Genomic DNA, 71,536 nt, shown 5'->3' on the forward strand with positions numbered 1-71,536 from the left:
GTGTGTGTGTGTGTGGTGTGTGTGTGTGTGTGGTGTGTGTGTGTGTGTCTCACCAAGGCTGTGCCCGGCCACAGACACTGCTCCGGTGAACTCGGGGTGTCTCTCTCTGAAGAGGGTGTGCAGCCTGTTGACCTCCGAGGCCACCGTGTCGACGATGGTCTGACAGTAGGTGGGGCTGTTGTAGAAGAAGAGGTCCAGCAGGGTGTCGTTGGTGAAATGTCTCAGCCGGCTGATGCTGGGAAGAGTGATCCTCTGGATGTCCCTGAAAGAGAGAGAGAGAGAGAGAGGGAGAGAGAGAGAGAGAGAGAGAGAGGGGGGGGAGAGAGAGAGTAGAAAGAAAGAAAGAAAGAAAGAAAGAAAGAAAGAAAGAAAGAAAGAAAGAAAGAAAGAAAGAAAGAAAGAAAGAAAGAAAGAAAGAAAGAGACAGATACAGCAAATAGACGAGAGAGTTTAGACGCTATGTACTGTACAAGTATTTCAGTGCAGGACAGTGTGGAGCACTCTCTCTCTCCCTACAGTGTGTGTGTGTGTGTGTGTGTGTGTGTTCTCACTCGTCCACCCCGGTGGCGTCCCCGTGGAGAGCGCTGTGCCAGTTGACGGGGAGGAACTCCACTCTGCCCACCCGGCCCTCCTCCTGCCCTCGCTTATAGTGGGAGCCCAGGAGAGACAGAGACGCACTCCTGAAGTCATTCACTACACACACACACACACACGCGCGCGCACCCACGCATACACACACACACGCACACACACACACACGCGCACACAGTCAACACTCAAATCAAACTTTATTTGTGTAGCGCATTTCATGCACAGAGGCAACACAATGCGCTTTACAGAGAGCAATGGGGAGGGGGGGGGGGGGGGGGGGGGGCATAGGTCCAACCCTACGTATTCCAGAGGGAAGCAAAAAAAAAACAGTTCACCCCAGGGCCAGAAAAGTGAGCTGTAAAAATTCTTCCCTGACCTCTCCCAACGAGACGATCGGGTAAGCTCCGGGAAAATGTTTAAGTCTATTGGCTGAGAACGTTTACAGAGCAGTAAACATGGGCTAAATATTTAATAAGAGAGACATGACTATCAGCAGAGTAGATACACAGTTACAGAGATGTTGCCTAGGCCATAATAGGATATTTAAGATATAATAAGGTACAATAATTAGCAGACAGGCTCCTAAAGAATGAAGAAAGAATGTAAACTAGGTACAGCTGCTAAACAGCGGTGGGGAGACAGAAAGCAGAGAGCCAAGAATAAAAAAAACGGGGGGATGTGACTAGATAGGGGCAGCTGGACACTCACATAAACACACACCCTCCACACAGGCACAGGCAGGCACGCACACACACACACGCACACACACGCACACACACACACACACACACACACACACACACACACACACACACACACACGCACACACACACTTACCACACTGAATGATGGATCTGAAACGGAGGTCACAGGCTGGGCCGATGCCATGGACCATGAAGACCAGGTGGTCTACCTTGTCTGGCTCACCTGGAAAACACACACACACACGCACCCGCACACACACACGCACACGCACACACACCTTGATATGACATGACGTTTTGTTTGTATGCATAAAGGATGTGTAAAAACAATATTTGCCATCAACACACCAATTGTTCAAACGCACCGTCTGGTATTTCAGCTGGGATGTTGTTTACGCCCCTCTTGACCGTGCGAGGGCGCGTCTGCTCCGAAGGGGAGGTGAGCCACTCGTCCTGCGAGGTGATTGGCTGGTACTGCATGATCAGCTGAGCGCGGGGAAGAGACAGTGAGGAGTCAGGGGGGGACACACGGTAACCCACTCGCGTTCGGAAGGAGACGGAGAGGCAGGTGTGACGGAAGCGGAGAGCTCTCACCTTGGGGTTGTGCAGGATAACCGTCTCTCCTGAAGGAAAGTCCAGCTTTTTCTTCCACTCGTTTAACGTCACTGCAATCATATACACATCCTGAACGACAGAGAGATAGAGAGAGAGATGGAAAGAGAGAGACAAAGACAGAGAGAGAGAGAGATGGAAAGAGAGAGAGGCACAGAGGGAGGGAAGACGGTTGTCATCGAGCCAGAGTGTGTGAGAGGAAGCGGCGTTAAGCGACGGCGTGAGAGTGGCGGCGTCACCTCCAGACTTCTGCTGAAGTCCTCGGGGTAGGGCATGTATCTGATGTCCTTGTCGCCCTTGTAGAACCAGGTGCAGCGTCGCACCTCCGACGGACTCTGCTCCCAGTACACCGCGTGCTTCGTCCGCTCCTTTATCCTCACGTCATACCTCTCGCCCTCCACTGCTACCACCACCTCCTCTGCTCCTCCTGGGCACACACACGCAGGTTCAATTTCCAATTGGCGACTAGATTTCGGAAGGCTATCTGGGAAAAAAAAAAAACTTGGCCGGTAGATCTACAGTTCCCTTGGCAGGTGACTCACCGTGAGCCAAAAAGTTAATTTTCACCCCTGCACACACGGTAGGCACAGGTGGACACGCGAGTACGTGCAAAAGGTTAGCAATGACCACAGGCGACTGATAGCTGATAGTATGATAGGTGATACTGTGCCAGTCTGTGTGTCTGCCAGCCTGACCGTTGTGCCCCAGTAGGCTGCAGGCCAGCTCTTTCTTCCACACTTAAACACACATACAAACAAATACAGTGTGTATGAGTGAGAGTGTGTGTGTGTGTGTGTGTGTGTGTGTGTGTGTAATGTATGCGTGTCCCCTCCCCTCACCACAAGCGTGGGCCTCCTCCAGTCTGTCAGAGTCCTCTCGGCTAAAAGGGAGCCACAAGTCCTTGTCGTCGGCCCGGCGACAATAGAACCAATGGGGCAGCACTTTCTGGTAGGGCGGGGCCGATTCCGCGTCAATCAGCTCGAAGGAGGAAGAGGAGGATGGGGAGGCCTCATCTGACGCCGGCGACACCTGCAGCATGACGACAGAGCCGACAGTGGAGAGAGGCATCCGGACTAGGGCTGGGTTTAAAAAATCGATTCATCGATTCTGAATCAAATGATTCTGAATCAAATGATTCTGAATCGATTCATGAACCCCAAAAATAAATAAATGAAGGAATGAATAGATCATTAATTCATTCAATGATTCATTCATTCATTTTTGGAAATCGGTATCGATACCCAGCCCTAGTATTGATGTGTTGCATAACTTGGCAGTCATGTTATTAAGGTTACAGGAAAAAAAAAAGTTTTTAGTAACACTAACCGAATCGATATTGAATCGAATCGTGATAATCGATTCTGAACCTTGTGAATCGGAATCGAATCGATTCTTGAAATTCGAATCGATATCCAGCCCTAATCCGGACGTGGTGACGATGGTGTGATTACAACGCCGCCGCCGCGCTCCACTGGCCACAACAGAACCTTTCCTCCGGGACAGCGCCATCTTCCCTCAACAACGGTCCAATCTAGCGTTCTCTGGCCGCTGGGGCTTTAATAACAGAGGCCGCCTGAGACTCCTTTGTGCCTTTCCCTGAGAAGATCCATCCGACCCCGGGACGATGGGTCGGGACCGGCAGATGACACGGAGAGGGTGGGGACTCTCTCCAGGTCACACAAAGCCCTGCTGTGTTCCCTCTGCCTCAACTAACAACCTCTCCTCTCTTCTCTTCAGTGCATGTGAACCTAAACACATCACGAGTGCACACGCACACACACACATACGCACACACGCGTGCGCACACACACACCACATAAACTCTGTCTCACCCCTGTAAGTGAGGGAGATGGCTGTCTTCATGGAATGGCCAACGAGAGACTGATTAATCATATACAGATTGCTGCAGCAGTAACGACCCCCCCCCTCCCCTCCACCTATCAGATCATTTACGGACCTTGTTAACCAAGAGCCGGCATGCCCTATCCAGAAATCAGATCTGCAGTCTTGTCTCCTGTTTCCTTCACAACAAAGAGTGTTTGGTAAGAGAGTGGAGGAGAGTCTCCAGACAACAACAAAAATACAACATTCTGGAATGTTCGACCCATCCTCTCTGCTCCACTCCAAACAGGAAATGAAATGTCAAACGTGTGTGTGTGTGTGTAGCGCTGCACCCTACAGTCAATGGTGCACTCTTGAGCTGTTTACAGACGTCAGACCATAGCGTGTGGACTGCAGGCCTATCTTGACAGAACACACTAACAAATGTTGTGTCATTCAAACTACATCAGGTGATCACTGACTGGACAACCGCGTGACTTGATGTCGCTATTCGTTGCTCTTGTGATCAGCTGGTCTCGATGCTATAAATGTTGCCATGTTGTTGCACAGCGATAACATGTGACCTATGACCCCTCCCACATGCCATTCCTATTGCAGCTCAGTGGAGCAGGAGAATGCAACCGTGTTCTCTGAGAAAGGAGACACAAACTCACACAGACTCCCCTTTAATGGTGCTTCAAGCATCGCATCTAGAAAGACGTGATATAAATAGAATGCTGATCATTATTATCACATTCACTCACACACACCAGAGCAGTGTCCTTCAGAGCTCTAACCTTTGCTTTAGGCAGGTGAGTGTAATGTTAAGGTGTGCCAGAGGTGCTAGAACAGCCAGGGCAGGTGGGTTCTAGCTGACAAATCAAAGGGTGTTAACAGAGAGCTAGCTGTCCTTTAGGCCAGGGCCTTAGAGGGTCATCCCCACACAGTGTGACCTTTCCAGAGCTTTGCAGAATGAACCAGAGGTTGACTTTGCCCTTTCACTGGAGTCATGTCAAAAATGTGTTGAAGCCCGGGTCTGGGCGAAGCACCTGTCCTAACCTACATATGGCCGTCAGGGATTATAACAGACCATATAGGCCTAGTGTCTCTAGTGTCCTCATTCCACATACTCACCAACTGCAGCTCACGCACCTGTTCTCCAGGAGTGTTCCCATCCACAAGAGTTGGTGGAGATGTGCCAGATAAATCCTGCACAGTGATGGTGGGGGCGGACCGAGATGGATCCCCCTCTTCCCCAGAGCCCTGTGACATCACCCTCACCCCGGACCCTCACAGAGGGACGCTTGCTCTTCACTTTGGAGAAAGCTGAAAGCATTGAAAAATACATCCCATCAATGTTATATTTATATTGTAGGCACGGAATCAGGCTGACTAATGTTATCTGACACTTGACTAATAACATTAGCGAGACTGCATCTAATGTTATTAGCGAGACTCCATCTAATGTCATTAGCCCAATGTCAGAGCTTATAGCTACCCTTATCTCTAGCTGGCTGCACCGACCAAGAAGCGAGCAAAGTTACAGTTCGCAAACGTTAGCCTAGCTAGCCTGGATAGGGGGGCACACTGCAACCTTGTAAGCAAGCAAAACCTCCAAAGAAGGTCACATAGCTAGCTGGCAGCACAGTGGGACCTTGGTGCCCTATTGCCTTGGTGGCGAGCTAGCTAGCACTGAAGCAATAAACAAATCAACACACACGGCAACTGACCTGCTGCTGATGAATGGTGTGTTCGTTTGTGGTCGGAGGTGGCAAGTCGCAAGTGGAAAAATACCTACCTCCGACCTGTGTGCATTCGAGCTATATACCATGATATCACAGTTACCTAGTTATATCTATATACCATTATATCACAGTTACCTAGTTATATCTATATACCATTATATCACAGTTACCTAGTTATATCTAGTGCATTCGAGCAACTGGGGGCTGAGAAACATATCCGAATTTGCGACGAGGAAGTGCGAGTTCATGCGGTGTTTTATTTAATAATTCCTAGCAAGTCGCAATTTGCCACCTCCCAGTTATAAACGAATGCACCATAAGTCCTGATGGGAGCGGGCTAGCTTGCTTACCGGCTAGCTAACTTACTAGCTAGCACTAGATAGAGCCGACCATTTCCCGTTCTGACATGATTGTCGTTTCAAAGCATCATTCTACAGCTGTCGCTAAACTCACCAAGGCTTCCCAAAGAACATTTAAAGTATGGGCAGTTTTCTACTTGCTAAGTCAGAGTAGGAAACTCTTGTTCTTCGGTTGTGTGTGTCGGGGATGAGACCCATACAGCCGACTTACGTCATGTCACCGCCCCCAAACATCAACATGACGTCACGATCCTATTCAGTTCCTTGGTCAAAGGTGGCTGTTAAAGTCAAACGCATTAGGCTATACCGTTTTCACTTTACAGACGCTGAACGAAAAACTACACGAGGCTGCACAAGTTATCCAACGACTTTGCTTTGAGGGCTCCCCTTCTTTTAAATAAATGGATTCGGTGTTTCTTGCCCATTCCAGCCTGTTGTCCAGGTGCACCCCTATGCTACTACTTGTATGGATCACATCAACATCGACACCACTAGATGGAAACAGCGGTCAGCGAAGCCTTCTTCCTCATGAACACCACCACCATCATGGTCTTCTCTACGTTGAGTTGCAGGTAATTCTGCCCACACTAGGCCTGTAGTGTGTCTGTCCGTCAGTCCACCTTACACATCCAACAATAGCAGAGTCGTCCGAGAACGTCTGCAGGTGTCTCTGAGTTGTAATTGAAGTCCATGTAGTGTGAATAGGAAGGGGGAGAAGACAGTCCTTTGAGGGGGCCCTGTGTTGCTGCTGACCACTCTCTCTGACACACACAGCCCTGAAGCCACACATTCTGTGGTCTGCCAGCCAGGTACTCTGCCCAGGTCACCAGGCGGGCATCCCTTGTCCGTAGCTTGTCTCCCAAAAGTAGCCTAATTTGAGAGGCACTTGAGAAATCAAAGAACATACACTGTAAGTCATTGTGTCATGTGACTTCAATAAAGTTTATATTACATTTATGGCATGCACATCTGTAGACTTACTGTACCAGACAGTGTTCTATTACCACGGCTGCACCACCCGAGGTATTACTGACTGGCACATACAGCTCCTTTATGTCATTATTGCCAGCAGGGGTCCTACTAGACATGTGTCTTCACCCCGAACGAATGCTTACTGTAAAACGAATATTTCCGAATCAGGGGTAGTAAACTATTCTCTATATTCTTGGAATTATATTAAATTAGTGGCACGTGTGAAGCATCCCAATTAGCCTAACCACATTTTATTTGATTATTTATTGATTATATTTTATATTTTATTATAGTTTGTAAATTATAGTGGGATAACACTGTTTAAGATTACTTTGTCAAGGATTGATTAACCATGTAATTGCCAAAAGAGACCTATCAACACTACAGGTTCAAATGTAAAGTGACTGTAAAATAGATATCAAACATTTGATCATGAAACCTTGCCTTTAACCATGCCTTTAAGCTCTGGGATGTTGATTTGTGTTTAGGACAATACAGCGAGCCCCATTCTCAATGGACAATTGTTGAGAGATACAGTCATATGTCCCCTGTTTGATCTTTCATCAACAGAAGAACATCACAATACCCCAGACCTGTGAATATAAATGAACCAGAGCACACCAAACCTACTGTACCCATGGGATGGTGCATTTCACTCACACCGTAGACTCTTATGTGGGATGGAAGTGTGTTTTCCATCATCAGACTTCCAGAAAAGTCAAGAAAGGACGCGGCATAATTTTTTTTATAAGTTCATATGTAAGGTATTGTGCATTTTATGACTTTCTCCAGTGTTTCTATACACCATGTTTCTACACATCATGAAGTCTGTTTTCAGATGTGGAACCACTTCAAGAGGGACTTCTGGAACTTGTCAGAGGTCGAACACATTTGGGTCATCATCAACTTGCTTTTTCACTTTGTAGGCATAAATGCAGTGGTGTGTTTTCAGTTTGACGGCCGCCATACTGAAAAAGGAAGTTTTTCCTTGAAAAAGGAAGTCAATGTAGCGGTTATCGCACGTATGATTTCAGTTGGGAGTCGAGGTTACTCATTGGCTCTACCCTTTCCCTATCTTTGACGACATCTTACTACATACCACAAGGGTAGAGCCAATGAGTAACCTCGACTCCCAACTGAAATCATACGTGCGATAACCGCTACATTGACTTCCTTTTTCAAGGAAAAACTTCCTTTTTCAGTATGGCGGCCGTCAAACTGAAAACACACCACTGCATTTATGCCTACTAAGTGAAAAAGCAAGTTGATGATGACCCAAATGTGTTCGACCTCTGACAAGTTCCAGAAGTCCCTCTTGAAGGATACATTTCTGGGGTTCGGACTGGCTGGGATCCAAGCATGCGTGAAGTGGGTGAGAGAGGGAGCGCAGGCAGAACTGCTTTACAGTAGATAGCGCTCTATTCCCGACTTGGCATGGTCATAGACTTTTACAGCTGTATTGGATGTTTGAAGGCTGTGAATGAGGAAGTGTCTTGCTGTTTGAAACTCATGGGCTCAAGGGTTTTTTGCAATCCGGCCATATACTGTAGGACAACAAACGTTTCTGAAGGAACTGTATGATGGAATTGTATCTGGAAATGTATTGTATTGAATGTATGAATCAGAATAGATACGGTAGCCTGGTATTTTTACTGCATTCTTGGAATATAGTAGGGGCATGTTCATAAGACTTGTGTGTAGCCTACAGTCATGCAGGAAGTTGATGTTGACAGGTGGAGAGGACCAGCAATAGGAGTGGCCTATGGCCAGCAACGCAAGTATTCAGGCAGGTACTGCATGCCCATAAAGCCCTGAGCCTATCTCCTCTGTTTCAGAATCTGTCTACACTTGAACAATGACACGCAAACTACTATTGTGGATCTTTGCCTTGACCGCCTCACTCAATCCCTCAGGTAAGTCACTGGATACCCTCACCTCCACTCAACAACAATGACTGATTAATAAGTAAACCCCAAGCAGCCGTGTTCCCATGGCACTTTATTCAGACCAATTTCTTTCACAGTGAGGGGGTTCTTTGAGAGGGAAAGCTGTGTTTCGGTGAAAGAGTCAAGGCTTTAATCATTCCTTCAGGCAAGACTTAACATGATGTGGGGTTTTTCAAAAGAAGATAAAATAGACAATGATGATAGTCAGTATTGACAGGTGAACAGTACAGGTGTTATGCGAGGGAGTGAATTAATGTTGTGATCAGCATTTCATTGTACATTGTACCTGTAGCTTGTACATAATGACAAATACTTAACCCTTAACTTGAATCTGAGGGAGTAACATAATTTTACTGTGATACAGTGTGGTGTTTTACAATAGTATTACTATTTATTTAAAGAGGTGGTAATATCTACCTCATTTGGTCTGACACTAATCACTGATGCCATTACTCAGTCAGTACATCTGAAGGTACTGAAGGTCTGATGAAGGGCTGAATCACAATGTTTTTATACTGGTCCCAGAATAAATAGAAAATATTTTGTACTGAGAGTGTCATGCCTCTTCTACTGTACATATAATGCCAGGATTTAAGATACAATCTCTTCCTTGGTTTGAGAAAGAAACCTCCACCCCCTCAGTACATCTGAACCTGTCATGAGGCCAGACAATATACATGTAAGAGCTCGAGGTTGATTTCTACATATGTGGTTGTCTGATCTTGTGACTGTGGTTCCAGACTTACTGGTACAGAACAATGAACAAACCCCTAAAAACAGAATAGACGTGAAAGCACAAATTGTCACAAATGTAGTAGTAATAGTAGTAATAATAATAATAACAGCAATAATAATAATATTAATAATAACAATAATAATAATAATAATAATATTTTTTTGACATTATTAAAACAATTTCACAGCAGAGTATTCAGAGTATTACAATGCACTTTTCATTTTGCCAACTTTTGACAACGTATCACACGGTTCACCGGGGCTCAGGTGGAGAAGCAGGACGACAAAACTCGACCATTTTACCAAACGTTTAGCTGAAAAGAGTGAGCGGAAGTGGACGGAAAAGCTGCCGTTTTATAGTCGCGCACACACTTGATGCTAACCAACATCTATAGTGCTGCTAATTCATGGAAGTATAACGTTTGCTGGCTACTGCTAATCTCACAGTCGTGAAGCTAGAATAGTACCTGGCAACCCAGCGCGCAGTACCAACGCTGTAATACTATTGGCTGGTATGATATCAACAGAGTGTCATTGTCGGGCCGTCAAAATTTCATAATGTAATAATTTCAGACAAAAAATTGTTTTTTATGGAAAAGCAATACTTTTACTCTGCAGCCTTCGCAAAGCCCTATGGATGTATTATTTAAAAAAAAAAAAGTTTATTTTAATCCACATATAACATATTTTACCTTTAAATGTTGTTTTTGGTGCTTTGCAGAGTTAGAGTTTTATACATGGTGGTCAAGAGGTGGCCAAGGAGAAGCAGGGTGTGGTCCCCGAATGTTTTGGGGAATATACTGTATTGTATAGAGCGTGTCAGTGTGGTTCCACCACATTAGCATCGCATGTTAATTTCCCATAGGCTTTTAAAAAGACTTAAAAAAAATACCCTACCCTACCTTTAACATCAAGATCAAGAGACGCCCTTCTCTAAACTAGAAAAGCCCTCTCCACTTCCACATTCAACAGCTGTATATGCTGACGACATGCATCATGGCCAGAGGCCTGCGCTCTCTGAGTGCCCTTCTAGTTTTACATACTTTTTCTCTTTTCTCATCCCTCCTCTGCCTGTCGCCACAGTGGGTCGTCCTGCGGTCGAAGGGCTGGGGGACTATGAGGTAGTGCGGCCAGTTAGACTTCACGCTCTGCAAAAGAGACAAGCAGAGGTGAGTTGCTTTGTTGGTTGCTCTCCCATAATAGCTGTTTTTCTATCAAATACTACACACAACAAATGCATCTAAGTTAAAAACACATTCTGCTGCCATTCCCTCAGCCATCCAGGCCAGACCTTCTGAAGTATGCCATGAGGGTGGATGGGAAAAACATTGAGATGCACCTGGAGAAAAACAGGTACACCGGCTCTTCTCCTTTTCCTGAAAAAAGGAAATGTCCTAACTTGCCTTGCAGAATCTCATTTATTTAGAGCGACTTGCATAAGCCTGCTGATGCTACAAGCGAAACGCGTAGCTCTAAATGAATCAACAGATTCTGCAAGTTCTCCTTGTCTCAAGTATGTGGTATGTAGCCACATACTGTAGAATGTGGTGTTTTTCTTTGCCATTACATTTTTCCCACTTACCAGAACCTTTTATTGCCCGCTTAGTGCTGCAGATAAGCTCATATATGGAAGGTATTGTGCATTATATGACTAAAGCATGAAACTTTCAGCATATGATCTATACACCCCAATAATTAATTTCAGAAGGAGAACCACTTCAGGAGAGACCTTTTATGGCTGTGGCAGCCATTTTCCAAAATGGCTGCCAAAATGGTGGGCGATTCAGTCTATTTTGACTGCAGGGGGCATATATAGTGGTGCTGTGGTGATACAAGCATGAAAATTGGGATGAGCTGTCTCCATGGGTCACTTGACAAGAAGCCACTTGAAATTTCAAGATGGCGACCATTTGTCAAGATGGCCGCCACCTTAGTGGAGCAGCAGATAAGCTCATATGTAAGGTATTGTGCATTTTATGTCTAAAACATGAAACTTTCTCCAGTGTTTCTATACACCATGTTTCTACACAGCATGAAGGTTTTTTTCAGATGTGGAACCACTTCAAGCGGGACTTCTGGAACTTGTCAGAGGTCGAACACATTTGGGTCATCATCAACTTGCTTTTTCACTTTGTAGGCATAAATGCAGTGGTGTGTTTTCAGTTTGACGGCCGCCATACTGAAAAAGGACGTTTTTCCTTGAAAAAGGAAGTCAATGTAGCGGTTATCGCACGGATGATTTCAGTTGGGAGTCAAGGTTTTCACACGTTGATGTCGTCAAAGATAGGGATAGATAAGATGTCGTCAAAGATAGGGAAAGGGTAGAGCCAATGAGTAACCTCGACTCCCAACTGAAATTATATGTGCGATAACCGCTACATTGACTTCCTTTTTCAAGGAAAACTTCCTTTTTCAGTATGGCGGCCGTCAAACTGAAAACACACCACTGCATTTATGCCTACAAAGTGAAAAAGCAAGTTGATGATGACCCAAATGTGTTCGACCTCTGACAAGTTCCAGAAGTCCCTCTTGAAGTGGTTCCACATCTGAAAACAGACTTCATGATGAGTAGAAACATGGTGTATAGAAACACTGGAGAAAGTCATAAAATGCACAATACCTTACATATGAACTTATCTGCCGCACTATAACTGCGCCACTCAGGTGGTGGCCATCTTGAAATTTCAAGTGGCTTCTTGTCAAGTGACCCATGGAGACAGCTCATCACAATGTCATACTTGTATCACCACAGCACCACTATATATGCCCCCTGCAGTCAAAACAGACTGAAGCGCCCACCATTTTGACGGCCATTTTGGAAAATGGCTGCAACAGCCGTAAAAGGTCCCTCCTGAAGTGGTTCTACTTCTGAAATGTATCCTTGGGGTGTATAGATCATATGCTGAAAGTTTCATGCTTTAGTCATAAAATGCACAATTGTTTCGTTAACCTGCAGCACTAGCTATGCAATGTCCTTGCATAAGAGCTAACTTCCCTTGTTTGACAACCAAAAAATGTATTTCTAAGAAATTGAATGTGATGTGATATAATTAATAAAATCTATTGCTACTTTTTGTGCATCCAGGGAATTGCTCACTCAAGACTACAGTGAGACGTACTACCTTGAGGATGGAACTCCAGTCACCTCCACTCCACAGGATCTGGTTAGTAAATGCAAAGCATGTTTTGTGGACTGCAGCGCCTCTGAGATCTCCCTCTCATCTATCATTCCATCCATCCACCCATCCATCTACCCACTCACCCACCTGTGCATCCATCTACCCACTCACCCACCTGTCCATCCATCTACCCACTCACCCACCTGTCCATCCATCTACCCACTCACCCACCTGTCCATCCATCTACCCACTCACCCACCTGTCCATCCATCTACCCAATCACCCACCTGTCCATCCATCTACCCACTCACCCACCTGTCCATCCATCTTTACATCCCTTTCTTTGTTTATTTGTTAATTCATTCATTTTGGTCCTCAGGATCACTGTTACTACCATGGCAGTATTGTGAATGACAGCGAGTCTGTGATCAGCATGAGCACATGTGATGGACTCAGGTAGGCCTCCCAATAACTCAGTCACTATTTTACTTCTAGACAATAACGTTACATGTCGTCAATCAACAATGTGATTTTGGTTTAGGGGCTATTTCAAAACGGCGGCCCAGAAGTATTTAATAGAGCCCCTGTCTGGAGATGATTCCGGGGATCACGCGGTGCTGAAATACGAGGACCAGAGCTCCAAGCCGATGGTGTGTGGAGTCACCAACACCAGCTGGGACCCCGACTACCCCCCCAGCACCAGCCGCTCAAGAGCCTCGGTAAATCATCCCGCCCAGGCCTGACTGGACATGAACCTCTCTATGTCTACTGTTAACTGATCTCAAACCAGACACCACACAAGAGGTTCATCCTTTCACTTGGAAGCAAACTAAACAGAACCTTCATCATTTTTTAGGGCCGGTCTCTATTCCAGCAGCAGAAGTATATTGAGCTCTACCTAGTGGCAGATAACCGCGAGGTAAGACAGACTATCACCTCAGATGATGCCTCATATGATGTCAACCCAAGTCAACTTACTCATTTTTATATTGTGCAACAAGTTTGCTAGACGATGACTAAACCTGACTAACTGACAGGATGAAAGTCTGACTGACAGGATGTTTGATGTTGATGACATCACCAAAATGACACTTACTGTTTCAGTTCCAAAAGATGAAGAGAAACATGGAAGAGTTGAGGAAGAGGATATTTGAAGTCATCAACTTTGTGAACATGGTGGGTCACTGGCACTGCCAGTAGGAACTTGAAATGACAATACACATACCCCCCAGTGGGAGCCCAACATCCTCCCAAAGCCTTCATGCTTTTTAATAGGTCTCTCATAGGCCCCTCAGTGAGTTTTCCATTGGCTCTGCCTGCAGGTGTACAAACCCCTCAACACCTTCATTGGCCTCATCGGGCTGGAGGTGTGGTCAGACGCAGACAAGATTCCGGTGACCGCCCCTTCTGCGGCCACCCTGGACGCCTTCACAAAATGGAGGAACAGCAACCTGGGGAACAGAAAACATGACAACGCCCATCTCATCAGGTAGGACTGAGGCTAACCCCGACTGACAAGCTGCTGTGGTCTTGTAGTCAACCCAAGTCAACTTACTCCTTTTTATATTGTGCAACAAGTTTGCTAGACGATGACTAAACCTCGTACTAACTGACAGGATGACAGTTAGTCAAGATGGACGTACTGTGTATGTGGGGGTTACATGTCTCTCGTTCCATGTGTTACAGTGGCATCGACTTTGAGGGAGCCACAGTGGGGCTGGCTTTCGTTGGGACTCTCTGCTCAGTTCACTCAACTGGGGTGGTGCAGGTAGGATATGGTTACAGAAAATGTGATTAGGCCGTCATTACACAATGGATGACATTTACTCATGTTAATGGTTATTTCCAGGGCATTTTAAAATGTTGAATTGCATTTTAACTTGGGAATAGTGGCCAGAAATGTTGCTAGACTTGACCGTGAGAGATGAGGAAGTGTTTATACTGACAGAACCCAAAACATCCTGACGCGTCAGCAAAATGATGATGTTTTCTGGTTGTGAGGAAATCTCCTTTGCTAGCGAGATTTGGTCCATGACTTTCATATGTATATTAAACATTATATATACTAACTTCCTTTCAGGACCACGACCCCAGGGCCATAGCAGTAGGGGCCACCTTGGCCCATGAAATGGGCCACAACCTAGGCATGAACCATGACGACTCTAGTTGTGCCTGTTCTGGAGACAGCTGTGTAATGGCTGGAATCCTCAGGTAAGGCCGCTGTTACAAGCTTCACTCTCATACAGTAGCTGCACGATACTGTCAATGATAAACCACAACTCACTAGGGTTAGATTAACAAGCTATTGAGGAGGTTGTGTGCTACAAAACAAAACCCAACCACAAAGAGCGAAAGTGTGACCTTGAAGGTGAAGGTAACTCCAGAGTTTCTTTCAGCTGGAACATCCCCAGGACCTTCAGTAGCTGCAGCAGTGACCATTACATGCAGTTCCAGAGGTCCCGGAACCCTGAATGCTTGCTGGACAAACCCAGGTTCAACGACTTGCTCTCCCGCCCTGTGTGTGGGAACGGCTTCCTGGAGAGAGATGAGGAGTGTGACTGTGGCTCCCTGAAGGTAAACATGCAAACTTGACTTTCATATACCATCTCTTTACACTCACATGAACAAAGTGATTCAAATAATCTTGACAATTCAGAACCAAATCGTGTGTGTGGCTGCTCAATATTGCTTATTGATACCGATACTTATCGATACTCTTATCGATACTATTCTACCACTTTGGGACTCATTAAGTCATAAGTCACTGTAATATAGTGATCCTGTCTGATACTTGTCCAGCCATTGCTAGTTATGGCTACTTTATACACATTGGCAACCTCAGCTATGATGTTTCCCTTTTTAACTGCATCCCAACGTCCTTCCCCCAAGGGCAGCCAGGGGCAGACAGTAGGCAGCGTGCAAGGGACGGGCCCCGGGGCCAACCAAGTGCTCCTGTCCGTCTTCGCCAGGGACGGACAGCGTTAGCGATCTGTTCTTCTGCATGTTTTTCATATTGGGTTCTTTTTATGGGGGAAATCCTTGCGAACACGGGGAGAACATGCAAACTCCACACAGAAGAGAGCCCTTCTTGTTCTTGTTTTTGCTGTGAGGCAAGTACTGTACTAGGTACTGCGCCACCGTGCCGCACGTGAGCGATTTTGGGGTTCAGTGTCTTGCTCAAGGACACTTCAGCACAACGCCAGGAGCTGGGACCTTGCAATCCCCAGCCGGCCGCTCTACCTCCTGAGCTATGTGCGGCCCCCAGGTATGAGGGTGTCTGATAATGTGCCTCTGGAAGGGGAGTGGGAACTGGGGTTAAGGGCTGTGGTCACCTCCCTACAGCAGGGGTGACCAATACGCCAAACAGTGCAAGCCATCAGAGTGTATTGTGCTGTGTGATTGAGTCATATACAGTAAGTAGGATAAAGACACTTTTCTGATCACTAAGCTGACTGTTACCTGTTAAGATTGTGCAAGGCAAAAATATAACAAAGTTGTTATAAAAAAAAACTGTCCGTTTTTGCCAGGGACGGACAGCGTTAACAATCTGTTCTTCTGCATGTTTTTAATATTGGGTTCTTTATGCGGGAACATGAAAACTGTGCACAGAAAGGCCCTAAGACCTTCTTGCTGTGAGACGACAGTACTAGGTACTGCGCCACCATGCCGCACGTGAGCGATTTTGGGGTTCAGTGTCTTGCTCAAGGACACTTGGGCACGCTGCGGAAGCTGGGATTGAACCGGGGACCTTGTGATCCACAGCCGGACGCTCTACCTCCTGTGTGTTATTGTTTTGGGCCATTATTCTTTTCCCAACTCCCAAGATAAAGCTACTGTAGCAAAGAAGATTGGTTTTGAAGAAGAAAATCCTAGATTTGCATCCCATCATGGCACGTCCCGTCCTCGCATTTCAACTTGCAGTGAATGTAGCTACTCTACTTTCGGCTACGACTGACAGTGATCTTATCACTCGCCTAGACCAAACACACCTGCCTTAGCCAAACAAACCCTGTCACATCACATCCTGCTATTCACCACGCAATCAATGTACTGTAACTAATATTACAATGGTTCCTGTAACATTAGCTGCATCAAAATAGCTAATGTTATAGGAATCATCATTGTAACGTTAGCTAACTGTTTTAGTCACCAACAGCTACCGTTAATGTTATGGAAGCAGCTGTAGTTGTGAGCTTGTGAGCTAACTAGCTATCACAGTCTTATTGTGCTGGATTAGGATTGGAAGCATTGGAACTGATGTGTCCAGGTGACAAGACCTATCTTAATTTAGCAGACGTCAGATATTTCATGTCGTTCCAGTTCACAGCTATTTCGATGGCATGGCTAGCTGATTCTGTCCTAATAACCAGTCCTGAAGAGAAACAAGCCAGCACCAGCCCATAACCAGGCTGGACCTGGTCTGGTTTATTTCAGTGTGAAAAGAGAACTTCATTTACACTATGACCATGTACAATAGAATGCAGACTTGAAGTGCCTGCCAACGGGACAGCATTTCTAGATGATACAATTACAGTAATTTAGCAGACACTTTTATCCATAGCAACTTACAATAATTGCATTGTAGGTAGTCAGTTAACATGTCTTTGTGTCTGGTCTTGCACATTCCCTTTGCCAGGAGCAACTTTGGAAAATGCAAAAATCCTTGTGAAACACATTAGACCAACATGAACATATCCCTAGCAGTTATCTTCCGTAACACCTGCTGTACATCATGTAGTCATAAAACACTTCATATGGCTCTAAGGACATACAATGTTCTGCTACATTCACCCTATGGATTCATCATCATGATTGACAAGTATTAATAATGTAGCTGTTTATGGCCATGCCTTTGTGGTGGCCAGGAATGCCAGACGTGACTGTATGAAAGGCCTCACATTTCTGCCCGAGCTGTTGAAATTTAATTTGTTGAGACCTGTTAGTCAGATAAAACAACATTTCCCAGAACCCCCTCACGCTGCTACTAGTCTTCTACTGCAAACAAGGATACTTTATCTCCTGTTCCAGATGCTATCGCTTGCCTGAAAAAGGTCAATAGCATGCACAATTGCACAAAGATATTTAAGACTACATCTTTCATTAAAGAAGCCGTCCTCTCTGTTTTTAATACTCTCATATCAGGTCACCATTATTGTAATGGCATAATGACTGTTTTGGTTGTTCCAACAGGAGTGCACCAACCCATGCTGCAACGCTACTACCTGCACTCTGACCAAGGGCTCCCAGTGCGCAGTAGGGGAGTGCTGTCAGAACTGTAAGGTGAGAGCGCAGCACAGCTCCTCTCCAACGGAGATGCCACAGCCCCCTAGTGTTTTTTTTTTGTCACACTGCAAAAAACTTCGGTTCGGAAAGCACTATCATGCCAGAGATATTCATTAGGTGGGCTAGCTTGTAGAAGCTATAGCCCAACTTGTGATATTCCCACAATTTCTTTCTTTCTTTCATATTATTATTCTCCTCAGTTTTTTGCCGCTTTATAACTTCTTCATACTTTGTGCTAGAAACTTCATTCAAACTTTAAAATGTTCATGATGTTAAGCTCTTTAGCGGATGTATACAGATTTTTGATATATTTTAATAGTTTTTTAGTAATTTAACTTTTAATAGTAATGTTTGTGCCATTGAAACTGCTGGTGGAATGTTCAGTATCATTATGTTTTTACAGTGGTGACAGCTGTTGCTTTGAAAATATTCACACATTTTGTGAAATGCTGGAACTCCTAGTTTTGACAGCTCACACACATATTATATATCGAAATGTTCACACAACTGTTCTGATTCGTACAATGTAAGTATCTAAGCTGTGTGACTTATAGTTTTCGCTGTATGACAATTTGTTCGGCAACTGCGCTCCCCATTGAAATGTATGGCGCTGCACTCTAGCTTTTGAGCTGCTAATTTTGCATTTTTACTCTTTTTCTAACTTGTTGCTATGCCTACAGTTTTAACAGCTTATACCCATAGTATATATCGAAATGTTCACACAACTGTGCTGATTCGTACAATGTAAGTATCTAAGCTGTGTGACTTATAGTTTTCGCTGTATGACGATTTGTTCTGCAACTGCGCTCCCCATTGAAACATATCGCAAGTAGCCTAAGTCAGCGAATTCTGTGTGTTCTGTGCTTTGGTGCCGTAGAGCTGTGCTGCTGCGCTGCTGCGCTGCTGCGCTGTGGTTGCTACTGTATAGTGACTGTTCACAGGAGAGAGCTTTAAGGTACCTTCATTAGTCTACTTGAATTCTAACCCTATTTGTACTGTAACACTACTTGAATTTGATAATTCTTCTTCTACTTTAGTACCAGTAGTAATAAATGTGGTAGGCTATTTATAGTAGTTTATTAATATTTAGTTATATTTATTATATATAGAAGTCTGTGTATAGAAGTTATATTTATTATTATTGGTAGTGCTAACAGTTATATTTGTAGCTATAATAGTAATAGCAATTGAGTTTATAGTAGTTATATATACAGTAGTTATAATAGTACTGGCAGTAGTTGTTATATACCTTAACTCTAACAGTAAGGTTACTGTTAACCCTAATCCTACTGTTAACCCTTACACCACTGCAGTGATGATCTGTTATTGTAGGGTAATCCTCTCAACAGGCATCCTTTTTATAACAACAGTAGTAGTATTCACCTCAACTTCCATACCAACACCTCCAACAACTACTGTGATAGCATTTGTATTCCTACCTTCCTTCCTTAGGCTACTAACTTCCGTCCTACCATCTTACCTTCCTTATATTCAAATACATATTCAGAATGACATTCAGACTGTAAACTAATATTTATCTTACAGTTATATTTGTAGTTATAATAGTAATATCAATAGTGTTTATAGTAGTTATACAGTATTAACAATAGTTAGTAGTTATAATATTATTGGCAGTAGTTGTTACAACCAGCTTCAGCAACTAGCCCACCAAACATTTTCTCCAGGAAATGTATTTTCTAGTTGTCTTGTATCTTATATCTATCTCAAACAAAACAGCTTGTTGCAATGCTTTCTCCAACTGAATGATGATACTATTATAATACCATACCACTGTTCCATTACCATGACAGGTCTTGCCAACATCCAGGGAGTGTCGTAAGAAGCAGGATGACTGTGACCTGGCAGAGTACTGCAATGGGAAGTCAGCTGACTGTCCTGAGGATGTCTTCACTGTTAACGGCATGTCCTGTGATGGAGGGAAAGGCTATTGCTTCAACGGACACTGTCCACAGAAGGCAGACCAGTGTGTCAAGATGTATGGAGCATGTAAGTGACAGCAGCGTCTTCCTCAGCCTTACTGGTAACTGGAGAGTGACATACCTCATATCAGTGACCACATGGCCCCTCTTTCACCTTTTCTTAGACTCTGGCCTTACTGTTATGATTAAGGATATTGATAATAGCCTTGATGTGTTCAAGATCATCTAATAAGTTGTATTTAGTTAGTATTTAGTAATAAGTGGCGATTCTGACTGGTGCTGTATATTGACACACAAATGAACCAAGAATCTTAACCCCTCATCTCCCCCTCAGCGGCCGAGGTGGGCAGTCAGTACTGCTATGAGCAGAACAAGAGTGGGTTTTACAACGGCTACTGCAAAAGAACCCAAGACCAGTACATCGCCTGCCAGGCACAGTGAGTCTCACTCTCAACAGGCCTACACCATCATGAGGGCCTCGGCGTCTTACTATCCACTGGATTCCGCTCTGCACTGTGTTCTGAGTCACCAGGGCGTAACTGTCATAGCGCCTTGTTTTTGCTTGTAGAGACTTCATGTGCGGGAAGCTGTTCTGCAGGGTGCGGTTTGGTGACTGCAAAGCCACGTTCTATTATGATCTCAACAATGACTTTGGCCAGGTGGACACTGGGACCAAGTGTGAGGAAGGAAGGGTAAAGGAAGCTTTTGCTTTAATACAGACATGGCTAATGTTTATCAGTTTACCAGAGATAATGCAGAGTTCCTATGAACTCAGGAAATGAATAGTTCCTATAAAATCAAGAGGTCAAAAAATCTGAATTTGATATAGTTGTTTATTCAGAACCCCTCTCTGTGTCCTTGTTCCAGGTGTGCAGCCAGAACGAGTGTGTGACTCTTCAGACGGCGTACCGAGCCACTAACTGTTCAGCAAACTGCAGGGGCAACGCAGTGAGTGCAGCGTTCTGTCTTCTGTTCAACACACCTTCTGTACAGAGCACCTTTTCATCTGACATGCGCGTGTCTTTGTGGTGTCTTTGTGGTGTGACACTATACTAATACCTTTCCCAGGTGTGTAACCACAAGAAGCAGTGCCAATGTAAACCAGGGTGGCTGCCTCCTAACTGTGATCAAAAAGATCCAAATTTCACAGGCCTGTCTAAAGGTATGACATGTTCCTGTGACTAAAATAATCCATCTGTGATTGAAGCTGGAATGGAACACAAACGATCCACAAATACAAAAAATGTTGAATAGGTATCTTCATGTTAGAAAGTTAAAAACAATGCAAATCATCAGTTTGTGCCAACACGTGATTTCAAACCACCATGATCTGGGCTTTTATCTTCTGTTGTATTGCATTCATCGCATGGTTCAAATTAGATGATGTTTAGGAGTCAAATATGGAGTAAGCAACTATGTTTTTTGATGGTTTTAGTAAGCAATGTCTGCAGAGTTCTCCAAAGCAAACAGGAGAAGAATGTCACTATCCTCTCTGTCCTCACAGCTCCTGGCAACAAATTATGCCATACTGTACTTCAAATCATCTATGAAGGCAAATGAGGCAACACTATAATCATTTGGACTAGATCTTCTGGACAGTGCTTCAGTCTGGGTCCAATAAGGAGAATTCTCCATAGCGGGGATACATTTCTACCTGTCAAGCTACACCCTTCACCTGGTACTCTGTTCCACTGCTCTGTTCCTCTAGGGACTGTGGTTGGCATAGCGGTGGCCGTCTCACTGCTGGTCATGGCTGCTGTTTCTGTGACGGCCGGCTTCCTCTGGAAGCGACGACATAGTCCTGGTTTACCCAGGTGAGTAGATGCTCAGCAGTATCATCCTTATGCACCACCAGCATCCTGTGGTTCTTCTGAGTGGGTCTTCACACTGACCACCTCACTCCTTTTATCAACCAGTGTCCGTACGCAGAAGGAATCTCATGGCGTAGAAAACCCTAGCTTCCACCAGAATCTACAAATGCCTAGCTAAAACATAGCAGTGCCACAGGTAATGTGAAATCATGGACTCCGCGATTACTAGCATCAAAAATTGTCATTGTTCAAATAATAATAATCATGTTTTTCCTCAGGCTCCGAGACCGACACCCCCACCACGGGCTCTGAAACCGCACCAACCAGACCAGACCTCAGTGTGCAGCTGCAAAGGCAAAAGAAGCATGTCAGTATGTGCAAATGCACTAACCTCATTTTCTCAGAATCCTTGATGAAATCAGGTTTGCTCCATCGTCTCTTTAGCTTCAAGCAGTGTGTGCCAATGATGTGCAGATTGCGGTACGGGCAAACTAAGATAGTGTCTAACCTCACCATTTAGCCAAAGCATAAGGAGCTCTCTACAGGGTACACACATTTTACTTTTAGGGACAGGGTATTTTTTTCCTGACCACATGAGCTGACCAGGGAATCTTTAAGCCATAACCCTCTCTGCCATATGAATGGATATTTGTTTGTTAAGGATCAAATATTACTTATGACTTGTAATTTGTTCATTTGTCTTGTGTTGATTGAAAATGTATTTTTTTACTGAGGACTTCATTGAGGGCCAACCAGGCACATTGACCGCATTTACTCCTACAGCAGCATTAAAATGTGTCTCGTATCCAGATTGTGCATCTAGATATGATTTAACCTGATTATATTTACACCTGGTATTAATGTGTCTCCAGTGAGATCTGATTGAGATCAGATTGCTCTACAGTATCTCGCTCAAACAACCGAATGCCACATTGGTTTAACATTGCTGTGGATTGAAAATACATTTGCGTTTACACTTGTGTTCAATGTGGTCACAATGCGTCCCTGACCACCTCCGGAGGTGGTTTGGCTGATCAGACCACAATCTGTCTTCAAAACGTTTTGCGGACATTTACACCTGTAGTTTCATGTTGTTTAGCACTATCAGATTGCAACCTGATCACCCAAAACACATTTTAATGCCAGGTGTATAACTGTTTGTTGTTACTTTTTAATATGCCTTTTGACCAACATTTCAAACTTGAATAATAAATACTTGATTTTTTTTATTACCATTTTGTTTATCTTGTAAGAAAAATATGAACACTGTAAATATGTAACACACTTAATACATGCATAATGCATTCAGCCTTTTCATTTAGCAAAATAGTATCAAGTTGGCAATTACATTATTTCTAGGGAGACTAAAATAAAAACTCATACATGGCGAACAAAACTTTATATTTCAATTTTATTTTTCAAGTGATACATCTACTTAGATCAAGATTTCATGGCCTCACCTGACGAGTGCTGTACTTGAAAGGATTCCTCACCCTTTCTACAGCTACTGAATGAAGAGACTCTTCAAGAACAATATTCTGTACATTCTGCAAGATATGTTGACAAACTGAAATGTGTGTGAAATACCCTCACCCCCTGTTATTCCACATTGCTGTTTCAATTGAATGTGAGCATGAAAACCAAGACATTGATTTAGGACTCTTTTTTCAGAATTCAAAAGAGAGAAACCAATCAAAACTTAAACAAGAGCAGGGTAAGCAACATCTGAATGACACTAGAACTCTCCATGGCCACATTCACACACAGGTGTCGACGCATGTGTAGCTGGTGGCACAGCACATGAAAGAAAAGATTTTAATGATTTAGAAAAGGGGATATTCACAAAAGAATAACAAATCTTAAAGCTTTTTTAGAATGACAGAAGACAATATTGAAGAACAGGCAGTGAGAAGTGTCAAAGCACCAGTAATTTGGTCATTTCTCACCTTAAAGGGTTGGGAGTGGATGTTACAAAAGTCGACAGTCGACAGTTTTAATACTTAACATAACAGGAATTTAGAAGAAATTGCTGATTATAAAATGGGTCGGTGATGGTAAGCGATAATACAGTACTCTAAAGAGACAGCTGCTTGTGAGGCAATAGTACCTTTCATAACACGGTCCTCATCAGAGAACAAGTGAGGATAACTTAAACCACTACTTGGGAGGTAATGAGTGTCTAGCAACAAAAACATCTCTCGCTGGTGCAATAACGGTGGCAAACTCCCCCTTTCATGTTTATCATAGTGAATTCTTCAAATACATCTGCATAAAACCAACAGAAGATGAAAACATCGACACCGCTATTGTTAAGAAACCCAAAAGCACATGTAGTGTCTGACAAGTGAGCAACAACATCAAATTGAACTAGGTGTCATCATTTTGTTAACACACTTATCTAAACATAAATGAACACGTAAGAATTTCAGTCTGTTTGGGGACAATATATCCTCTGTGGTTCCTCTGCTCCATGGGAAACAGGTATCCTCCATTTTGTCCAAACAGGCATTTTTAGAGGATTCTGGTCTTTTCATTTGTGGCTGGTACATACATTTTCTCCATGTACCATAGTCTTCTTCCCTTTCTATATCCAGCACAATGTCCCTGGTCAGTTGGCTTGACTGTCCCAGTAAAGCCAAACGGAGAGGGAGTTCAGAGAGTACTGGTGTCTTTCTTCTAGGAGAACTAAGATATACTGTGTATCCCTTTTGAAATCACACTTGGGTTTTGCAGAGGTTTTGTTGCCATCAGAAATCAATCTTCAATCCTTCAACACCCTTTTTCATTCATTGACAAAAAAACAGGACTCCAGCTTGGAGGATAGGGACACTGATTTTCATGTTTAGCCCTATTCCTGGCTTCCCTGGCATGTATCTGACTAGTACAGGTTAAAATATATCGGTTTTGTGCAGTAGAGTTCTGTGTCAATAACGGAGGTTTACAGCATGAAGAGATGGCTGTTGTATGTTCGGTGAAAGTAGTACTGTTTACAAGTTAGCTGTTGTTTCGAAATGCAGAGGCGAAAGGACCTATGGTGTTTACAGGACGACTTCAGAGCTTGGTAAGCATAAACCATGTAATTCCTGAACTTGAAATCCACGTAGATCATACTTTTTAGAGTTTTTCGAGTGTGCCCATAGCTAGCAACGAGCCAGGGTGCGCGCAACAATGTTATTGACACAGAACTATGTACTGCACAAAACAGAAATATTTTAACCTGTACTAGCCAGATACATGCCAGGGAAGCCAGGAATAGGGCAAACATGAAATTCAGTGTCCTTATCCTTTAAGTTTCAGGTTGGGAACAAATTAACCAAAGCAGCAGAAAATATTCCCTTGTTACAGGAGTCACCAAAGGTTAACTAAAAGAAAGGGGTGGGGAGGGGGGGTTACTGACAAGTTTGTTTCCAACCTACCTTCAATCTACTGAAAGGTATAAAATAATATTTTGCAATAATGTTCTGGGTATTTTTAAAACCGAATTCCCTTAAGTTTTATCCTCCATTTGTCACATATCTTACTGACAAATGTGTATGAGAGCAGTACTCAGTCTGTACCCGCATATAGTATCAAGACAACATTTCCCTTGCCAGCAACAAAAGACATTGATAGAAAACTTTTTTTTTTTTTTAAACTTTTTTCTTGGAGGTGTCTTTCACTAGCAACCTCATTAATCAACTCACATTTACAAAACGTCTTAAAGGTTTTCTCTTTGATGTTTACCATAGTTATAATATTGGTATATGTATGCAGTTGAACATCTCAAAAATGTACTCATTCATTAAATTGTAGCTATTAAATATATAAGTAATATAATTATTTTAATAAATAAAATATTTTTCTTGTTGGAACTTTGTGGAGACTGAAACTGTTCTCCCAGTGCTGTGGTCTCCTTTTCTACTGAGGTGTCCTCCCATACATGTCGAACTGCAGGCCAGTAGAAGGCAGAGTCTCAATGGGTGAGTGAGTGAGTGTGTGTGTGTGTGTGAGAGAGAGAGAGAGAGAGAGAGAGAGAGAGAGAGAGAGAGAGAGAGAGAAATGATGAAGGGGGTTTGGGGATGAGACAGGGCCGGTCTGTGTGCCTAGCCGTCGGTGCCATTCTTGTTGGGGGCGTTGGTGCCTACAGGCTGCTGGCCGTCCTTGCGAGGGGGCATCCTCTCGTTTATCCTGTCCAGGCCTCGGGCCTCCTCGAAACTACGGATCTTCTTTGGAGAGAATCCTTGAATGGCTGGGTGAGCAAAAAAATATCATAATTAGATATCAGGAGAAAAATAGTTGGGTCTGTGATGCTGCCTTTTTACAGAGATCTGCTGGTAAAACCTGCAAAGAGTATGTCAATTAAATATATTTTTTTCAAAATGTTTTCATTCATTTGATCCAATGATATGTTTTTCTTGAACCTCACAGTATTGGTCATGGTTATTGGTCAGGTTAATCAAATGCAGGTAATAGCTGACCGTCACTTTGTTAACAGTGTGGGGTGGACAGAGATGCATAGTGAATACAGCACAGGCACAGCAACACAGTGACTCCTAGTGTCCACACATTCACTGGACAAGCTACAGCACAGTACAACCACCTCACAAAACATGGTAAACTTACTTTTAAGTTCCAAGTGCCAAGGTAACCACAAAGACATGGGTAAAGAGATAAAGTAAGTGACTGTTCAAACAGATTTGGGACATATTTTGAGATTAGCACTCAAAATAACAGCACAAAGACACCTCAAGTAGCCTACTACTTTCATGTTTCATTGTCCCCCACCCGATGAAATCGAGGGGGGAATATTCATTTGAACCACGTACATTAATGTCTGTGCGTCCGTCACACATGTACCAGAGCCCACCACCTGGGGGCGCTCGCCACAATTCATTTTTTCCCCATTTCCAAGTACATTCTGTTTGTACAGTACATTTAAAAAACTATGCTTGTGTCTCAATAAAAGTAAATCCACAGAGTTCAGAGGTTGAGGTTTTTAGAAGCTTTAGTGCTTGTTCTAAATGTTAGGATTCTATTAAGTGCATTGTGGGTAAAATTATCATTAGTTAATAATTAATGATTATTGTTATATTTATAACATAGATCAGATTACTCTTATTTAGGTAGTTTGATCATCCTACAATATAATTAAGGAAACTGACTCCATTTATCACCTAAATGGGTTGGCCAATCCATCTGAAACTGCACATGGGCATTGATCATTGGCATAGACAGGGACTGCGAGCATTTGCAAGCAATTTTGGCCAAGTCTGCACAATACACAAGAGTTAAGTCTGTGCAGAGTTGTGCATAAATCGTTCATAAATTCGTCAAAATAATAGAAAAAACATATGCTTGCAACCCTGTCTCACACAAACGTCAACACTTGAAGGGATTTATTTCATTTGGATCCTGACATAATTTGGTAAAAATTAAATACAATGAATGATATTGCTTCAGCATTTTTGGGATCATAGTTGTGTGGGATAGATCTGAGAGTATGGCTTGGTCATATATGTTTTAGGGAATTATAGGGATTATAAATTCATCAAAAGGGCAAATAAGACTTCCTGCAATCTATGTGAGTAATATAATCAGCAATCTATGTGAGTAACCCAGTAAGTTAGCCTATAGACCAGGGTTCGGCCACCTTTACTATCAACTACTATCACTATTTTTGGGGAGAAAATAAATAAAAAATCTGACTGGAGGCACAAAACATTTGAGCCTTCTAATGAAGGGAGTGTTTACCCTAGATATTTCTTTTTGGCCAGGTGGTACACACCCAAGGGGGGACACATTAAGGGAAGGGGAGGTGTGGGGGGAGTCCTCCAGAAAATTCTCAGCAAACACTTCATTTCAAGCATTCTGGTGAATTTTTATGGGAGCCAGGGAGCCACAGGGTGCAGACCTCTGCTATAGACCTATACAATGTTTAAATAGGGAGACATCTAACTAAATATATCATTACACGGCTCATTATACAATTATAAATTAGCCCTGTTGCGACCGATAGCTAACTTTATAGGACAACCTTACAGTGAGCACAACCTGGTTAACTGACAAAAATAGATAACATTTTGACATTGTATAACTTTAAATGCTGGAGCTGCTGCCTCCGCGACCCGACCCTGGATAAGCGGATGAAGATGATGATGATGATGATAACTTTAAATTCATTCGCCACAATGGGCACACATTTCAGCGGGGCCAATAAACCTGGTTAATTGATAAAAAATCAATCAAATTTTGACATTGTGCAACTGTAAATTCGTTCACACATGGCTGTTTCTTGAATTTAATTTACTTCCTTCAGACATCTATTAACCCAACTGCACGACTTCACCTACTCCCCCAGCCTTCATGTAATGTATACTTTGTATCTTGTATCTATCTTGTATCTCACATTGTTTCTCATACAGTATATGATTTACCTCTCTATATTGCTTAGTGTGTGCACAAACTAGAAGTTAACAGAAGAACATTTCAGTCCGTGTTGTAGCTGTATGATGTAGTATGTGATAAATAAACGTGACTTTGACTGAGCTAGTGAGCTACTGGAGGTTGATATGATTCAAACTGGCCAGTTGCAGGCTTGCTGCAGCAGTAGAACACACGCAATGGGTAAAACAACAATCACATTCCAAAATGCAGAATTTGAATTTGAAAAAACTCACTCCTGGAGGGGCCATTAGTCATTTTAAGAACGTACTCCTGAAAGGGTTAAAAACGCAATAGAAGGGACGCCCACCGGTGGCTCACTGGTTAAGGCGTGTACCACGTTAAGGCTAGTCCTTATCGCAGTGGCCCAGGTTCAAATCTGGCCTGGGCCCTGTGGTGCATGTCCTCCCCTCTCCCTCTCTCTCCCACCTTTCCTGTCAGTCTATACTGTCCTATATAATAAAGCACAAATGCCCCCCCCCAAATATCTTTAAAAAAACAAAAACGCAATAGAAGTCTGAAGTGTTAATAAATGGACTATGAGCTAAATGTATTGGTTAATGGCAATGTTATTGCGTAGCACTAGGGCTACTGTAGCATTATTGAACAGTAGATTATAATACCATATTATTGTATGTTTATTTTATTTTTTACATTAAGTACTTTTTCCTACAGAAAGTTAAAAACACGAGGTTCTTTTTATTATGAATTATTTTAATCACTGATATTTTAATTCACTACTTTCTTTTGAATAAATGATTTTTATCATTTTAGACCAAACCAAAAATATGATCGACCTATATGCCGGCTCTATCGACAAATATAAACTAGAAAAGCCACTCCACAAACACATTCAACAACTGTACTGACGACATTCATCTTGGGTGGGGGATGGCAGGTTCACTGTACACACTTGTTTTAGACTAATGAGCCAACACAGACAAGGGAGTAGGCCTATTCTTGCAAAACCAGATATCCGATTCCAAATCATGACCTAAATGTCCTTGGAGACAGATGAATACTGAAAGACTAACATGTCAACAGGAGCAGACAGTGTAGCAACAGCCAAGCAGTGTAACAGGATTAGACTCTGAAAATATCCCTAGGAAGGAGGACCCGGCTGCAAGCCTATCTCAGCCCAGTCTAAGAAGGCTTTTCTCTGGGAGCAGAGGCAAGGAACCTCTAACCCACATGACCTCTGCCTGCAGCTGCTTGTCAACAAGTGATTGGTAGGGTCCCACACCTTATTCCCTCACACAGTCTCCATCTTCTCTACGTCTTTCTGTTCATGTTCATGTTGAGGTCTAACGTGTTTGAGCTCACGTTAATCCTTACAGAGTCCGAGCTAAAGCACGTCCGCCCTATCGTGTACTGTAGTTAGCAGGCACTGGTAATGCAAGATCAGCCATTTAGCATAGTATACAGCAGTTAACATCAACCCATGGCAAAGATCAATGATCAAACACACACAGACAACGGAAAACGACGACGACAAAAAAACAACTGGAGGAAAAAAAGACAGCACAGGAGAAACGTGTGTCCCTTCATAAGGGGGGTGAACACAACACACAACAGTGAGGGAGGGATCCACACACCACTGGCATACCTTTTGCCTCCGCTGCCTCAATGGTGGCTAGGTTAATGTGTGTGGTGGTGAGAGGGAGAAAAACCAGTCATCAAATGCAGCCACAGACATCAATGCAACACATCAAATTCCGCCCCCCACCCCGGTTTTACAATCATAGACAACACCAGCAACAGAATAACAGTCGAGGTAGAAAGCAAGATGGCCCACGCATGCATACATTCGCCAGAGACGTGACAGAATGTGAAGGAGAGAGTGAGAGAATGTGAAGGGGCGAGTGAGAGAACGTGAAGGAGAGAGTGAGAGAGAACCAAGATGGTGCTGCTGGTGTTAAAGGGTCATGAGGGCTTATGTGGAGCAAAAAGGTGAAGGGGTGGGGGTTTGGCTGAGAGCCAGGCCCAAAGAGCCAGGGGCCGAGAGGAACCCTGCAATCCAGGAGGAGAGGGGAGTGAGGAGTACCAGCTAACCACCAGACAGCCCCCAAACACACTCCCAACATTCTGAACCATGTTGAGGCAACCGTTCTCCTGGAAACTGTCATGGGAACGTAATCACTAAAAATCTTCTGGAAGGACTTATTCTCAATGAAAGGCAGCTGATGAGAATGTCAGCTTAATGAAGTGTGTTAAAAGCAAGTCCTCAGAGGAGAAGAGAGTTCTCCTGCAGCAATGAGGTGATTTGTTATGAAAGAACAACGAGCGCTAGGTCAGGTAAGGTAAGTCTAGCTCCCAGCCAATCCGTCACGTCTTCGGGAGAGGAAAGGGGATTAGAGTGACCATTTCCTCTCTAAGGTTTGGCTTTGCATATGAACAGTCATAACCAGTAAGGACCCCCTCCCCTACCTATGACCTCATGGTACTGTCCTCTTTCCAGATTACCCATGGCCAATGGGAATTGCAAAACCAGGAATGGCACGTCTAGATACAACAGGGGATACACCAAACCACTGAACTGTTACTATCCCCTCCCACCCCTCCCCTCCCCTCCAATTACATTTCTATGACAGAGAACGGCATTCTCTAAAGGTCATGTCATGCTCCGTGGCCCTGAACTCCGCCTTGGACGAGTCCTGCTCCCAGCATGCCCCTCTCTCTCCTGACAGGCCGGGGGTTTGACCTTTAGATCAGGGCTCTGGTCACTTCAGTGAAAGGCTGACACCGGTCAGCCTGCCTACGGTGTAGCCCAAAGAACCCCCACCCCCCCCACCCCCCGAGCCCAGCACGTCATTATCGACCCGGCTACCGGCGCGCTCGCTCTCTCATCAGACCAGAGCTCTCTCCTGTCCTACCATCATTGCTGGCCCCTTGGTCGACCATTTCACCATACTGTACTAACATACTACATACTATCAACTAGCAGGGTGAAAATGAACTTTTTGGCTCACGGTGAGTCACCTGCCAAGGGGACTGTAGATGAAAAAATCTACCGGCCAAGTATGTCTTTTTTTCAGATAGCCTTCCGAAATCTAGTTGCCAACTGGAAATTTTACCTACATTTGGCCGGTGGCAGGTGTTAATTTTCAGCCCTGTCAACTAGTATCCAAGCCTATCTGTCAGCGCTGGGCCTCTAGCCCTCCATTACAGTGAGTTAGTGTTTAATGGGGCCATGCTGTGAAGCCATGCAGACACCACAGGGTTTGAACACATCTTGAGGAGTCTGCTGATGTCATACAGCTAGGAGTTAAGGGGCGTTTCCACCGAACGCAAAGCGAAATCTTTGAGTGAGACGAATGCATGAAAGAGTCGAAGGCAGGAGGCGAACGGGTGGAGTTAATCGCAGTGAAACGGCGAGCAACACAAAATGGGCGAATCGAGCGAGAATTGCGCGTTTGCTCGAATTAGAAAATGTTCCGATCGAGCAAACCTTTCACCTGACGAAAGCCAATCACATGGTGATAGTATGGCTAGACATGTGGCACCGTGGTGCATTCTGGGAAATAATTTTAAAGGGGAACCATGCAAATTAACTAGCTGTCGGTCTAGCAAACTAGTTGCTAGCAGCGTTGGTGTAATCAAACATACTTATTGTGACGTGGCACGAAATTTGCTTGTTTGTTTTTCAGGCAAGCGCGATCAAAGCCGCGCGAGGACAGCAAAGCCAACTTCCGCTTCGCGTCCGGTGGAAACGCCGCTTTAGAGGGCCGATAAAAAGACCACCGCCAAACTCGAGAGTGGTGACACTTCTAGGAGCCCCACTGAGTACAAGTGCAGGCCGAGAGCAGGCTGTCCTTCACACACACATCTGCCATGTTCTTCATAGGCCACGTGTTGGCAGCCGTTTTTAAACGTCCATGCCCGGAACAAGGGCAGCGACAAAGACTCAACTAATTCATGAAGTGCCAATGTCAAATGGTGTCGCGCGGTGCATCTCTGGCCATGAGCTGCTGTCAGTGTAGGAGGAATGGTAATGGTAACCTAAGTTTCCAGTGAGAAGATGGCAGACCTGGGCAAAAAATCCTCTATTTGAAATCCTTTCAATGACTTTGTCCTTTGCTTCAGCCTGGCTGGAGCGTCAGGTGGGTGGAGTTTGCGCATTTCGGGAACAGCCCACAGGGTCCGCTGCGCCCGACAAGCACAATCGATCCCAGATAAGTATCTGAAGTGATTTCAAACAGCATTCTGTCCCAGGTCTGCAGGGTAGGGAGAACGATGGTGCGGGAACCGCTCAGAGCGACAGGCGCTGTGATGGAGTGAGAGATGGAACGGTGGGGAGGAGGAGGAGGAGGAGGAGAGGAGGAGGAGGTGGAGGATGATAGGGCAGGAGTGGGAGGGGGGCGAGGGGGGGGTCCCTTACCGCTCTGCAGGGTCTGTTTGCCCCCTGACAGTACTCCCAGGGGCAGCGTCCCGGTGGGGGTTAGCCCCTTGAGGGTCAGCACGCTCTCGCTCTCCTCCCTAGGGAAGTGCACACACACACGCACGCGCACACAGACACACACACACGCACACACACCATTAATACCCATACACACGCACAAAGCATACACACACAGAGAAAAACAATACAGATCCATTAATAGGGATTTAAAAGAGCCATCAGTCTCTAGGTTAAAAGCCTCTGTGGCCTCTGAGATGGCAGGCTGCTCTGAACCAACCCCGGCACCGTTCAACTGGAAAAATGGCTCATGCAATTATCCAGCTGCCCTCCCCCCACCCTGACTCACCGCTGCCTGCTCCCTCATTCTCACAGAGCTGCGTGGCTTGTTTTCACACACATTACTTCATTCTCCACTCATTTCATACGCGCCCGCTCTGTGTGTGTGTGTGTGTGCGCGTGCGTATGTATGTACTGTATACATAGAGAGCAGTTACTGCAGGTTTAAAATGTTTTCACGTTCCACCAGAGCAGAGACAAAGCAAAGAGGAGAGTCTGACCTGAGGACTGAGAACACCCTGGCCATCTTCCCGATGGCTCGGATCTTGTTCCTGATCACCTCCTTGCGCACTGCTGGGACCCCACCTACCAACAAAATGCACAGAGTGAGACCAGAACTCACACAAGTCGAAGGGGAGAGACCAGAACTCACACAAGTCGAAGGGGAGAGACTATCTGTGCCTTTAAAAACACAGGCACTAAACACCAAACCAGAAACCCATAGTCATATTTGAAGCCCGTAATATGAATATGACTAGGCGATCTTTTTATCACTCAAGAAATATTGCTAAGGTGCAACCTTTTCACTCACAGGCGGACACTGACAGATTAATGCATGCTTTTATCACTAGCAGGTTGGATTACTGCAACGCTCTTGTGGATTACTGTAACGCTTGTCTGGTCTACCAAAGAAAGCTATTAGTCAACTCTAAATGATACAAATCCTCACAAAGCAGGTCACACATCACACACCAGTCTTAAAATCACTGCACCGGTCACCTGTTAGTTTCAGAGGAGATTTGAACATTATTTTACTAGTCTATAATCACTCCATAGTCATGCACCTGAATACATCCCAGGCATGCTTTTAAAATACACACCCAGTAGATCCCTGCGGTCCTCTGGCACTAGACTCTTAACAGTTCCAAAAGCTAGGACCAAGAGACATGGGGAGGCAGCTTTCAGTTTTTACGCTTCCCTCAAACTGTGTAAACTTTTAAGCGAGATCTTTTTAATCTCACTTTCATCACGTAGTTTTTCTTAAATAATGTTTCAATCTTTTTGATTTTAAACCTTTTGATTTTATTGATTAATTATGTATTGCTTTCTAATTAGTCTGTTTCTTTTACTTATGTGCCGTTTTGAATTTTCTTTTCTGTAAAGCACTAAATTCCATTTAATTGTATGAACATGTGCTACACAAATAAACCTGACTTCACTAGAACTAAGTACTAACAGTTTGCCCTGGACTAGAACTAAAAAATACCATCTTGTCGCCTGTGTATCGGTTTCCATTGAGTCTCATAGAGACTGTGTGGATAATGCTGTGTAGCATTTCAGAGGGGAGCCAGGATAGCAGGAGTGGAGAAGGGAGGAGGGGGTGGGGGGGTGGAGTGGAGCAGAGGTTCAGAGAAGTGTTCAGCGTCTGTGGATCTGCAGGGAGTCCTGAGATCTCCTTGATGAACTCCAGACGTGTGTGTATGTGTGTGTGTCTGTGTGTGTGCCAGACAGTGCTGTAATGAAGCACTGCTCATAAATCAGCTCAAATGAGAAATAAAGCCTCCAGCTTTCCATGCTACTCACGGAGGCCTGGGATGTGTGTGTGTGTGTATGTGTGTGTGTCCATGCTTGCTTGTGTGCCTATGTGTGTGTTTGCTTATGTGCATGCAAGTATATACGGGAGTATGTGTGCTTGCTTTTATGCGTGCGTGCGTGCGGGTGTGTGTGTGTGCATGTATGCGTGCGTACATTTGTGTGGAAGGAGTCTAGTGCCTTATTGTGAGCAGATGGGAAGCCTTGCTACTAATTGCTTCATTTCTCAGGTGTGTAAGCTATAGGCTGCATGGTTCAACCACGACCACTCACCTTCACACAGGTCATCTCCCTCTGACATGAGCTCATCATCAGAGCAGATGTTCAACACATTCACCAGCATCTCGGTCACTGCAGGGAGATACGGACAGAAACAAAGATTAGCATTTCCAAACTAATTAAAAAGGCTTTTATTTTGTATTTTTATGGCGCTCTCCGCACACATGCCCATCTCTGCTCCTGGTACACACGCCAGGCAGTTTCACTTTACCTTTCTCGCCAACGAAGGGCAGAGACCATGTGAAGACGTCCATGAAGTTGGGAAGCCAGTAGGGGTGGGGGGAGCAGTTGAACTGTCTGATGTTCATGACGTTATTCTCATACTTTAATACAGCAGCTGGGGGAGAGAGGGGGGGGGGGGCAGTGGGCAGGGAAACAGGGATTTATTCAGGCATGACAGTAGTGAACGAAATGGACCAAAAGAAACTTGAGGTCATTTTGCATAAGGCCAGTCATATTCCTCATATGGCCAGTCCAATTCCTCATACGGCCAGTCATATTCCTCATAGGCCAGTTATATTCCTCATATAGCCAGTTATATTCCTCATACGGCCAGTCATATTCCTCATACGGCCAGTTATATTCCTCATAGGCCAGTTATATTCCTCATAGGCCAGTCATATTCCTCATACGGCCAGTTATATTCCTCATAGGCCAGTCATATTCCTCATACGGCCAGTTATATTCCTCATAGGCCAGTTATATTCCTCATACGGCAAGTTATATTCCTCATAGGCCAGTTATATTCCTCATATGGCCAGTCATATTCCTCATAGGCCAGTCATATTCCTTATAGGCCAGTTATATTCCTCATATGGCCAGTTATATTCCTCATATGGCCAGTTATATTCCTCATATGGCCAGTTATATTCCTCATATGGCCAGTTATATTCCTCATAGGCCAGTTATATTCCTCATAGGCCAGTTATATTCCTCATATGGCCAGTTATATTCCTCATATGGCCAGTTATATTCCTCATAGGCCAGTTATATTCCTCATAGGCCAGTTATATTCCTCATACGGCCAGTCACATTCCTCATAGGCCAGTTATATTCCTCACAGGCCAGTTATATTCCTCATACGGCCAGACAGAAGAGGGAGGAGTATGGCAACACCAGACAGCTGGTCTGTGTTTATATAGTCTGGAATAAAATGCTACAAAACAAGGGCATAAGGGGTGGAGTCCGTGCCTACCTTTCAAATCCAGCTACATTTGAACATAATGTCTTGTATAGCCGGGATTAAATGAAAAACTGATCCACCCCATTAAAGAAAACTCCAAAATCACACTTTATGCGCCCTAAATCGTACTTTATGTGCCAAATATGTCGACAGCTCACACGAATGCAGGACTCGTTAGAAAAGCTATGATCAGTGACCAATCAGAGGTCAAATCAGCATCCCGCACAGCCCACTATCTGCACAGGCCAACCACAGCCCACTATCTGCACAGGCCAACCACAGCCACACCAGTTTTTTCCCCCCCAGAGGTTTTCGCCGGAGCGAGAAACAAGAACTTCTGGGTACTCAGATTAGAAACAGCCAGTAGATAAAACAGCAATACAACATGCACTCGCTCGCTCGCTCGCTCACTCACTCACTCACTCACTCACTCACTCACTCACTCACTCACTCACTCACTCACTCACTCACTCACTCACTCACTCACTCACTCACTCACTCACTCTCTCACACACTCTCTCTCACACACACACACACACACACACACACACACACACACACACACACACACACACACACACACACACACACACTCTCTGAAAGATAGAGTACACAAACCTTTATTGTTGTACACATCTAGGTAATTTGGTGCCGAGAAGATTGTAATTAATGAAGGAAAGCCTGTTGTCTGGCTTTTTCTGTACATCCGATACCTGTGATATGACAGAAACTCACACATATTAGATGGCGACATACTGACTGACTTTTTTTATTTATTGCTTCGAACATGTAGTCCATCGTTTCTCATCTATTGGAACGACTCAGATGAACAACAAACTTACCCAGCATCCTGTGCTTCGTGTGCTCTTATTACAGACAACAAGTTATTATTTATCAAAAAGTCACATACTGCCGGATAGCTGTGGGGAAAGAGAGAAGAGAACCCTTTAGAACCAGTAAAAACCGGAGCTACAGTAAATGCTCGGTGCTCATTTGCAATCTCCCAAACCCCCGAAACCTGGCAACCCTGAGGCCTGAGAGAGACGACGGCCTTAGGGGAACAGTTGTGGCCATTAGTGTTGCACTCTGGCTGTTCTACAGTACTTCTGGAAATACAGTTTGAACCGCTGTGTCTGGCCTCTGGCCCGCGCGGCCGGCCTGAATGATGTAACCGGGCCTGAGCCGAGCCAGGCCCCATGGTATTTAGGGGCTCTCCTAGGAGGCCACCGCCAGGTTTTAGTGGGTTTCCTATGACCCCAGCCCACCTCCCTCGAAAGGCTGCTCAGGCAATTAGCAAGGCCACATGCATTCAGTTAGCGTGACACTAACCCATGCCATCTGGACAGTATAGGTGTATGGGGGGAAACTATGTCCTAGAGGCACACACATAAAGGTAGCAAGGTATGTCCACTCCAAACATAGACCTGTCCTAGATTCCTTGGTGGCTGTATATGGGCCTGAAACTGCCTGACTCATTTCGACCCAAGGCACAGTGACACGGGGGCTGAAAGCGGTGGTGGTTAGACTTTGGGCCGGCGCATTGAAGCACCTGAAAAAGTAGGAGCAGCCGCGCACAGAGTTGTGGTTGAAGTGTTCCGACGTCTTCTCGCTCCCGTAGTCCTCTCCGGGGTCAGCCCATATCAGGTCACACATGGGCCCGAACGCTGGAGGCTCCTTAAACCTGTCTAACTGTGAAGGACAAAACCACACCGCAGGGCACGGGGACATTAAGAGACCAATAATAGACCAGGGGGATGAATCAGTCGATACAAAAATAACCGGCCTCGTAGTCCGAACATGGACTCGTGGCCCTCGGGCGCGGCGGGCTACTTACTTTCCTAATGTCGTCTAGGCAGTTGATTTCCGGAGACAGTCCGCCGTGTACGCAGAGGAACTGCTGGTTTAGCAGGGCGGCGAGGGGCAGGCAGTCGAAGGCCTCCATGCAGGCGTCGTAGACACGTTCAGAGTACTTGATCTTACCTGCGACAATCACAGGGGGAAGACGGGAGATGAGGCTCAAACCTGAGGGAAACCACCTATGGCATTGGCTACCTGAGTTCTGTTCTATTTTCACATACTAGTTAAAAGCTGTGGTGCCTGCATTAACCACGCTTCTCAACGATAAGCCTACTTGTTAATATAATAGCCTACAGTACATATTCATTCTTCATATCATCCCCCTCAGCGGGTACTTGCAAAACTGCAGTATTTGGTGATGCTGGCTGATACCACATCGTTTTCTCAGGCCTCAGTGTGACACAATCCCCTTCCAGGTCAGATTAACTGGGGGAGAGGAAGTGATCTCCTTATATGGAGAGGGAAACACTGCTTAGGGGGTGGTAAAGACATGCCAACAAACCGCTGGTGCTGATTATCTGCACTGAACAACCCCAGTTAAAATGGTGAAGAACTGGACAAGGGCAACAAGCGTTGTGGGGTTAAACTACTCCAGTCAGATCCTGGGTGTACTCGTATCCAAGTTAAGGGAGGGAGACAATCTTCAGTCTGGCTTGATGTCACCCATTTGTTTCCTGAAATGGTCAATACTCTCACCACCGCTCTCCCCAGCAGGAAACTCATTGTAGCAGAGACGCCATCGAGGCTGCTCGATGCCAAACGTCTATGGGGCCATAAAACTATTATAGCCGACGGTGGTGCAATCTGTAGACCGCCCATGTAGCCCGTCCACTGAACACTCCTGTCAGGTCAGCTGAGCGGGGAGAGCTGCGTAATAACTTCCTGTGGGCTAAGACTGTCTTGACAGATGGGTCAGGTGGATCAGTGGTGTAAGAAGAGAGCAGGCAGCCCAGCCACAGGTCTGAGCGCCCTGCAGTATCCTAGGCCACCGCCGAGCAGCTAAGAAAAAGCCCCGGCACTAAATCCAGAGTTGCGTCTATTTTTACTGTTTGTTTGTTGTCTGTCATCATGAAGAAAGTGCCCGTGTGTTTCATGCACACGGCTTTTTGCTTGGCTCTGCCCAATTAGTTTAAGTACATGCGAATGAGTGCTTTCATTGTAATCAAATTAGACTAAAGCATCTTTCATTGGAGGGAGAAAAAAAATCATCCCATCCTCAAAAATGGGAATACTTAGCAGTTTAATTCTATTTACTAAAACTGAGGCTGTATTTCTCCTGAGTGGTAACTATCCAGAGTGGTTTGTCTCTGGATAGTTACATACTAATGTTACCACACCTGTGCAGTTACACGCACACGCACACGCACACACACACACACGCACACACAATGTTTCAACTCAATGAGTGTTTGTGCAACTCTCTAAAAACATCCAACAGCATGTCTGGCTGCTCTCTGTGCCCCAACAGCTCTCTGGCTGTTATATAAAAAGGAGGCATCTTCTCTATATACCGATAGTTGTGTGTCATACTAGTGGGATTCTCCACAATCAGCACAGAAGTGCAGTGAAAAGCTTCCAATTCCAGAAGCAGCCACGACTATAACCTGAATTACGGGCAAGGTAAAGCTTCAGCTTGGGAGATAATGTCTCATTCATTCAGCCATCAATCAATCCATCCATCCATCTATCTATCTAACATGTAGCCAACTATCTAGATAGATAGATAGCTAGATAGTTAGATGGATAGTTTAATGATCCCCCTAGGCGGAAATTTGGGCCTGTGCTCCATCTGGCTGCATGATCCAGTAACCACTAAGCAGTGCTTCTCTAGGCTAGAGTGCCCTTTAGAATCCCAAGTACTGTAGTGGCCATTGTTGCATCACATTAGGCTTGGCCTCATTTGGTGTGACAGATGGGTCACACTCACATTCCTGTTTGAAGGTGAAGTACTCTGTGAGGTGCCGGCACTCGTGGTTCCCTCGCAGAAGGAAGAGCGTTGTCGGGTGGTTGATCTTGAGCGTCCAGAGGTACAGCACACACTGGGAGGAGAAAGATGGAGAGATATGAGAGAGAGAGAGAGAGAGAGAGAGAGAGAGATGGAGAGATATGAGAGAGAAAGAGAGAGAGAGAGAGAGAGAGAGAGAGAGAGAGGGACAGAGAGAGAGAGAGAGAGAGAGAGAGAGAGAGAGAGGGACAGAGAGAGAGAGAGAGAGAGAGAGAGGGGGACAGAGAGAGAGAGAGATGGACAGCATTAACAAAGGGTGACATTCAAGCTGATCAGATATGCAAAGATACTGGATCTGACTATGAACCGAGTCACTAAGCTCTACCCAGAATATAGATCACAGATGAGCCGAGGTGTGTGTGAGTTGAACACACACACATCAACTTCAAAAGGTACGTAGGCCATTATAATAAAACATAACCAGGCAGAAAGTTTACTTTCGCCTCTTAAACTAAACACATGGCCTTTTCCCTGTCCACCCCCCCCCCCCCCATGCAAAAATGAAACAGCACATTGAGACTGATCTCATCTGAAAAGCAACAACACGCTATTCTGCCTCCCCCTGTTAAAGGCGCTTAATTGGAAAAAAGCACTAGATTCAATCAAAAATAATTTATCCCCAGAGACTCTTTGAAGCTGGACACGAATGCAGTCCGGGGCCGCATTTAATGTTCGACGGCAGTCTGAAAGGCAGGCAGACATTTACAATCCAAATGAGATCTCTTCCTCTTCCAGCCCAGACAAGGAAGCACTCATTAGTGGCCACTTGCCACTCTCTGCCCACTCATCAGCATTAACATGCGGCAGCCACAGCCCTGTGCAAGGGGCTGAGAACAGGATGTCAAGGTAACCAAGGCCAGCGGACGTGCATACTAATAACAAGCCGAGTGAAAAGGACAAGGAGAGATGGGACACCCTTGACATATCCCTAACCCTACACACCAGCAGGGCTTTTCCTGGCTCAGGATGGGTCTTTGGGGGTTGATGTGCACACAGTTTTTTGAGGAAACCTCAGTTTTATGCCGAGTAGCCAACCAGCATATATAGACCTATATGCTTTGCTGTCGTTCTGACTGAGCTCACTTTTCACAGTCGCGGGAAATCTCCCGACATGACACAAAATGGATATGAAGACAAAATGTTTAAGATACTGATAACCTGTCTATTAACTATCTCGATTACAAGTGGTCCAAACCATGGACAATGCAAGAAAGAGGGATGGGCTGCACGTGAAACAAGCTATCAAACACATTTGGAGAGGATTTGAATTGCTATTTTCATTCACAATTTTTTAGCATTTTGGCATGGTGATTTTCCTTTGGCTCTGACTAAAATCTCTTTGGGGGGAGCGCCAAAAAATCCTCTATGCAGGAAACACCCAGACCAGGTAGATTATGATGTGACGAACGCAGGTGAAGCTCCGGGTACCTGGCGATGGCCTGTAAACGGAGCTTTTCTGAGTGTGAGTAGAGTTGCGGTGGAGAGGAGGGGGGCTGGCCTGGAGCGCCCGGGGCTGACGGTGGTTTTAATGAGAGCTCTCTGCTACTCTCTTCTCTCAGCCAGGCGCTTCGTGAAGAGGCTGGCGCAAGCGTGGCAGACAAAAGGGACCGCGGAGGCCTTTCTGTGTCCAACATAAGTGCTTCCTCGCCTCGCCGCACACTCCAGGCCAAGCCAGTGGCCTCTGTAGGTGGGGGGGGGGGGGGGGGGGGGGGGGAAGGCAGAGGCGGGGGATGTAATCTATGGGTTAAGAGAACTCTCCTTTATCAAAGGGAGAGGGGTGAAGGAGGCGGAGGTGAGAGAGAATGGAAAGGGATTGCTCACACCTTTCCATTTTAGACGCTGGCAAATCACGATAACGCAAAACTCAGAGCAGGTAAAGCCGGTCTTTCTGACGGCACGTTAACCACATCACTCAGTCCCATTTTCCCCGTGTTCTTCTTTTATGCGATTGGAAAAGCGCATGCGCCGAACACAACACTCCTGAATCAAACCATATACTGTACATGAGAGGATTTAAAGATACGTGATTTAAAATAAAAAATCAATCTCTAGACTAGAATCTAGAAAGAACTTCCAACACAACCTCCCTGATAAATAAATGTAGTGTAGGGTGGGTATGAATTCAGTTCGGTGGATCAGACCTCTACTGTCCTTCTACTGGCTGTGCCCTCCCCTGTCCGCACCCGGCCTGCATCCAGCAGTGGATCTCATTATGGCTCTGTTTAATCTACAAAGAGCGATCTGGTTATCCTTACGGAGAGATAAGGCCATGCCCCAATGTGAACCCACCCAGGGTTCACACTGTCACTCCCACTGAGAAAGCGCTGAAATCCACGAATACGGACAGTGTGACTGACCAGTGTGGCCTGTGGCCTTACGGCGCCGGCAGTATTACTACACTGTTGTGACGGACGGTTGGAGCAGAGGAGATTCATGTCACCCAAGAACATTATTGCGAGTGTCACAACGGAAGTGCTTGTGTGAAAGTGAAGCCAGCGACTCCAGGCTAAGTTTTCGGATGCGTCCTGGACACAGAGGGAACAGTCCTGGACACAGAGGGAACAGTCCTGGACACAGAGGGAACAGAGTGTCTCACCCAGAATAGCCCAGGCCCCCATGAGGCTCCTGAAAGCTCCTCTAGTGCTGAAGCTTCACTCGCCCTGTCATTCCCTATGCTCTTTCACACCCACCTCTTCATCTCTGACATTTCGCCAAGTTCACACGCGCGCCCATCAAAAGCCCCCCCGTAAACCGCACACCTGATCGATGCCTTGCCGAACGCTCCCCCGTTCAGCTCTCTTAGGCAGCCCTGGTGGCACTATGAGGACATTCAACACAAGAAACCAGTTTGAGGGTTTTTACATATCTTTGGTCTACTGTACTTCAGGAAATCTGCTCAGTTGTGTTTTAGGGTTGCTCAGAAATGAATGAACTGCAATACTGAACCGCATCCATCCACTATACATAACAATGGCCCCTGAAACTAAACCGTTCCCACCATTCGAATTACAAACTTGCTCAAATGCTAAATTATTCAGTAACCATGATAACCAAACCATTCCATTTATTGGATATATTAGTGATGACAACAGTTCCTCATAGCTGGAAAATTAAAAAAAATCTGGAATGATGGCGTGAAATAAAATCTCTGCTCACTCCCCTGACCCTATCTCAGAAATACTTCAGGTCAAAGGAGAGAATTACTCAAAAGGGAATGAACCGAAGCGCCCCGGTAGCTCAATGGGCTGGGGCGCTTACCATGTAAAGGCTAGTCCTTTCTGCAGCGGCGTGGGTTCGAATCCGGCCAACTCCCTTTGCTGCATGTCTTCCCCTCTCTCTCTCTCCCACCTTTCCTGTCTGTCTCCTACACTGTCCTATTATAATAAAGCAGAAATGCCTTTAAAAGAAGAAAAAAAGAGAATGAACCTGTCAGAATTGCCCCAACTTGGAAGTCAGTCTGAGTATGAGAAAAGAGCCATGGTCACTAGAGAGCATCAATGATGTTAATCTAAAGTCGAAGACCAGAGACCCAGGGACCAGACCAGACCAGGGGCAGGCCAAACCAGGGAAAGAACCACACCAGGGAGTGGAGAGAGCTTGGCTGGGCTGGAGGTTCTGGTGGTTGGTAACAGAGCATGGTCTTGGGGAGGAATTGGCTGGGCTGCATGTGGTGGTGGGCAAAGCAGACAGCAGAAAGACAGCAGAGCGGTCCTGATTACACAGAGCCAGATGGCTCAGTCAGAGGCTGGCAGGCAGCGAGGGACATCCCTCAGTTCCCCTCAGAGAGACACACAGAAATACACACATTCCCTATAGACGCATTCCCTAATCAAAGAAAAGACAATTACCTGTTGGGAACAAGCACAGGCCACATAGTCTCTACACCACATCTACCACATCGCAAATGCTGTAATATTAAGGTTTCGTCCTTGTGATATAACATTAACTGGGCCCTAAGCCAATTGTGACACACTGTCACCTGAAAGCTGTAATACAGAGAGTGCACAGTAAAAACACGATGACACACCGGTCCAGCACGGATAGATGCACACACCAAGAGTACAGTAAATACTGCTGCTCTCAGCACAAGCAGGCAAGTTCCTCTACGGGATCAACATGGGGGAAAAGACCTTTGCGAAGGGACTGAGACCTGACCCAGACAACAGCGTCATCACTCACCTCGATACTGAAGTAACCTCGGTCGACATAGTCCCCCAGGAAGAGATACCGTGTGTTGCTGGGCGAGCCTCCCACCTCAAACAGCTTCATGAGGTCGAAGAACTGTCCGTGAACATCGCCGCACACTGGGGAGGGAGAAGAACGGAACGCTCGGAGATCAAGAAGATCAAATGGAACATCCTTTTGTTGTGTGTGCACACTGAGTGTGTGGGCAGGGTACCGAGCTGACCCTAAGGGACTTGTATGAACTGAGGCAGTGAGGACAGCTAGGACAGAGAGAGAGACAGAGGCAGGGAGATCTGCCAAGGGTGTTGAGTGGACTGTGACAGGCTCCCAAGTCCCTGGTCTGGCAGTGGAGTGGATCCACACACCACCTGTCAACAGATGCAAACAGTGGTGCCATGGAAGAGTGCCCAGCTCAGAGCAGTGTTTACTCAGGGCTTGTGGGACTGGGCATGGGTCCATGGCACCAGAACAGAGAGGTGCATTGCACCAGCATGCATACACGGGACCAGAGAGCAGCCTCCTTTAACCATATGGGGTAGAGCAGCGCAGGGTGGCGACACGACGACTAATAGAGAACCAATCTGATTCTGAACAGTGTAGTCAGTAGGGCTGGGTTTAAAAAATCGATTCATCTTTTTGGGGTTAATGAATCCCAAAATCGATCTTTTATTTAATGAATGAATGAATAAATGAAGGAATGAATAGTTCATTCATTCATTCAATGATTCATTCATTCATTCATTTTTGGAAATCAGTATCAATACCCAGCCCTAGTATTGATGTGTTGCATAACTTGGCAGCCATGTCATTAAGGTTAAAGCTATAAAAACACTAACCGAATCTATATTGAATCGAATTGAATCGAATCGTGATAATCGATTCTGAACCTTGTGAATAGGAATCGAATCGATTCTTGAAATTCAAATCGATACCCAGCCCTAGTAGTCAGTTCGTTCCCATTAGCTCCCTCTGAAGAGCACTGACTCAGAGGGCATAGTGAAGCCCCTCAGTATGGCCTAGGTGACTGGCCTGCTGTCTACCTGTGATGGGCGCCTCCACTTCCAGCATGCACTTCTCCTGGCGGAGGATGTTGGCGCCGTCGTTGATGATGCGGAGCGCCACTTCCTCCTCCAGGCGGCCCTCCTTCACCAGGTGGGCCCTGAGCACCTCGGGGTTGGGCTTGCCATCCTCAAACAGCTCCTTCATGGACAGCCGCTGCTGAGGGGGGTATGGCACGGCTGGGGGGGGGGTCAGGGAAGAACAAACGTTAGGCTTCACTATGTTCCACTGGCTGGTATGCAACAGGAAGAGAGGGTTCTATTGAAGCAACTGCCATAGCATTAAGTCCCAATTCGCCTGTCGAAAAATCTACATTAGAGAATTGAGATAGACAGGATACACATCACTATACTTCAAAACTAGAAATGGTGCTCAGAGAGCACAGACCTCCCCTGAATGCATTTCGAGGCCTTGTGCACGTCAAAATTGAATGGGTTCTAAATTAGCCCATGCTACACCCCTCCACCGAGTTTCACGAAAAGCAGTCTGGAAATGTTTGTGTAATCCTACTTCAAAAAATGAATGGAGGTGAATGGCCATCCGGGCCGTGTACCGGGGGGGGGGGGGGGGGGGGGGCTCGTGATTCACTGGGGAGGAGGTAAAAATGACTGGAGGTGAATGGGTGGCTGTATTTCTCTGTATTGCCCCCCTCGGGTCACAGCAAGCGGGGGGCAGTGCGGTACACACTGGGCTCTCCCCCAGCACACCCCAGTCCAAACCCTGTGTCTCTAGCACCCTCACACAGGTAGCGGACTTCATTCTAAGTTTTGTTTTACTTTGTGGAATCCGGCCCGTGATTCTGATCTATTCCACAATGTAATGGGTTCTAAGGTGGCCCATGATACAACGCTTCACCGAGTTTCATAAAAATCGGTTTGGTAATTTTTGCGCTGTGCCAGCGCCGGAGACAGGTCTGGCTGGACATATTACCATTCTGCAATAGGGGGGGATTTTTTTTTAATTTAAACCAATCACAGTCGTCTTGGGTGGAGCCAGCCCCAGACACAGCGACGGTGCTCTTGCAAAATAGTCTGGATCGAATCTGATTGGTGCCGAGAGAATCTCTCGGCTCGAATCAGATTAACCTGCGTCGCCAGTCTCGCCACTGATTGGGCAGTGTGACAACGAATGACAAGGTTTATTGCCAAAACCTACATCTGTTGAGTCAGACTAGTTTTTGCGTAATCACAGTCCAAAAAATGAACGGAAGTGAATGGGCAGTCTGGCTGTGTTTGGGCGCCTGTGGACCTGAACCATGATTCGGATACACTCCAAAATTTAAGAGGTTGTAAGTTGGCCCATGTTCCACCAAGTTTCAGGAAATTCGGTCAGGTAGTTTTTGTGTAAACACACACACTAATGCACGCACCGAAAACAGCCTCTTGCCGTGCGCTGCTGCTGGGGCAGAGGTAATTAGGATATAGGCTCCACTATATTAGGGATGGGTCGATCTGCTTTTTTGGAGTTGATTTCGAATTTCCGCAAGCAAGATTTTTTGGGGGCATGGTCTCTTACGGCGCTGCTTCTACGGCCTCACAGTCATGGCAGCTGTAAGGACAGACCTGGCCACTATTCTTACGGTGCCCCAGCCTCACATAGCCAGACCTTTCTACATACTTAATTTCTCGCTGTTGTTTGTTCATCAAAACCTATGCTAGCTAACTGGGACTGCTACTCATTACTAACTAGGTGGCTAGCCATCCAGCGTTTGGGCACTAGGACTAGCAGTTTGTACAGTAATTCATCAGCTGTCAGTTGATGTTGCACAGCAAACAAGTGGTAGAATATCATTCATGGCCCGGTTACTAGGGCTCATTGTCACTATGGAATCGCAATTTGTTATCTATGGGTAAGCAAAGGAAACAGGCACAGGCACTTTATGAGTCATCGCTAGGAAATATCCTCAGCATTTTAACAGAGAAATTTGGCTCACTTTTTTTTTTAGATTGGTTCTCTGTATCAAACATTTGAAAGGAATATGCACAATCACCGATCAAGATTTTTTAATTTTTTAATTTGTATATTTATGTAGTAGGCTATGCAAAGCTGCTGCAAAACAACAGCAATGTAGACCAGTCAAACAGTTTTAAATTTAAAAGTTTACCCTACAAAATATATGATTGCAAATGCAATCCCACTGAATCTACCATCAGGATATCTTGGATCTTGAGGAATGACTTACTGACATTTCGGTTTGCCGCAGGTGATAAAGTTATGCTCATATAGGAGGATGTGGATAGGAAAATTGGAAATGTCATCTGAGGTCTCTAAAACACAGAGCAAAAATCCCTCGCCTCAGCCGAACCCCCCCTTCTACAGCCCCAATCCTTGCTAGGGAGGCAAAGGGCTGTTATGGCGCAAAACCCTGGATCTGTCTCCAATTGGACTCCCAACAAAAGACCAAACAATCACTCGGCGTACGGACCTCTGAGCTGCATCTTCTAAAACCTAAACATGTATATGCGTCAGCCATCTTCATTTAAACAAATGTTGATCTTGTGTTTAGAAATCGCAACAAAATCTCTGACATCGCACATTATTATACCGTGTGGAGGTAAGGACTCAGATGGGAATACAGGCAACAATCTCCATTCATTAAAACAGGATGACACTGTTCCCATGCAAATCAACACAGATGTGAAGAGAAGATGATCCCAGCTTGAGCATCTCGCCCTCATTACAATTCTCAGCAGAGTTAGATGGGGCTGTTCTGAAGAGTTGATTAAGTGCCGGCGCCCACTATATCATTTTTACCCCCTTATATAGAAGTCCTCGTTTTGCAGTAAAGTGTTTGTCATCCTTATTGGAAAGATGCCCTGACGCACAAGAAGTAGCTGCTTGTAATCACCTGATACACTCCCAAGAGTTTGGCAGTTTGTGTCTATTACAGGGGATCTGAGGATTAGACGACACAGAAACAATAGGCAGGTCTGATCCCAGCTCTCTCACCTAGGGGCCTGCCGCGGGTGAATGGGATTAATGTGTTGCTGGTAGTCTGCCTAACGGGAGTCGTGAGATTACCATAGGTGAACAATGAGCTTAAAGGCCATATCAGCACAATCACGACCAGACAGATGTGTGTCTGTGTGTGAGGAATGACATCATAGAAAAGCTGCCAAAGCTTTTCCCCTGAAGCTCTGCTGTGGCTAATGGTTCCGGCTATGTCCTGGTGCAGGGTGTCAGGAGTTGAGGGCAGGAGGCCTGTTGGTGCCTAATGTCTTGGCTACCTGTGCATCTGACAGCTTCTGGGGAGCAACAACAGAGCAGTATAGCCTACAGTACAAAAACAATGCGATGTTTTGGTGCAAACCCTCCAGGCCTCCACCCCAGTTGTGGCGTACAGTGCATTGGGAATGGGGGTAGGTTCCGGGGTAGGGGTGGCGTTGATATGGGCTTCAGGCAGTGACCTGGCTTGCGGTGGGATTGCTCCTGCAGCGGTATTGCTCCAGCAGCACAGCTCCGACTTGGCCACCCTGTGATCAGGACAAGCTGTCATGCTCTGACAAGTGTGGTATAAATAAACGGTAAGCGCTCCTGGACCTACGAGGCAGGCCGCGAAAGGAACTGTAAGCTGGGGTACGAGCGTTAAGAAGAGATTAGGCAAAGCCTCTATTAGCTGGGGATTCCAGGTTCAGAGACTGTTTATTTAAGAGCCTAGCCACACTGGAGGCCAGCTCCTCTGCTCCTCGGGGTTCCAAGACAATATGATGGTCATTGTACACTGGAACGGGAGAGAGGGGAATGCACATGGAGCACTGGCTCCAATACTTCAAAAAACAAAACAAAACAAAAAAAACAGTTGAGAAGGTATCAGCTGAATCATTGGAGATGTACCACATCTGTGAAGAAATATTCTGTCGCAGCCTGGCCAGGGCCATGGTCACACATCTACCAATCACGTGACAGTATATCCCCCACCCCCCCAAAAAAAATAAAAAAATGCTTGGGTTGAGATTCAAAATCACAGCGTAGGCCTACATCACTACAGAAAAAATCTATAACAGACCAAATAGGCTACTTATAGGCCTAATCAGAGTTCCCTCAAATCACATAAAAAGAGACAGAATGGGCCCTATTCTTCTTGAAGCACTAGGCCTACTCGACATAACATGGCTACTCCAGCTACGCTAGTCTAATTATCATGAATGCTGGATGGCCTCAGATAAATGACCACGAGTGTCAGGCCAACGCCGCACTCCATCCCCACACTCCATCTCAGCCACACTGGCATGACAACAAACAGACTGGAAAACAAAGACCGCATCTATCTAGCCCGGTCATAATGGCAAGCCTGCTTCAGATTTGGATCCAATTTTTTTTTGCTGTAGCATCAAAAGCAGAACAAAGGGGGGGTTTGAATTACAGAATCAGAGCACAGGATGTGGCTAGGGCAGCCGGATGGAGGGATGAGCTGGACAGATTGTGGTCTGGTCATTTCCAGAGTGCCCTAATTATCACTGAACATTAACCAATGATCATTTCTGGCAGCCAGTCATATGAGCGCGCGCACACACACAATCCAGCTGGGCTCTCCATTGTCTAGGCTAGATCTCTGACAGATAGAGAGACATGCTTGAATTCTGGCTCTGTCAATAGATTCTCCCGGTTGGCTATAAGGACACTCCTTGCTCTCCCTCATTTTAATTTTTCGTGTCTGCTTTCTCAGTCTACGTCTTTACTCTCCCTCTCCAGTCTCCACACCCTGTGGCTGGGCCATGTTAGGCACATCACTGGGGAGATTCTTTCCGCAATTAACTCACCCTCACCCTACTGGCACATACTTCAGCATTCCGATCCCCCTGCCAGGGCATTCTCCTGCTCCCAGCCCAGTTCAAGTTGAATGGGCGGCCAGGGGCTGGGGTTGGCACAAGGGGTCTCCCTGGAGAGCTGGCGCAGGCTTGCTTGGCAGCCTTGGCTGGAGTGTCCTGTCCAGGCAGGGCGCAGGGCAGTGCTAATGAGGCCCTGTCTGTCCAAGGAGCTACAACAGCAGAGTGCAGGAATCCACCTTGTCAGCCCAACACAGCAACTGCAGACCTCTCGCAGTCTAGTGGCCCTGGGGTTGCAGATTCTGTGCCTGAAAATAGGTTGCAAAATGTCATAGCCCAGCTCCTGACCTACATGGCCCATGGAAACCAACAGTCAGTGACAGCTCGTGGGGGATCTTTTACATTAAACTCAAGGATTTAATACACGGCTGAGCATAATGCAGACTCTCTCTATATATCTGTAATTTAGCCTGCATCCCTCTCCTTGACCACAGAGTGGGTGATTCAGTGAGTGGACATGAGGGGGAACAGTGCCTGGCAGCAAGCTCTGGCCAGGGGATTCTGAGCCAAGGATCACATGCACCTCCTGATTCACCTCTGGTGACAGTGACAGCCAGGCAACAGCCTGTTGTGAGAGACCAGCCCTAATGTGCGCCATCTGTGGAATACAAGCCTATATTTGTCAACATATATAACATAACTAAATTATGCTCAGGGTGTAATTTAAAAATAGCCTCAAGCCAAATATAACTTATTTTTAAATGTATTTTCCTTGATCTGTCTGAATCGAGTGATGACATCTGTCTAACGTTAATCATTTTTGACTACAGGACATTTCTGGATTGGAGGACAGGCTATCATAGCCAGTGATAATCCTTCATTTTCAGAAGTAATACCTCACAACAACAGCAAACTAAATGTTTAATTACCTGCTGCATGACAATCAAAATATCTAGCTCTATCAGTTAGGTAGTTTTTCTTAAACGGGTAGCTATAGCTAGCTGTCTGTAGCCGGTTGTCCTGCTGGCTAGGCGTTAGCTAACGTTTACTCACCTTTTACGAGCCGTTCAGTGGTGGATTGTTTTTCTTTTTCTTTGTCTTTATCTTTTCCAGACATTTCTGTTTCCTGGTATCAACCCACAGGTCCGAGTCTGATAAACTAGCTTGGCTAGCTAGCTATGTTATGAATTGATTGGCACAGCAGCTGACTACTCCGTCTGGACGCGTTATGGTTGAAGGTTCTTCTTTCAGATCCAGGCAGGCAGAAATAGTGCCGATTGACTCTAACGTGAGCTAGCTAACCAAACTAGCTCGTTTGGCGGTGCTGAAGTTGGGACAAGGCTGAGAAGCTGGTTCGTAACAAAGTCACAAATCAAGGCGATTGCTGCCTAATAAAAACAGAAAAAAATAACAATCTCCCAGTGTATCGAAAATCTTGGATAATCCGATTCCCCACTTTTTAAGAGTTGGCAAATAACGTTAATGGCTAGCTAGAGCTACTAGCTAGCTAACGTTAGCGCACGTTAGCTAGCTAGCTAGCATAAACAAAATGTGTTATTGACAATCACCAAACAAACTAAAAGCTCATAAAGGATTCATTTTCAGTTTGGTTTGGTCTATTTTAATTCATGCTTTATCATTTCTAGCCACCAAACCCGCGTTTCCAAACAGATTGTCAAACTCCTTTCTATGTGTTTCAAGCGTTGTGACCGTATCCCCTTCGGATTAAACTGTAATCTGACAGCGTTGACGGATTTCCTACAACATGGCGGAGTCCAATCCCTAACGACATGACGTAGCCATGGAAACGTAATGCGTACACGTGCTAATAATTTGGGCTGCGTTCAAAATCACTTGCGTGTCGCAAAGGGTTCAAACCGCTCAGACCAAGGAACAGACTGGTTAACAAGTCAACAACAACCACTAGATGGCTCTCTTGTATAGTTTTCCAACGAGGAGCGATGGCAGTGCGCTCTGATCCTACTGTATTCCATCAGCATTGTTTATTTGTTCTATTCAGAAATGAAAAAGGGCTTTCCTAAATATAGGCTACAGATTTTAGATTGAAAACTTGTTTTTTTTGTTGTTTTAAAATCTCTCTCTCTCCCTCCCACTTTAACAAATGAAGAGACAACAAGTACAAAAAAGTGATTTATTCACTATACTTGTTAAATTCAACCTCTGTGATCCTCACAAAAATGATAACAAAAAGATCAATAAAAACAGCCCATATAGCTAAAGTAAAGTAGCCTAAGCTACAGGGACGTCAGAAATTCAAGACCTTTGACGCAATAACATAAAATTAAAACATACTACACACAGACAAGGATTATCCATTGTTAGTTGGTTAACTGGCAGACAAAATTACTTCTTCAATTTGAAAATAGGTGCATGGCTTTTTCTGCATCAGTTCTCACTAGAAAACACATTGCCATTGTTGTGGCCAGCTTCCCAATAGGCATTTCAGTATGAGTCAGACTAATAACAAAACAACAGAGCTCTGTTATGTTAAAAATCTTTATGATGGACGCAGAAGCACAGTGATTCACCCACAGATAACTATCTTAAAGGAAAGATGCAGGAGCAGCACAAACTAAGGACATGTCTGACAGGCTCTAGATCAGCAGACTGCTCAGGCCTCCAGCTCCATAGCACCAGATGGAAGAACCAGGCAGGTAAACATCAGGCATGTCTGTGGAGAAGAAGAGCTGGACCATTGCCAAACACGAAGGAGTGGGACTGGCTGTGAGGCCCCAGAGCAGGCAGAACACGCAGACAGCAGGGACACTGAGCATGATGTCAGTCTCCTCAGTGTGATCTACATCAGACTGAGTATCCAGTTAAGCTTAGGCACGCAGTGGCTCTCCAACAGTGCAAAACTACAGCATTCACAACTAGTAAACACATTGTGTGGGATAGGAGTGGTGATCATAACAGAAGAACAAGACTGCTGGGGGCTTTGGGTTACTAGTTTGCCTGATCCTTACCACTTCATTGTATGTTTGTGTCTTGACTATACAAAGGGATAGCATGATTTGTTTAAGAATACAAAAAAACAAACATACTGATCCTTGAAGGGAACATGAAGAGCATAGAAATGTAATTAATCTGTAATTCTATAATCTACAAATGACGATTTCTAAAGTTAAGGTTTGAACAAGAGGAGTAACATGGAAGTCTTTGGTGCGACAGTTAACAAATCAGACAGACTCAAATTAATCGGACCTAAAACACTGTCAACATAACTTTCAATCCGACGACACAAATGAGTCCATGATAGATGTGAAACCATGAAAAACCATGAAAAGACAGTGTTACATACAAGGACATGGATAAAGAAAAATAAACACATTAAAATGTATTACATGGCTATAATACAAATCCCCCATATGAAAAGGCCAAAAAGCCACGTTACCAAAACGCTCAATATTGTTTCTGATTCCACCAACCCCAATTTCATCCTTCATACCCTGAGAGACATGGACCAGTACCACTGTCCTCCATAATGGAAGTGCCTGCCGGGAGCTCCACAAACTCTCCTTTGACACAACAAAATGCTGGAAAAAAGCCACATTAATGTACAGAAGTCTATCGGTCTGGTCTATCCTGGTAACTACTAAACTTCCACAATTCTAAGACATTAGTAGTAGCCTACTCTCAAGTAGGTAATATATATTACTTCTTAACATTTCAAAGTCCCTTGTGGAATAATGTCAGGACATTGTGGATACAGCTTTGTCCTCAATCTGATATGACAGGTACAGACTGTGCGTCTGTAGGCGTCCTATAGACAGCACAGGAAACATTATGAGAGGCACTGTCTTCGTTTGACAGGGATAGGAGGTGACTTGGGACAAAGTGCTGATATTTGGCTCAGGGTTTGTGGCCACAGTTCAAGCCAGCGAACCATAGACAGACATTTATTTCACTACCTGCTCCCATAAGCCATGAAACTGAGGGTTGTGCCTCAACAGAATCAGACTGGTCTGGCGAGTCCTGTTGCTGCTGTTGTAATAATTATGGAGTGCTGTAACTAGCAGAAGGAGTTGCTGATTCTGTTTTTTAGCGGAGTGCGACCAGACCAGTCTGTGTCCCATCCACTCTCTTGCATGATGACGTATCGTGTTGCCAGAGGCTAACGCAGCGAGTCGACCCAGAGGACCCAGGAAGCCCAACGCATGTCCTGCACCGTCGCCGTGGCACCTCCATTACTGCATGATGTACCCAGGCTGAGGGACCATTCGGGGGGGAGGCCTCTGGGGCGGGGCTGGGGGGTACGGGGATATATAGTGTTGGGGGTATCCAGAGTTGACACTGGGAAAAGGCTGGCTTGCCCTGGGGGGGATAGGGGGGTAAGGGCAGGTAGGGTAGGAAAACATGGTGGGCTGAGGGTGCGGTGCTGGGGATTGTTGGGTCGGAGGAGGGGGGGGTGCCCTCCTGGGCTGGGGGATGGGGGAGCTTCTGCTGCCCTCGGGTCTGAGCGGCGAGGCCCTGGGGGCGGCTTCCTGAAGGCGAGGGCTGGGGATCGGTGCCTGGGGCAAACGGTGGCCGTTCAGCACCATCTCCTGCAGCTTATCGATCTTCACCCTCCTGAGGTGGGCCAGCTTCCTCTTGCTCTGGTATTCGTCTATGAAGGCATCCAGTGTGATGTCACCATCCAGGAAGGAGTCTGCCATGTTCTGTTCACAGATACAAGAGAGGTTGGAAAAGCAATAACACGGCATACGTTACAAGATTTAAATTTCTATAATTTTTTTTATTTTTTATCCTGACCTAAATATTGTACCATATCTTACATTTACATCAATAGACCTTTCCTATTCAGGCAGCTGTTCCACCCCCCTAGTTACTGTTGTGATGCCCCACAAGCTTTTATCTGGACAAAATGGAGGAGTCTAACTACATGTAAAGCAGGGTGAGTAAGTTAGTGGCATCCATTCTTAGAAAATAAGCATGTGAGAATGATCTGTTAACTACTATCTATCTATGGGCTAATTAGCTACTGTAGGCTACATCAAGCACGTAACGTTACTAGCTTCGTAGCTTTTTGTGTCGGCGCTGCTGTAAACTGATGTGTGGAGGGAGGTGTAGAGTATCGAACAGCTTGTTTTCTTATAACATTATGGTACAGCAGCCTGCAGGCCAGTTTTCTGTATGCTTTAAGAATGATTTTCTTCAAATTAATGTCTAATCTATGAACACAATGCGGGACCAGCCTTGTTTGTGTGACATCAAAGGCGTGGTCTTTAGAAAGCAAGCAACTTTATTGGTTATTATTCTCCGTGCGATTGACAGGCTGGAAAGTTCTATTGTCACAATACCTCATATCCCAGAAACCCATGCGCTGACATCATGGGAGATGAGATGTCTGACATGACGTCTAGACAACACCCCACAAACAGAGGCCTAGAGTCACACAGGCTATGAATAATAAGGCCTCTGTAATACAGGAAATGTAGCAAGACAGAACAGACACGTAAGAGACACAGGCAGACATGGCTTTACAGACGCCCAGGAGACATTAGGTCATCCTCTGACTGTGAAGTGGTATCGTATGAAGCTTTAAGTTTACCTCCGTCTCCTCTTCAATTTTGGCTCCCTCTGCCTGCAGGAGGGCCAGCAGCATGTCCAAAGAACTGTTCCCAGACCTCTGATCTGTGAACGAAGTAAGGGTTACCTCACCGTATATATGCAGTATATACACACAAACACAGCACTTTATTAGGTGCTTCTATCTAGTACCGGATAGGACCCCCTTTTTCTTCCAGAACAGCCTGTATTCTTCGTGGCATTGACTCAACAACGTGCTGGAAACATTCCTTAGGGATGTTGGTCCACGCCGACTCCATAGCATCACGCAGCTACCGCTGATTATTCAGCCACACGTTCATTCTGCGCACCTCCAGCTCCACCTGACCCCAGAGGTCGATGGGGTTCAGATCTGGGGACTGTGCAGGCCGCTGGAGTAAACGGAGGTCGCTGTCATGTTCGTGGAACCAGCTTGAGATGATGTGACATGGCACACGACATCTTGCTGGACGTGTCCATTTGAAAAAGGGTAGGCCGTGGTCATGAAGGGATGCACATGGTCAGAAACAATGCGTAGGTATGCTGTGGCTAGATATGTAACGGTCTGAAAATTTCACATCATGATTATATTGACCAAAATGATCATGGTTATCAGTATTATCGTGGTATTGTTAAAGTATGCTGAACATTTTCAAAAACTACTGACACATTTCCCCAAGCTTTATATTGAAAACCACAAATGGCAAATTAGCAGCACTATGCACTTTTTGCTTGCATAAACATTAAAATAATGCGTGCTGGAGACTGGTGCCAAGTTTGGTTGATGCTGGACAGTATTGTATTTACAGTGAGTTTTCCAAAGTGCAGAAATCAAACACGGTTTCAGTGAGGATTTTTATTGCGATTAATTTAATCAGATTTTATCATGGTTTACTATTATACCGTTTATCGCCACATCCCTAGCTGTGGCATTCAAAGGATGCTAAATTGGTATCAAGGGACCTAATGTGTGCCAAGAAAACATTCCCCACACTGTCGTGCCACCATCGGCATCCTGTGATGTCGACACAAGGCAGGGTGGATCTGTGGTTTCATGCCAAATTTCAACCCTACTGTCTGCATGCTGCAGGGGAAATCAAGTATCACCAGACCAGGCGTCATTTTTCCAGTCCTCAATTATCCAGTTTTGGTGATCACATGCCCACAGTAGCCTCATCCTCCTGTTCTTAGCTGACAGGAGTGGAGCCTGGCGTGGTATTCTGCTGCTGTAGCTCATCCGCTTCAAGGCTCGATGCATTGTGCGTTCAGAGATTCCCTTCTGCACACCGCTGTAGTAAACCGCTGTTATTTGAGCATTTGTGGCCTTTTTGTTACTGTAGCTTAAACAAGTCTGGCCCTTCTCCTCTGACCTCGCTCATTAACAAGGCATTTTCTCCCACAGAACCGCCGCTCACTGGACGTTTTTTGACACCACTCTCTGTAAACTCTAAAGACCGTAGTGCGTGAAACTCCCAGCAGAGCAGCTGTTTCTGAGATGCTAGAACCACCAAGACTGGCACCAGCAATCATACCACGGTCAAAGTCGCTTAGATCAAGCGTCTGGCCCATTCTAATGTTTAGACTAGACCTCTTCATCATGTATGCATTATATATCGAGTTGCAGGCTATTTGTGTCAATGAGCAGGTGTACCACAGAAAGTGGAAACTGAGTGTATAGACACTGTGGCCAGCCTGGCCAATTTATTAGGTACACCTGCTCATTGACGCAAATAGCCAGCTCCTCCAAACAGCGAATCACGTGGCTGCAACTCAATACATGTATATAACACACACACAAAACTACTGTAGATTCACAAACTCTCTGCTATAGATCGTTATTAAAAGTGGGCTTATGAAAATGACTCAAACAAGCCAGCATGGAAGTCTGAATCAACACTGAATAAACACACACGCACGCACGCACACACGCGCACACACACACACACGACTGCCACTCCAGCTCCTCTGACTGACATCCAGAGCAGGTGAGGCCTTGCCAGCACATGCCTACATGGAGTGAACAGGCGGCCATGAACTGAAATAGACTCGTCTCCAAGGAAGCAGAGATCCCTGCTCGGTGTCTGTTGCTCCGCTTTGAAAGTCAACACCTGCTGGGGCTGGGATTACATGTAGACAGTGACACCATGCAAATCAGGCCTCACACACTCATCTAACATTGAAGCCTGTTTCAGAGCTAATTCACCTACATCAACAACATGAGGTGAAACACAGCTCGGCCTAAATTGTGTCAAATAATGTCCATAAAAAAAGCACCAAATACTAGGCAATATTCAACTCCAATGATCACATTCACGTGCAAAACCATTTGAGTGGATTAAGATTAAGGCCTGGATTACACTAGCGCGGACAATCCGTGATTACACGAGAAAATTGCACGGAAAGATCTGTTCTGATCTCATATAACACTAACACACAATCACCCTATCAAACAGGTGATTTACTAGTTTGAGCTATAGCAATCAAGGGTGTATTTTTCTTGGATAGTAGCATAGTCTAGAGTGTTGCGAGTTTAAAAAGCAGCCATCCAACCAACGGCAAAAGTCACCAGTAAATACATTTCCCTCCCATTTGTGTTCCATGTCTGGTGCGCATTCCCTGCTCTTAAAATAATCTTGAATCCAAAAAGACAGCCTATTTATTCCAATCTCTAATTGTAGGCTAATCTCAATCTGCACTGCTGTTATAACAATATTATATTATTAAGGCTACTACTGTTCACCTTATGTATGTATGTATGTATGCATGTATGCATGCATGCATGCATGCATGCATGCATGCATGTATGTATGTTTGTTTGTCTGTATGTATGTATGTATGTATGTATGTTGTAAGAAATGAATGGTTGTAAACCATGAACTCAGCCAGGTATATTAGAATAACGTTATTTAAACAGTTCCCTTTCCTTCCAAGCCACCATCTCATCTACTTTGTGTTGCTGCATTTTTTGTTTTATTCTTTCTTGTTTTTAGAGCAATGAACTTTTACCAAGAGGACAAAGCCCACCCATTCACGCAGCGTTCCGTAGGCCTGCCGTTCTCGCTTCACCACAGATCTTCCTAAAGTTTCTCCTTTTATTTTTTCCAGCAATCCAAACTCCTTATGTAATTCCTATTTTTATTTTGATCACTCACACACAAACAAACCAATTCCTTGTTCAATGATCACACATCCGATTTCAGGCTATTCCTGATTAAACTGACAACATAGGCTATTTTAGGGGTTCTTTTGCAAAAACAGACATCTCCGTTTGGTAGATAAGACATGGAGAACACAAACTGAGCTGGAGAGCCTAGTATAGCGGCATGTCAATAAAGGCTTTTTAACGTTTGCCAGTTACTTTTCTTCGAACAAGAGAATATTATTATTTGAAGTGTCTACTGTTTGGGGGGGACCTGTAAACATTGAATAGAGTTTAAGTTCAGCCTACGGGGTTATTCTTATAATAAGATACTATATAGCTCAAACTTGTAAATCACCTGTTTGTGTAATGTGAAGTGAACACAGCCTTAAGGTGTAGGACTATTCCTATAGCTTTTTTCAAAATCTCCGGATCTGCCTAGAACGCAGCTCCGGATTTCGAGCGCCAAAACGTAGCTCCGGCCGTATCGATCTGCCTCCGGGTTCGAGCTTCGTTTGGCTGTGGTAGTGTAATTGTGGGTCCTTTTTCGTGGAAAACGTTGAAAAACGCAGTAGTGTAGTTCCAGGGCTAAGACTGAGTGCCACATTCCATCAGAGACCTCTAGTGTCTGTGTGTGTGTGTGTGTGTGAGAGATAGATAAGAGAGAGAGAGAGAGATCAGGGTTATGTCTGGACAAAGACCTGCCTTGCCCTCCTCCTCCCCCTCCCAGCTCAATGCCAGATAATAAAAAATAAAAAAAGCGTAATTTAACCAGCGTTCCCCGGGCGTGACGCAAGGTGTCTCACAGCTGTGTGCGCCCACACACAGGGAATTACCACTCCGCTCATGAATGGGCACGGCATGCCAGATCAGAGCACATCACACAAAAGTAGTGGCGACGCTTATCAATCCATGATTGAGGTTTTTGTAGGGTTTGTTTGAGAAACTCGTGTGCGGTCTAGACGTGTTGAATAGAGAGCCGTTAAGAGGGTTGGTGGCCTCTCTTCTGGCGCTGGGCCACGTCTGCCATGTTTGAGGCCGGACCATCTCCTCCTCCCTCTTCCTCTTCCCCCTGCCTCCTCCTCTCCCCCACCGTACTAAGGCTGACTCACAGGAGTATCAGCACCCTCCTCCACACAATGGTGCGATTCTCCAGCTCTTGAGTGGGGAGCGCACACACACACAGACAGAACCCTGGGATCATGAGACTGCCATTTAGTAATGGATACAGGCCAGCCTTCGCACAGAATTCACACAGGACCTGAGGGGTGCACAGCAGCCAGGGGGGGAGGCGCGCGGGGGGGGGGCTGCCTTTCTCTCCCGTTTCCCTCCCCCTTCTCCCTCCCCCCCTGGCTGCTGTGCCCTCGCCCGCCCCGGCAGCGGCAGCACAATGGTCCACTGTGGGCTGCTGTCCTGAGGGCCAGAGGGGCACCGTCTGCCCTGCCCCCTCGCCACCCGGGCCTCCGGCGCCACAGCGGGGGGGGGGGGGGAGGCTTACGCAGCCTAGCCGTTGCCATGGAGGACGCCGGATGAGGAGGGGCCGTAGCCGTACGCGGAGGAGACGCGCGGGACGACACAGAGCTCTCCCTGAGAGGGCCGGGCTCCTCATCTGGGTCAAATGCCTGAGCTGCTCTCGGGGGCGCCGCCTGTCTCTCCTCGCCCGGCCGCGCCGCTACTAGCGCTGCAGCTTGCACGGCAACTAGGACAGCCCCGCGCACGGGGCTAGGGGGGGGGGGTGAGAAGTGGATAACCTAGATTTGACAAAGGTCCTCTCTCGCCCTGAAAACAACAGACTGTGGTTTCGGTTCACTCCCCCCACAAAGAATCCCGTCTCCACAAACAAGGGCTTTGGAATATCGCAGCCAAGTCAGTTTCCGTGGGAAACGACCAGCGCTCTTGTGAACACAAACTCTAACTTTATCAGTGTAACAGTGGCCCAGTAACAAAGTGATAGTGGAGTCAATTGTTGGAATGCCGTTTTGAGAGGGCTGCCTGGCAACTGTTATGTAACAAGGTCACAAGTATCGGCCTTACTCACACACCGCAATGTGCCATGCAGACGTGTCATAGAGGGGAGAAATATGAACCAACAACTGTCTTCCTTTTTCTTCAATACACTGCCACAGGGGGTCGAATTCTGTGCGGGAACCGGTTCAAGAAGACTGAGGAGATCAGCTAGAGCAACAAGCAGTCAATATTAATCTCTTATGGCTGAATGCTTCGCACAGGGAAACACAGGAACAGGTAAAACTGGTTAGGTGATGTGTATGTACAGTATGTGCCGTCTAGTCTAATAAGGACAACAAACAATGGGAGATTTCACAACTCCTCATGCATCCATGACGGTAAATGGCAGCATTGTAAAGAGCAGCGTTTCCTCTCAAACGGCTTTTTAAACGTATTCCTCCTTCCTGATACCCTTCCCAAAGTTCCAAGAGCACCTGATGACTCTTGCTTCTAAACATTGCATTCACCCAAGTGCCTAGTGGATTTTTTTATTTTTTTTTACTGTACCTCGGTGAATTAATGACAGCAAATAATATAATATCAAATTTAAAAAACTGGCCTACGCTGTGTTTTCTGAGTTATGTGAACCGACTGATTTACCGAGAGTGGACTTGCGGAGCTGGAAGGCCTCAAAGCTCTCCTGTAGGGAGCCGTAGCGTTTGGTGAGCTGGCTCTTCTGCAGCTCCAGACTGGGCTGTAGGCTGAGGTTCTGCTCGGCCAGGCTTCGGTTACTGGCCAGGGTCGTCTCCTTGGTCTGCTGGACTTGCTGCATCTGCAAACACACAGATACGCAATAATCAATGGCAAATATATAACGTACTGTTAATACAATGTTTTTAGGACAGTCCCGTGCGTGCCGTTACACCGTCACACCGTCACCGTTACACCTGCGTGCCGTTACACAGAAAGAGCATCGTGCTGAAGAATGAAAACGAGGAAGGCGACTGATGACAGTCGAGATCTGTTCTATGACTCAATTCACGAATCGAGATGAATAGTTCCCATGGATGGAAATAGCTTGGCATGGGTGGGAATAGAGTGTGTGCCCAAGCTCTTAATATAACACATCCTAATAGGCAGCAGAATAAGACTTCAACAAGACTTCAACAGAATGACTGTAGTCTGCATGGCCTGGTTAGCCTGGGGGCCAGATGTTTTCAGGGGGCAAACAGCATTACAGAAGGAGCACAAGTAGCTAAATAGGTTTAAAACCACTCTGCTTCCCTCTGAGTTTACTATCACCATCAGTCCATTTCCAGGAACAACATCTTTCATTCGATGAAACAAAGGGAAAGAAGGTCCTTAATTAGCCATCTATAACTCCTGGAGGTGTGTGCTGTCAAAGCAAACATGATGACTTGCTGGAGGACACGCCTCCTCCTGATGCTTGACTTCTTCTGCGAACATGGAAGAAAAAAACGAAGCAAGCACAGTGCACGTTGTCACAGAACACCAGGCGACCAGTTGGTATTCAATGATCAAAAACAATTCAGTACAATAACATTGACAAGTCACCCATCATTCCATCATTCTGAACAGACATTTAATCATTAAAGGGTAATTCAGCTTTCAACTGGGGAGGCTGATGGCAGCATCACACCCGATCAAGCGTGGAGCCAGCCAAAACATTTCACTGTACATTGTACACTGTACTATAGCCGATACGTGCCAAATAAAAATCAGAATCTCAATCTCAATCTGAGCCATTTCTGGAGCCCAGTGAGGATATATATACACATCCTCCACAAGCACAGAAAACTGCTTTTGTTGAGCACTGACACTGACAAGTGCTGACTCTCATACCTGCTGTGGTTAAGTTTGTACCCTTCTCCCTTCCTTCCTTTCTTTAAACTGCCATCATGGTCACGTCACGTGATGTCTTGTAGAACGAAACGTCTACTTTACACAACAACCAAGTGAGTGAGCTTTAACCAAATTAGCCTGATGTACATAGTCGTCTCAATTCATTTCAATTAGTCTCAATTCATTTGTAAAGTTCATTAGCGGACACATCATGTGGTGATGTAAAACCAAGTCACATAACAGAGAGGTCCTCCTGGCGATGTTTGCTCTAAAAGGAGCTTTCCTCTTCCTGGCTGGCTGTGTTGGCTTGAAGATATAGCGTAGGTCTATTACCATGCTGATTTGATCATATCAACACCTGTCTGAATGAAGCAGCTAATAGCCTTGGTGCTTCATGTGTATTTTAACACAATCCATGAATGTCGATAGAGAGAGGACAAGGAATGAGAATGCCAACATGGAAAAATGGGTCGACCTCCAGACGAACATGTCTGAAAGCAAACCATGCCTACATGATGTAACCTATATTTGACCCAATAGTAATGTGAGGAGGATCCACGTAAAACCAGACAGAAACAGCAACATATTGCGCTGCTCCTCTCACTACATAATACATTTCCCTGGTTTAAATATCGTGAATGAGCAGTGAGTTGTGCGAGTTGTTTGAGTTCAAACTCTTTGGGGGAGCTTATGGTTGGTTACCTAATGGTAAACATGTGCTCATAAATAATATGCATTCATTGACATCCTGGAGCAGTACACTTACTTCTAAGCTTTCTCAGGTTTCACCTTGCATATCTACACAGCTGTGACGTTCTTACAGCGGCTTCACCTTTGTGTACTTCCCGTACAGATGATAAAGAACTTTCCAACTTATTCAACAGAGGTGTGGCTGTTTTTCCTGCCTGTAGGTGTGCCTCGACAACAACCTTTGGCTACATGACTAAGCCGCCAGCAATGAGTTACCACGCATACCTGTCATAAGCTTCCTCGGAAGGCACACTTCACCGAACACACTGGGTGAAGTAAAACCGAAAGAACAATTAGATCGAGGGGCCTGAAAACGAACAAGGACAGTGAACGTGGTTCATGAAACACATGCAAATCAAAGTACTGGTTTCCTTAATACCATATACTGTAGATCTGCAGGGAGAGAAGAGGATTCTAGGCTTCCAATGGCCATGTCTGGAAACAGAGAGGCTTACCTTTACGTGCCATAGTATGCTACAGGACAGTGGGACTAGAAATACAGTAGGCTAGTCCAGTGTTTTCTTTGAGACTTTGAAATGTAACCTTCCAGGTGGGTTGCATAGATACAGTTATCTAACCTTCCAGGTGGGTTGCATAGATAAAGTTCTCTCTTAGACAACAGACGTTACCTTCAATTGGATGTTTACTTGGATGATTACTAACACTGAAACATATGGGCACGAAATTGAATAACCTTTTTGATAAGGCTTTAAGCTATGTGGTGCTTTCATGTGTCACTTAAGACAACAGCATCAACAACAACAACTAGGCCTACTCTGAAACTCTCTACTCTTGTTTTGCTATGCATGAGGCGTGCAAGAGGCCTACGAAGGAGACATCAGATATAGGAAACATGAAAGTAGTGTTGAGGTGGTACCGTCGGTGCTGGCCTACTGTAGCCTAGTTACTGTGTAGTAACAGTGTTGCCATTCCGTTCCCGCAAGACTAGTTCAGTCAGAGGGGTTACCATTGTGTCCATCTCTCCTGAGAATGCACCCAGAGAATGGTTGCCAACGTGTTTACTCGACTGAATGTTAACAAAAGACGATGAGACCAACAATTGGTAGGCTAAACACAAACTTGGGCCAGCTACTTGACAATCGAAACTGATGCACAAACAAAACAAAGGGAGAAAACTATGCACCAAAGAAGTTAAAATGTGACAAAATAGTTTCATTCAAAGGACCTTACCTCCTCCATTTCTTGGACAATGATATTGAGCTTTTCATCATCTTCAAGCAGGTCGTTAAGCAGTGACATCGAGTACGAGCTAAACCTATTCTCCAAACCAGACATTTCTCCCAGCTGTGTTCTCCTCTCCTCTCACGGATCCCCTCTTATGTAAAAGTCCTTTGCTTTCAAGCGCTGCGAAGAACCGACCTGCCAGCTGACGGCTGGGCTGGTGGGCGGGGCTTACCTCTCTTACCGGAAGCGGTTGTTAGGGCAACACAACACCATTGACAATTCCTATCTAAACTAGTAGAAATAGACGTTATTTGGATAAAATGGCCACATAATTGGTTTCAATTGTGTGGTAATTATCCGCATGAAAACGTAAAGATATTTACTTTAAAACAGTTTAAAAAGTTTTTCAAAATCCCAGCTGCCGGTGTCCACACAAAACAAGCCGAGAAGATGACGTCAACAAGGACGCTGCTGTTCCGACTTGCGTCCTCCCTTGGAAGTTCATACTGTGATGCGAATTTCCCAAATCTGGACTAGCAAGGACGCAAGTCCGAATTTGGGAGTTTATCTACTTACAACACAAATAGAGCAAATGTCACAAGCTGGAAAACAGGCCTGTTTTGGGTGTCCAGCTCATTTCTAAACAAAACTAGAAATTTCCCCCACATGGAATTGTCTAGAATAAACATATTAAGACAGGCTACAACAAACATGGCTAATGTGGCCTAATCTGAGTTTACATAGTGACTATAAAAGTGAATTTAGGAGTCTCACACACTGCTGATAACATAATTTTTCATTTAATTATTCATATGCTAAAATTAAGTTGACAGTAGGTAAGGTTGGCCTAATGGCAGGAGGCTAAAGGAGCTTCTGAGGCTGAAGATAACATCACCATGAGGTTTATTTACATGTAGAGGAGTGGAGGTCCAGTGATCATTTACAGGATAGGTCCAAGACAACACATCAAAACAAGCTGACAATTCCACATAAAATAAACTTGGTAAGGCTACGCCCTAAGGGTACATCTTGCCACTTGAGGGGCTCGCCCCAGACTGAACCAAAAAGAACCATAACAGTCTCCAACATAAAGATAAAAACCCAAACATCAATCTAGAGAATAACCGTACACATATTTTAACTCAGGATACTCAAATAACGAGACAGGTCTTAGAACCCCACTGCTCCTAATTTCCCCCCTATTCTTGTCCCCGACTTGGTACCTCCCTTAGCACCCCTGTATACAAGGGTTTGGCTCCTTCATCTTTGGTTTGATCCCCTCCTACTCAAACAAAGGGAGGCAGCAAATGGGAGGTGACAAACAATCATCACTACCCTGCATTCACATGTCACATTGCTTTGGAAATTGGAATTCAGCCAAAATAATTCTAATACTTCTGTACAAACTAGTAATCTGCATGAGTTCTTCCCCCAAGGCACGGCTTTGCCCGTGACACAGTACTACAAAGTATAACAGTAAGGTATGGTCTGTATGATCACAATCTGCATAGGCCATCAAGTCATCGATGATCAAATCACTATAAAGTTATTGCACTTCCCATGCATTTGCATAATGAATATAGACATGCCATAATAAAATATAAATAAATTCTCCAGAAAAGGCATCTTCACCTAACTGAAGTCCTAATTTGTGCATCACTGTTTCAACATCCAAAGCTGTCTCGCCATCCAAAGTACCCTACATATCTTGCTCCAGGACTATATTATAGTGTCCCCAAAAACCTTTATAATCTTGTTGATCATTCAGTTATCAATTCCGTCTCACTAAATTCTCACTAACTTGATTACTGTTTTTTTGCTTCCCTCTGGAATATGTAGGGGTGGGTCGTATACCCACCTCCCTTGTTCTCTGTAAAGCGCATTGTGTTGCCTCTGGGTATGAAATGCGCTATACAAATAAAGCTTTGATTGATTGATTGATTGACTAACGTCATAGCTGACAGCCAAGCAGCGCTCCTTCCCTCTGCCATTGGTCTCACTAAAATTGATTGGATTTGAGAGTAAAGTGCAAATGTCAAAATTCCTTTGAACATCAAGCGCAATGTAATGTCTAGATGAGGAAGCACTTGAATGCCCATGACTAATCTGTCAGTGTTGCTTTCAATGGACCCTCAGACTCTCTCAGTAGCGAGTGTTACATTCAGACTCGCTGGCGCTACTGCTGTGTCTGCTCCGCTGACTGCCAACATGTGACTTCCAGGGGGGCTCCTCTGGGGGTCTGAGGACCTCGGCCCCCGTCTCCAGGCCCAGGACCTGCCTCTGGACCAGTTTGCAGTAGAGGCCCCCGGTGGCCATGAGCAGTGTGTGTGTGCCCTGCTCCACCACACAACCCCGGTCGATGACTATGATGTTGTGTGCCCTCTCCACTGTGCTGAGGCGATGGGCGATCACCAGCACGGTGTGCTCCCGCATGATGTCGTTCAGAGCCTGCTGGACCTGGGCAGAGGGCAGCATACAGGGCATCTTGAATCCATCATAGACATAATTCAATGTGTTGTTCATATTAAAATTAGTTGATTTTGAACGGGCGATTTGTTATTATTACTGAGAAATGGAATCATTTGATTTAACTCAATCTACACACTTAAAGCCGTAATGTAGCGAGCACTTACAATGTGTTCACTCTCTGCATCCAGGGCACTGGTGGCCTCATCCAGGATGAGAACACGTGGCTTACGGATGAGCGCTCGTGCGATAGCTACCCGCTGCTTCTGGCCCCCTGACAACTGAGTCCCCTTCTCACCCACACCTGGAAGACAGATACAGAAAAATGCTTTTCCCATGAGCTCTAGCAGCTATGCAAAGTCATGTAAATTGCGTTGCGAGGCTATAGAGAGGATCTTTCACACTTAATACAGACTGTCCAGTGTTCATGGATCCGTTGTCTCCTGAGAAAATCTCATGTTATGTTTTTGCTGAAACAGCCCCAGAGAGAACTGTAATCAGTCACCTGTGTCGTAGCCATTAGTAAGGCCTGTGATGAAGTCATGAGCATTGGCCTTTGTGGCAGCCTGTACCACAGCCTCCAAAGGCACATCAGTCAGGCCATAGGTGATGTTTTCCTGAACAGAGCGGGCAAACAGAACCGGTTCCTGACCCACAAGTGCAATCTGCAACAACACAGAGAACCACAAACAGTAACTCACAGAAACACTAGATTAAAATCCGGACATTTGAACACCTCTGCCCCCTTGTGGTTACAAAGGATATGCCACAACAGCTTCATCAGCACCAGCTGACAAATAGGCTTACATGACAGGTGACTTGTAAAATAAGACTGTATTAATACAGATTCTGTGGCTTTACGGGATAGAAAAACAATATGATTACCAAACAACTGCTTAGAACACTGACCTGCGAGTGGAGGTAGCCATGGTTGTAGGTGTGCACAGGCCGTCCATCCAACAGCACCTGGCCTTGCTGAGGGGGGTAGAAGTTTTCAAGAAGGCCAACACAGGAGCTCTTCCCACTGCCTGAAGGCCCCACCAAGGCAGTCACCTCCCCGGGCCGCAGAGAGAAGGACACGCCCTGCAGACTCACAACAGTCAGCTTGTACCATCAACATAACAACGTTCTCCCAACCCTCTCATGTATGACTGCTGGATGTCAGGCAAGCTGACGAGCTTCGCTGTGTGGCTAATAGCCTACTGTATTACAGCATACTGGCATGAAATTAGACCGGATATCTAGAACTGACAAGCTTTTTTTGATCCAGACTGCATTCCAGTTCTCTACTGTACAGTACGTATTGTACCTTTAGTATCTCTGTCTCAGGACGTGTTGGGTAGGCAAATGAGATGTCCTTAAACTCCACTAGGCCTTTGCAGGTGTCAGGGGACTCTTCCCCGTCATGGGAATGTTGGGGCTTCCTGTCCAAATACTCAAAAACCTTCTCTGCTGCTCCCACTCCCTGCATAAGCCCTGAATAGACTTCCGAGACGCTCTGTAACACACGTCAGTAAAGACAAGAGACAAATGGTAAGACACACCAGACAAAAATGACAAATATTGTTTAGTGTCTATTAGTTATTGTGCTACGCTTTCCCATAGAAAGAAGATACTTGTGAGTAGGACTTGCCTCTAGACACGCTGCCAGCTCCAGTGCATAGATGACGAATGATATCAGGGTCCCCCCGCTCATCTGACCCGTCACCACAAGGTGACCGCCGTAGTACAGCATCGACACTTCCAGAGCTAGCTCTGATGTCTGGCAGAGTAGAAACACTCAAAGCACTATGAAAGGCAGGGTAGCGCAAATAAAACTGATATGAGCAAAAAAAAATACAGTTAAAGAAGATGCAGGGTTAAGTCTCCCGGCTGAATGTCTTCGCAAATAAGGATTGTCCTAAATTGACCTACCTATAAGTTAATAACAATAAATAACAAAATAACAAAATAACTAACAAAATAACAAATAAAATAACTAACTAACTAACTAAATAGATAGATAGATAGATAGATAGATAGATAGATAGATAGATAGATAGATAGATAGATAGATAGATAGATAGATAGATAGATAGATAAATAAATAAATAAATATGGAGTCCAGCTCTAAGCCATCATTTAATGTCAGAGGGCTCTGTGGTTAGGTGATACTTACATAGCTGGACCAGAGGTAGCAGGCGTATGCCAGGGCTTGTTTCTTGTTGATCTTGAACATGACCAGCAGCTTGGAATGGTAGGAGTCAGCCTCCTTCTCCTCGTTGGCGAAGCTTCGGACTGTCCTCATGGATGAGATGGACTCCTCTGCCACCTTGTTGGCCTCAGCCAGGGCAGTCTGCACTTCTTTGGTCAGTCTCTATGAATGACAGACAGCTCCCACGTTAACAGTCATCCCCCTATTAACCCAAGGAGATTATATGAAGTACTGTTGTTGAACACACAAAAGAAGTGTGCGCTTTGGCTCGATACATAGGTTAAACATTGGTTGGTTACAGGAGAACACCTTCATGTATTGGAACCAAACTTATGTTGTGCGATTCCCTTTACCTTGTAGTACTCCCCATAGACTTTAGATATCACTGCGACGAAGGGGAAACCCATAATGGTGACTAGGGTCAGCTTCCAGGACATGCTGAACATGAAGATAAAGAAGCCCAGGCCTTTGACCACACTCCTGAGGAAGATGTTGATGTTCTGGGAGATCAGGTCACTGACCTGGGTAGTGTCAGAGGTCAGGCGGGAGGTGATGTCACCTGTGGGACCATGGAACAGAGAAGAACTGTCCACTTGAGGGACGCTAGAAAAAAAACTTGCTTGAGGGACATCAGGGGTGACTGAACAGAGGGAATAGAGGCGGTGTCCAGAAATGACCTGTGTGGTTGGCATCGAAGAACCCAATCTCCTGCCGCATCAAAGATCTGAAGAGAAGGTTCCGGAGGCGAAGATTTAATCTGGCAAATGTTAGACTGAAGAGTCCACCTCGTACTCCCATAGCAAGTGAGCTGGGGGGAACAGAGGGTATCAACATAATGAAGCTTAGAAGAGCACAAGCATAATATGTGGTGAAGCCAGAATACTGGACTGATTTCATTCATATGGCAATTACCTGGCTAAGGCCAGAACTGAGAGAGTGGCCAGCGGCTTGGTGAAGTATTCCATGCTCTGGTGAACTACTATACCATCTATAGCCTTCCCAGTGTAGTAGGGTATAAAAGCCTCACCTAGAGGGGAACAAAGTTTCACTGATATTATGAAATTGAACAAATTGGATACAAAGTTGAGGACGATAGTATATAGCCTATAGGCTATACAATGACATTTGAATTGTGAGTGAAGCTAGTGAGTGAACTCATGAGCCAAGCTTTTGTAACGTGCCATCTTGCCTACTACACATACGTTAATGAGTAATGAAACATTGCAATGACAAATGCAACACCATCCTAGTACAGTTTAGACAATCATTAACCACTATTGAATGGGAAGGAACGAATCTCATGCAACTATGTGTAAAATAGATAAATAAGATTCACTATTCCTTCTATAGCCTACCCTCAAAACCTTAAATCTGGTAAATCATCTTGAACGACTGGACGTGTCACGTGTAAGGGGTCACTCACACAAGGCAGAGATGAGAAGAAAGAAGAAGGCTAGAAAAAGGAACCTGGCATCCTTGCTGCAGTATGACAACAATCGTCCTAGTGTGGCCCCGGAGTGGTTAGTCGTCTCCTGGCTCCGTTTCCCGCTTGTGCTCTTCTTCTCTCCCCCTCTCCCGTCTTCCCGCTGCTCCGCCTCCACCGCGCCATCCTCACCAGCCGTCCCCACCAGCCCCTCGGCCTCCTCAACGCCCGTTCCTCTTTCAGCCGTAGTGTGGGGTATTCTCCCCAGAAGTGACCACAGCAGCACCGTCCCCAGGGCAGACACGCAGGTCCAGGAGAACAGGCTGAGGAACCAGGGATCGTGCACCTGATCCGCCTGCTCTGTGAGCATCAGCAGCTTGGCCAGGGCGTAGTTGATGATGGCCAGACAGACGAGGAGAGTCGGGGTGGTCAGGTAGGACACCCTCCCAGGACCCTCCTCTCTGTTCCACACCACCCCTATAGAAGCTCCCAGAAGAAGGCAGCTCCTGACCAGAACTGTCCCCCATAGGTCCAGGACTGAGTGGAGAATGTCAAAGTTCTGTGCATCGTGTGTGAATATTGATATGTGTGGTCCATGTGAATACAATACAGTGGTGATGATGATATCAATCAGAATGTAAAGCAAGGTAGAGATCACTGTTACTTTGACCCCCATTCTATTTAGAAAGGTGTCCTATTGTTATAAGGGTAGCCTAATGAAGGCGTTGTATTGGAGTTTAAAATACGTTCTTCAAAATAGGCATATCTATTTCATTCAAAATAGGATACTACTGTACTACGCCTGCGTATCATCGTTAAAGGTTCGCGCTACTGTCACCTCACTTTACCATTATTTCCCGATTGAAAAGTCCTCAACGGATCTAGTCGCGCTCCAGTAACCGATGAAGCAGACAATGGTAACTCCAGTTCTTGTTTCATTTATTAATTTACACCGTAGAGCGCAGCAGAAGTAGGCTACAGTAGCTCCTGAGTCTATCCCATGGATGTATTGGTCTATCCAGTACGGAAGCCGGTGCCGGAAGAGCGCAGACGCTTCTCGCACAAAACGGACCAATCCCAAACCAGCCCCTACCTAGTAGGCTACTTGAGGTGTCATTGTGCTGCTATTTTGAGTGCTAATCTCCAAATCTGTTTGAACAGTCAATTACTTTATCTCTTTACCAATGTCTTTGTGGTTACCTTGGCATTTGGAACTTAAAAGTAAGTTTATCATGTTTTGTGAGGTGGTTGTACTGTGCCGTAGCTTGTCCAGTGAATGTGTGGACACTAGGAGTCACTGTGTTGCTGTGCCTGTGCTGTATTCACTATGCATCTCTGTCC

The 71,536-nt window shown here is 45.4% G+C and overlaps 5 protein-coding genes across 6 annotated transcripts in view; 1 reads left to right on the top strand and 4 right to left on the bottom strand.

The window, feature by feature from the left end:
* The window catches only part of LOC311324560 (triacylglycerol hydrolase DDHD2-like), a 12,510-nt gene extending 6,466 nt beyond the window's left edge, over window positions 1-6,044 (bottom strand). Inside the window, exons 1-9 of the mRNA XM_084457032.1 lie at window positions 5,927-6,044; window positions 4,863-5,054; window positions 2,747-2,936; window positions 2,147-2,334; window positions 1,890-1,979; window positions 1,661-1,781; window positions 1,429-1,518; window positions 552-693; window positions 54-262 (exon numbers count right to left, since the gene is read on the bottom strand). Coding sequence (XP_084313158.1) covers window positions 54-262; window positions 552-693; window positions 1,429-1,518; window positions 1,661-1,781; window positions 1,890-1,979; window positions 2,147-2,334; window positions 2,747-2,936; window positions 4,863-5,000 — 1,168 coding nt within the window. The 5' untranslated portion in view covers window positions 5,001-5,054; window positions 5,927-6,044. The remainder of the gene's footprint in view (window positions 1-53; window positions 263-551; window positions 694-1,428; window positions 1,519-1,660; window positions 1,782-1,889; window positions 1,980-2,146; window positions 2,335-2,746; window positions 2,937-4,862; window positions 5,055-5,926) is intronic.
* A 2,615-nt stretch (window positions 6,045-8,659) lies between these two features.
* On the top strand, window positions 8,660-21,950 carry adam28 (ADAM metallopeptidase domain 28; the record flags this gene model as incomplete). Its single annotated transcript, XM_084457439.1, has 20 exons — window positions 8,660-8,717; window positions 10,569-10,654; window positions 10,762-10,838; window positions 12,571-12,649; window positions 12,984-13,060; window positions 13,146-13,323; window positions 13,461-13,523; window positions 13,709-13,780; window positions 13,927-14,093; window positions 14,291-14,372; window positions 14,685-14,815; window positions 15,001-15,178; window positions 17,795-17,884; window positions 19,699-19,894; window positions 20,162-20,264; window positions 20,396-20,519; window positions 20,695-20,775; window positions 20,896-20,989; window positions 21,536-21,641; window positions 21,917-21,950. The coding sequence occupies 20 exons, from the start codon at window positions 8,660-8,662 to the stop codon at window positions 21,948-21,950; spliced, it is 2,076 nt and encodes a 691-aa protein (XP_084313565.1).
* A 1,181-nt stretch (window positions 21,951-23,131) lies between these two features.
* ppp3cca (protein phosphatase 3, catalytic subunit, gamma isozyme, a) lies at window positions 23,132-51,298 on the bottom strand. Of its 2 annotated transcripts, XM_084457189.1 has the most exons (14): window positions 50,714-51,298; window positions 44,876-45,073; window positions 43,830-43,954; window positions 39,573-39,684; window positions 37,623-37,768; window positions 37,338-37,477; window positions 36,631-36,708; window positions 36,407-36,501; window positions 34,817-34,942; window positions 34,600-34,677; window positions 33,615-33,665; window positions 33,015-33,099; window positions 32,437-32,534; window positions 23,132-25,866 (listed from the first exon to the last, which is right to left on the bottom strand). In XM_084457189.1, the coding sequence occupies exons 1-14, from the start codon at window positions 50,775-50,777 to the stop codon at window positions 25,721-25,723; spliced, it is 1,542 nt and encodes a 513-aa protein (XP_084313315.1). In that variant the 5' UTR covers window positions 50,778-51,298; the 3' UTR covers window positions 23,132-25,720. The 2 variants fall into 2 exon arrangements, with proteins under 2 accessions (XP_084313315.1, XP_084313316.1); XM_084457190.1 differs by lacking the exon at window positions 33,615-33,665.
* Window positions 51,299-53,868: 2,570 nt separating this feature from the next.
* On the bottom strand, window positions 53,869-64,223 carry vps37ba (VPS37B subunit of ESCRT-I a; the record flags this gene model as incomplete). Its single annotated transcript, XM_084456971.1, has 4 exons — window positions 53,869-54,339; window positions 55,233-55,315; window positions 60,975-61,146; window positions 64,119-64,223. 4 exons carry the CDS (start codon window positions 64,221-64,223, stop codon window positions 53,869-53,871), a joined length of 831 nt encoding a protein of 276 aa, XP_084313097.1.
* A 2,031-nt stretch (window positions 64,224-66,254) lies between these two features.
* Window positions 66,255-70,871, bottom strand: abcb9 (ATP-binding cassette, sub-family B (MDR/TAP), member 9; the record flags this gene model as incomplete). Its single annotated transcript, XM_084457440.1, has 11 exons — window positions 66,255-66,569; window positions 66,746-66,882; window positions 67,084-67,243; window positions 67,488-67,661; window positions 67,888-68,076; window positions 68,212-68,340; window positions 68,737-68,934; window positions 69,126-69,331; window positions 69,450-69,580; window positions 69,685-69,799; window positions 70,196-70,871. 11 exons carry the CDS (start codon window positions 70,869-70,871, stop codon window positions 66,255-66,257), a joined length of 2,430 nt encoding a protein of 809 aa, XP_084313566.1.
* Window positions 70,872-71,536: the final 665 nt, after the last annotated feature.

This window comes from Borostomias antarcticus (genome assembly GCF_949987555.1).
Source record: "Borostomias antarcticus genome assembly, chromosome: 23".
Taxonomy (NCBI): domain Eukaryota; kingdom Metazoa; phylum Chordata; class Actinopteri; order Stomiiformes; family Stomiidae; genus Borostomias; species Borostomias antarcticus.

Excerpts from the sequence above, each read along its gene's own strand:
- ppp3cca (XM_084457189.1), bottom strand. The coding sequence starts at position 50,777 with ATGTCTGGAAAAGATAAAGACAAAGAAAAAGAAAAACAATCCACCACT. Across the intron at positions 45,074-50,713 it reads CACTGAACGGCTCGTAAAAG|CCGTGCCATACCCCCCTCAG; the intron begins GTGAGTAAACGT and ends CCCCCCCCCCAG. Across the intron at positions 37,769-39,572 it reads CTTCACCTTCAAACAGGAAT|GTAAGATCAAGTACTCTGAA; the intron begins GTGAGTGTGACC and ends TGATTGTCGCAG.